The sequence below is a fragment of the Urocitellus parryii genome, chromosome 9 (genome assembly GCF_045843805.1).
Source record: "Urocitellus parryii isolate mUroPar1 chromosome 9, mUroPar1.hap1, whole genome shotgun sequence".
NCBI lineage: Eukaryota > Metazoa > Chordata > Mammalia > Rodentia > Sciuridae > Urocitellus > Urocitellus parryii.
In genome coordinates, this window is record NC_135539.1 from 71,288,329 (window position 1) to 71,360,417 (window position 72,089).

General features: G+C 35.5%; 1 pseudogene; it reads right to left on the minus strand.

Moving 5' to 3' along the window:
* Positions 1-5,580: 5,580 nt before the first annotated feature.
* On the minus strand, positions 5,581-53,000 carry LOC113184936 (electron transfer flavoprotein-ubiquinone oxidoreductase, mitochondrial pseudogene; annotated as a pseudogene).
* Between the last annotated feature and the right edge of the window lie 19,089 nt (positions 53,001-72,089).

Here is a 72,089-nt window from a genome sequence, read left to right on the forward strand (position 1 = left end):
TTGCAACAAGAAAAATCCCTGCTATTGACAAAGAAGTAACTAAGTATGTTCAAAAGATTCTCCTAACTAAACAACAATTTAACAATTTCCTTATCAACAATTTCCTTTTCAACAAATAAAAGTATGAAGTAAAAAGCTAACAAATATGAAAACAGAAAAGACTCCAAAAGGAAACCACACTAGAAGGCCCACAAACCCTGAGAAGCACACATCAGAATGCCTACATGTGTGAAATACTCGAATATTGAAAATCACACCCATTCCCTGTAAAAAAGGGACATGATGGATTAGGACACTAAAGACTTGTGAGTCAATTATTTTCTACATTCTATTCTGCACAGAATGTCTCTATAACAGAAATATTGAAATACATTTTTATTTTTTCAAAAGTGCACTTACTAACCTTGGTTGTGTTTTAGGTATTTTGTTTCCATTATGTCGGTGAATGAGATGATACCTTTGTGAATTTGATCTGAAGAAGAGAAAAAGTAGTGATTTGCCTGAATACCCACAGGAGTATTCTAGTTTCTAATCCTACTTAGCAACTATACCACCTTCCTGGATGTGAACGATTGTGTTCACTATCACAGTATTTAGAGATAGAGAAAGTTGCAATTACTAGCATGATAGTTTCCTACAGTTGTTTTGAGTAATAATCTCAAGTGAACAAACAAAACAAGACTACATATGCCTTGAAGGCTAGGACTAAGAACTATTCAATTTAAAATTCCTCAGTACCCAGCATAGTTGTAGATAAACATATAAATGATTCTATAAGTGTAAAACTAAATGAATAGTAAGTGCCTTAAATACATTATGGAGTTTCTTTGTAAGGCTGGCCTGCCTCTAGAGGTTAAAGGTGGTCATTAAACAAGGTGGTCTCCTGTCCTAAACATTCTCATTTCAACCTATTAAATGTAAATAATCTGAAAAAGAATCTGTGAATTTGTGGTTGTTTTTTTTCTCTGTATCTTTAATTTCTTTGTCATTCTGATATATATAAAATTTACTCTCTTTCAAAATATATTCTCTATTTTTTCTTTTTTCATCTTTCAGTTATTCATCCCATAGACTGACTTATTCCCTTTATTCATTCATTGGTTTCTTTCTCCTCCTTCCCTGTTTCTTTCTATTATATTGATTTCTTTTTCCCTCTTTCCCTGTTTCTTTCTTTTATATTATACACATTCATGATTTCTAAATCTATTTACTTTTAGCTATTAAGAATAGTTAGAAAAACAGTTTTTGACAATACAATTTTTTAGCTTGGATGTACATTCAAGTTTGTGGTTTCTATAAGGTATACAATAGTGCCCTCTAATGCCATTTTTAAAAAAATTATACCATACCTGTTTTTTCAGGGTGTTAATTTCTGTCCACTTAGGAACCCCATCTCAAAAATGAAAGGCTATAAAAATAGTTCAGTTTTTAAATAAACATATTATTATGCAATATCTTTAAAATCTTCCTGATTATACTGTCATATTTGTTATTTTTGTGGCTTGAAACTCATCAATGTTTAACACAATTAATAGAGATGCTTAATAATGAAATGACAAATTATAAGTGTCATGATTAAAATAATAGTTCAGATGTTAAAGTATGTACCTTATCAACACAACTGATGCATTTTCAGACTTTTTGCCTTCAAGATTTCATAAACATTGCTTTAATAAGTGTATTTTAAGGGTATTGCTTTAATTTTTGTTGCTTTTAAATTTTTTCTCAGATAAAACTATATTCTTACCTAGAGACTAATAATTGTATGTAATTTCATTCATTTTAGAGCTTGCAAGTCTTTCATGCCCACATAAATCTATAAATGTATTTTGCTTTATTTCTAATAAAAGAGTAGACTTAAAAATTTTACCTAATTGTTTCCTCAAGTATTGGGAAATTTTCTAATATACTGAAAGTGAATAGTCAATTCCTTTTGTCCAAACCAAAAATAACACACACAACTGGTGCTGCTCAGTTATCTAAATAATTAGGGATCTCAATATTTTCTCATTGCTTTTCCTAAGACTATCTTGAAAATGAAATACTAGTAGGAAATTACATATTTGAACTGTAGAGGTAAAAATATATTTAGTCTTAACCAAAAGACTGAGAAGCAATGAGGTAAAAATAAAATAGGATTATGAATACATTAGAAATTTAAGTCTATTAAATAAATCTATCAAGGGTCAACAACACAAAATTACCAAGCAGAGAAAGACATTTTGAAAGTAATACCATTTCCTTAATTTAGTTACGGCAGGGACGAAAAAAGAAAAATACAAAAAGTCCTAAACAGAAAAATGAAGATTTAAGAAAAAGGAATTCACCCTGTGTATGAGCTGCACTATATCTTGGAAAGAAAAACTTAAAACACTTCATTCTTATTGACAGATTTTGAATTAGCTGCAAACTCTGTAGGGAAAGATCTTGGTGTCTTCAGAGACAGATCAATGAAAACATTCCCTCAATATCCTTCACATTTCAGCTCTCATCACTAGCTCAAGACATTGTTCTCTGCTGTATTAGCTACGCTCCTAGCTTCTGTTAACTTGAAGCTTGGCCATCTCCTCTATACACATGTACTGTACAGGGTTTTCTCTGAAGGATGCCATAATATGCCTGAGGCACCCTACGACCTTGGCCTCCTTCCTCCCTCCTCCCCACCCTCACTCCACTTTTCACAGTCAGGAGTCCTACAATTCCCTCTCCTAATCACTCCAGGGCCAAGTACCAGACATCCAGGGCCAGACTCTATGCCCCAGAGGCTGCGGGAATTACTCAGACCATACAAATCTAAACTTACCTGCCTCACTTGCTGCTTCCCACAATAAAAGCTTTTGTCTATAGTTCTTCACACCCTCTGTGCCCCCCTCTCCTTGACCACAGGCTAGTTACTAAGCCTGTCTCTTAGTGAATTCAAGGAATCATTCTGCATTAAAGTCTGTTATCAGAAAATATGAAAATTCTCATAGCTAGAAAAGTTTCTGTCAGTCAAGCCTAAAATAAACATTAAAAATGCAATAATAAACATCATGAAAGAAGTGAATAGAAGATAAAGAAAAAGAGAGAGAAACCTATGTGGTCTACTCCTTTTTCTCTTCTTGGGAACTATGAGTGACAAACTGTTTAACACCTATAGCAGCCATCTCCTGATCTGTTGGCCCTGCTATACTTTAAATTTTTTATTTAAAAAACCATGTGTCAAACCACATGCCTCTCAATTCTTCATACAGCTTTGGTTTAGACTCTAGTTTTAGTTTCAGATTAGATCTCATGGATAAGAAATATAGACCATTTAGGTTCATTTCCTTCCTGTAAATTGATATCACTATTATATAGCAAAAGCCTATTGATCCAGAGTTCAGGTTTGCTTGTCCCTCCCCCAACCCAGTGCCTTTCTATTTAGAATAGTGTATTTTCCATCTCTGCAAATTCTGTTAGGTCTTGCAAAAAGCCTAATTTGTCTTTTCATTATGCTGATAATTTTCTCTACCTTCCAGAGCATACAAAATATATTTTAATAACTGTTCTAACATACTTCTATTTGATTTCCATAATCCTCTTCACTTATTGATGTGTTTTTGTTAATTAATTTTTCTTTTGGTCATGAGTCACATTCTCTACTTTTTTGTCATCTTGAGAATTTTTTAAATAAATGCTGAATATTGGGGATTTTATGTTTTGTTTGTTTGTTTTGCTTGAGTGTGTGTGTGTGTGCATGTGTGTGTGGGTGTGTGTGTGTGGTATTAGTTACTAAACCCAGAGATGCAGGGAATTTCATGTTTTGACTGCTGTGTAGTATTGTAGTTTTTACAGTGTTAGTTTCATGCTATCATTCAGTTAAGTTCCTCAGGTTCAGTCAGACCCTTCTGAGCTAGTTATGGGGCCTGTCAGAGAGTGAAGACTGAGCAGCCTTTTGTCTGTGGCTAATTGGGCCTCAATACTAGGGTGGGAACTCTTCCTGATGCTTCCTGTTTATAAGTTGTTCCTACTGCAGCAGGTGAGAAAAAGCAAGCCTGTCTCTTAGTGAATTCAAGGAATCATTTGGCATTAAAGTCTGTTACCAGAAAATATGAAAATTCTTCAAACCAGTGTTTTAAGATTTCACTTCAAAGCTAGAAAAGTTTCTGTTGGTTAAGCCTAACATAAACATTAAAAATGTAATGATAAACATCATGAAAGAAGTGAATAGAAGAGAAAGAAAAAGAGAGAGAAATCAATTGCTGTTCTATAAAAACAACAAAATATGACCAGAATGATCAGGACAAAAAGAAAGAAGATAGGAATTTCCAATATCAGGAATAAAAAAAGGAGGTAGCATCACCGTATATACATAACAACTGACAGAATGTTTAATAGAAGAAAATTTAGAAAACCGAAATAGACTCATACATCTATGATGTTTATTTTTAACAAAGGAGCACAGTAATTTATGGGAGGAAAAAATGAGTTTTTCAACAATATTGTTGGAATAATTAGATAGCCATATGCTAAAAGAAGAAATAATAGACATGAATGTCACTTCAGACTCAAAAAAAATCTACTTGAATAGAAATGAAAGTCAATGTCAGAGATAAAACTCTAAAAGTTCTAGAAGAAAATAACAGTCATACTTGCAGTTCTGTCTTTCACAAAGGTTTCTTAAATAGAACACAGAAAACATGAAATATAGACGTGCAAAATGATAAACCAAATTGATTCAAAATTAAATGTGTCTGCTGTTCACAAAATACTGCTAAGAAAATGGAAAAATGATGCATCTACCGAGAGAAAATATTTGCAAACTGAGAGAATTCTTTGGCAGCAGAGCTTGCCTTCATGAGATATTAAAAGGAATGCTTCACACCGACCTCAGATGGAAAAGAATCTACACAAAGTGATGGCTGCTATTTTTGGTGGTCACTGCCATTTCTCAGGTAGTTCTTCCTGTAGCTGTGGAAATCAATACTCAGCCAGAGTCTGAGGCAGCTCTTCTTTGCCATCAAATTTTAGCCACCTTCTTTTTCCATACTGTGATCTCTAGTTCCTCAAATGAGTGAGACACTGTGGACACACCTGCAAGATGTAAGCTCCTACAATCCCAGGACCCACTCTGTATCTCTTCTCCCAGAGATGACAGAGCCATATTGCCCTTGTCCAAGGTTGGAAACTCCTTGAATCACATATTTTGTAGAATTTTCTAATTGTTAAAATATTACAGGTACATCTGAATTCTGTTTGTTTTTTTTCAACTGGTCGGAAGGAAAAGTTGGCATCTCTAGGTTTTAAAAAGTAATAGATGGAGAAATCAATCTTAACAGTGAAATAAATTTTATCTCTCTCTTTCTAGTGATATAATTTTTAATATATTAAATTGGACTTCAGGATTAAAATGTGTTTCAGAATTGTATGTAATTGTACATATTTTCTCCAGTTCTAAATATACAGAAACAAATCTTTGATGAAACATGTAATTAATTCAAACATAAAAATATTCTCAACATCTTTTTTTAGTTTTATTGTAAGAGGAAAATGTTTCATAATTTTTATGGGGCAATTTTACATAGATATAGTATAAAACATTTATTTCACCAATAGTTATTTTGTGAAGGGTACTTGTTAACTTCTAAATATTTTAATGTTAGTTTGCTATGCATTTACATTTTAAATGTAAATGTACCTGAAATGAAATAAATTGCAGTTTACATTCCATTATAAGCTGGTCCTCCTCCAACTTCGGGCACCATCCAGTTAATATTCTCACTTGGATCTTTAATATCACATGTTTTACAGTGCACACAGTTCTGAGCATTTATCTGTAACCGAAATCCATCACCTTGTTCCAAAGGTACAAATTCATAAACTCCTGCAGGGCAGAATCGCTGCTCAGGCCCATCATATATTGATAGATTTCTGTTTATAGGTATGCTGTCATCCTTTAAAGTTAAATGTGCTGGCTGGTCATGTTCATGATTAGTACCACTTAAAGCCACAGATGACAAGAGGTCAAAACTGGTCTGTCCATCAGGTTTTGGATACTCAATAGTTGTGCAATCTTTGGCTGGCTTAAGCTGATCAGAGTCAGAACCTTTATGTTTTAGGGTCCATGGTTCCATTCCTCTCAATATCCAGTAAAATATTCCAGTGTAAATCATCCCTCCATATAAACCCAATGCTCCATGGCAGGAAGGTCTTATATTTCTAACAGAATACAGCTCTTTCCACACCCAAGATTTCTTCAAATTGTCCTCATACTCGATTACATGGAGTCCTATTGTCTTTGATTGGAGATTTTCACTAGTTAGTTGATGAAAAATTGAGTCTGCTGCCAAACTTCCACTTTTCATTGCTGTATGGATACCTTTGATCTTGGGAACATTCAAGAAGCCAGGGCTACAACCAATTAGTAAACCACCAGGAAAGGTGAGTTTTGGTATAGACTGAAAGCCACCTTCATTGAGAGCTCTGGCTCCAAAGGCAATTCTTTTCCCACCTTCCAATGTTGGCTGAATGCTGGGATGATGTTTCCACCTTAGGAATTCTCTGAATGGACTCAGGTAAGGATCTTGATAGTCTAGACCAACCACAAAACCAAGAGCTACTAGGGGTTCACCTTCATTTAAATGATAGAGGAAAGCGCCTCCATAAGTATGCCTGTCCAAGGGCCATCCAACTGTGTGATCCACTCTCCCAGGTTTACACTTCTTTTCATCAATAATCCATAACTCCTTCAGTCCAATCCCCTAGGTTTGAGGATCACAAATGGCCCTCAAATCAAATTTCTTGTATAGTTGCTTGGCTAGGTGTCCAAGGCAACCCTCCACAAAAACTGTGACTTTGGCATGTAGTTCTAGTCCCCGCTCAAACGCTGTCTTTGGTGCGCCATCCTTTTGTATTCCTACATCATAACTTTAGCCAGAGTAGGTGTATCCTGGCAGGTGATGGCGCGCCGCCTTGGCATAGAGGTCCAGCGCCCTCCGCGAGCCTCAGACAAGTTCTTCCGTGGTGTGGGACAGAGAAAGTTCTGATCATTTTGAACATGTTGATGCGGCTAGCCAAGCTGTCCTGCCGGGCCTGTCATTGCTTTCATGCCTTAAAAATTAAGAAAAATTATCTACCTCTCTGTGCTACAAGATGGTCTTCAACTTCTGTTATACCTCAAATCTCAACATCTTTTAAATGCTTCATATATTAAACCCTTTTCAATGAGTCCTATAAATGAATTCCTCCATCTTACCAAGGAAATACCAAAACCGAAATGTGTTTACACTATACATTATGCATAAGGTCTCACTCTATATGTAACATGTTTAAGTTAATGTGCTAACTATAGAATAGGTAAACTTAGAATATTTTCATTGTGACCTTACTAAATAGAAGGACATTGGAGAGCATAATTTGAAAGCTTCTTAGAAAACTTGTTCTGTGTTAGATTGGACTGATTCTTTTTATCCTCTGAGAATATTTCTCTATAGAAAGCAAAGGCCTTCATAATTATTCCACTGACTTCACAACTGCTTTAAATGCAGTATTAAATGTTCAATTTATTTTTCATAAATATGGATGAACATAATAGTATTTTCTCTCACTAAAATATATTTTCAAAAATAAAAGCAAAGCACATTTGTCTCCCCTTTACCTTTTCTTTCCTAAGTTCATCCAACACTGGGACCAAAATATAATTCAATAAAGGTCGCTTGAATAATAATAATATTCTTCAACTCTTAAAAGACTTCAAACATTGATTTCCCAAGTTAATGAAATCACTGAGAAAATTGGGAAAAAATAAAAATCACTGTTTGTAGAGAAATTTGGATGGACCCTGTGGTGCAGCATACTAGAAACACATTTTTTCAGTCTTCTCAGCTCTATCTGTTGAATAGACATCTTCACATTTCAAAAGGAAACTAACATTCAAAGAAAAGTTCACATGAAATTCTCCAAGGTCACATAGCTAGCAATTGTTAGATGGTGATACCTTGGTTTTCATCACCTCCATGCATCAACTCACTTCTGAATACCCATGAGGAAGCAGTTGCTTTATATAATTTGGACAATTCCTTCGGCACCCATTAATCAAATCATCTTTCTACATAATTAAACATGAATATTCTTATGTAAAGTTCAAAACAACATCAAACTATCATGTACACTTGATGTGTGTATCATGTGTTTATAATTTTCTGTAAATACATAAGAACATTTTGTGAGAGACTCATAAAGGTGTGTTAAGTCATGGAAATTATCCCAGGTTCCTATTTTAAAATAAACTGGACACTTTATGTAGTCTAAAAATCTTCTGTGAATAACTGTGTTTAGATAGGATGTTTGCATGGTTCTTTTTATACACTGAAAACAAGTATGTGTTGTCAACGATGACCGATGTACATTATTAAAGCAAAATATCTTCAGGGAAGATTATCCATCATAAGATCTGTTAACACATGGAAATGCATCTGTGAAGAAATATGTTTTTCTTCATTTTGTTTTTGTTGTTATTGGTACCAGGGATTGAACTCAGATGCAACCAACACCAAGCCACATCCCCAGCCTTATTTTGTATTTTATAGAGACAAGGTCTCACTGAGTTGTTTAGCACATCACTTTTTGCTGAGGCTGACTTTGAACACACAATCCTCCTGTCTCAACCTCCCGAACCGCTGGGATTACAGGCATGCACCTTCTTAACTATTCAAAAGCGTCTTTGTTGCCTAGAGCATGTATTTATCTTTAACTTGGCCTTTAGAATAAAATTGTCCTCTTTTTTTCAATTGAAAGACACCACTACTTAACTGGTACTTCGATGTTAGGTGTTTTTATTTGTTTTTACTATCCAATAGTACATGAAATTAATTTTATGAAATTAGTAATGAAAAGTAAGAATGGCTTGCTTCCAAATACATGGCTGCACATTATAGACCATTCTCTCTATGACTCTCTCTGATGTGAATTAATCCTCTCAACATATATATTTGCATTAACTTATACACTCTCAAACATAAAATCATGCATGGAATCAAATTTCTACCTCAGATAGCTAAAAATGTTCATGCCATATGAAAAACACTGTATTAATTTTAGTAATTTTAAGAGAATTTAAAATTTAAAAATTTTCATACAAACCTTGGTATTACAACTTTAATTGAAATAACAAGTATGCCCCCAAATTAATCAAATACTATGACAATTTGATATGAAAATTATGATATGTCAATGGTTATTTTAAAAAAGACTCATGCATATTCTTTTGAGTTTTGGTAAAGTTTAAATTTCTATTTGCTAAGGTTAGTGTCACAGTGATACACGGGATTGATGATTTTTCCTCAGTTATCTTTGAACATGTTCAGAGTGCCCCAAAACTTTCAATTTTCCAGACTACTTTGGTATTATCAGCAAATTTAAAAGTCATGTCACAAATTCCATATATAACTTTCTATTCAACTAGTGAACTCAGTTATCCATACTGTAGTACAACTGCCAAAGCAAGAGACAGGATAAGAGATAACATCATATAAAATGCCAGTTATTAACCTGATCCATAAGTTCAAGCCAGACATACTGCATATGGTAAGCCAGCCCTTTATTTATTTCTAAGTGCACAAACACACACACACACACACACACACACACACCTACAATTAATATATAAAGTCTGTGCTAATTCTTAATTGGGCTGCAAAACCAAGAACTTTGCACATGAAAAAGTATTAGAGATTTTAAAAAAACTGTTGTTGTACCTACTTTCAAAAATAAATTTTAAACAGTACTTGCATTTGTGTAGTACATTGGTGGTGTGAAGGCAGGAGAGAGTGGGCAACAAGTGACCACTTCTAGAATTTCTGCCCTTCTATTGAGCAGGTATAACCTGCCTTAAAAGACTGAAACTTTTGTGTACCATGAGTCTCTGTGAAGCACTCAGGAGATCAGAGCCCTTCTATCCCATGATCAGATTTTCATTGTTTAATCTTGTACTCCTTCAATGTTGGTTGTAGAGATGATTTTAATCTGTGGAGCACCCCTGGGTCTCTAAGTGCTTTCCTACTTCTTTCCATCTCCATATCTTCCTTCCTTATGGAGCCATATATTTAGGTTTTTCTTTTAGGAAGGAGACTTCTACAAAAAGTCTCTGGATTAAATATTTGTCAGTTCCCTTTTCTTCACCATTCATGTTACACCTAAAAAGATTTAAATGATTTGTATTCAATAACTACAAAAATAATTTACTGTTAATTTTATCCAGACTTAACTTCATTAGTTAATCATATTTGATAAGATGCTGTCTTGATCCTTAATTAACACAGTACATTTCCCCAAGGAACTCCTCAAAAGCTTACTTGGGTTTACATTCTTCTTGTCTTTAATACTAGATGTTTTCTTTATTCATTCATTCCATAAATATTCATCAACATGCCAAGTGCCTACTGCTAACCAGATAGTATTCTCATACTTCAGATAGATCAGTGGATAAAAGGTAGGTAGATGTATATCTTCTCTTATGTAATTTAAAAGTATGTGTTTCAACAGAAGTTGAAGAGTACTAAAAAGAAAAATAGGTAAAAGTAGTGGATCTTGGGATTATTGGGAAAGGAGTGACTTTTAAAATGATGGTTACAATTGGCTTCACTGAGTTGGTCACATTTGAGAAAGATATGAAGGGGAATGAGACAATCTTGTAAATTTTTGGCAAGTTTGGTAAGAAGAGAGAGAAAAGAGAAATATTCTGGAAGGATGGGATCTTCTGAAGCCTCAGAAATAATTTTAATGGCTTTGTTTGACCTTTCTTTGTCATGCCACTGGAATATTTCAAGTAGAGACATGACACGATATGACTTTACATTTAAAAAAATTACCTCTTTTATTTTGAAAAAAGATTATGGGGACAAGGCTCAAAGCAAAGAGAGTAGATAGATAGGAGACTTTTGTAATGATCCAAGTAAGAGATTACAGTAGCCTGATTTAAGTTCAGTAGTACAAGATGGAATAAGAGGTCATCTCTGGATTTCTGAAGCATGCTCACAGTGTAGCCAGAAGTTTACCTGAAGAATGAGATGGGGTAAGTAAAAGAAGGAGAGAAGGCAAAGAGGATGTCAAGGCTTTTGCTAAGTAACTAAAGAATGGAAAGATAAATAGAACTATTTTAGAGGGAAAATATTATCAGACTTTTGGATAGTAAGGGCACCTGAGACCAAGGTAGCAGATACACAGCTTCTCAGTGAAAGAGGGATTTCTCTGGGTTCTAATACTGAATGCTCAAAGCAGCCTAGAGACTCAGAAGATTGGATAAAATAAAATGAAGGAATAAGCCACTGGCAGCAGCTACTGGAGCTGACACACTACAGGCAAGTTAAGGGGGACTAGAAAAGCCACATTTCAGGGGGCCCATCGCAGTGCAGAGAAATCTGAGATCAAAAACACTGTCTAAACTTATCTGAACCTAGAGGGGCAAACAGTACAGGTCCTTGACAAACACACTCAGGTATTAAGTAAATGCAAGAGCTGTATCCTGACTGGCTCAAGGGGCAAGAGCCATCTTGGAGTCAGCGTACCCTGACATCAGTAGGACTCTGAAAATCAGGAAAAAGAAAAAGGAAAAAACCCCCACACAACTACCATATCCCTCAGGCACCTAGTGTGGGACATCGGGCCTGTCCAGCATATAGTGAGAGAAATTAGTGTGGAGTAGACTGTACCTAGGGAGAATGCAGTTGGAATGGCAAAGGGGAGCCTCTGTATCAGGCAGCTCAAGTGACCAGCCAAAGTCATCTGGCAGTTGAAGCAGGCGGGAAGGAGTATACTCAGGAACTACAACTAGGAAGGCCCAGATCCTAGGTACAATTGAGTACTGGATCGGCCCCCTGCACCACTGTTGGAGTTCTTGGTAGGCACCTGAGAACTAAACCCACAGACCTGATCTTGGGGCAGATCAACCTAGTCTTTCCAAAGAAGACACCTATCACCCTAGCCCAACAAGACCTCAAGCCCAAGTAGGTCTCAGGGCCACCAGCTGTGTCCGCAGAGCTGCTAAGAAGGGTCTCAATGCAAACCAACTGTACATTTTAACCCACCTCATACTGGTGAGAGGAAAGACTGAGTCTTATATGAAACAGCTTCATTCTTAGGCCACGCCAACTGGTAACTCAGAGAACAACAAATTAACAGCAAGGGGTTAACTTCCTGCATCCCTTGCTCTCTCTATCGGGGTACTTTAGTAAGAATAATTGGATGAAAAACTACTGAACATAGACATTGACCCCTCATTCCAGTCAAATATTTTGACCACTTCAGTGGAGAAGGTCCCTTCAGTTTACAGCATGATATTAGATTTTTTTTCTTCTTTTACACACACACACACACACACACACACACACACTCACACACACTTTTTTCTTTTCTTTTTGATAGTCTTTTACTTATTCCTTCTGTGTGTGTGTGTGCCTGTATGTGTGTGTGTGTGTGTGTGTGTGTGTGTGTGTGTGTTGTGAGAGTGAGTATCTGAATTCTGGATGTCCTGATTCTTTCAGGGACATATATACATACACTTATTTGTCTTGTTTTCTCTCATTTTACTTTCAATATTTTATTTCTATTGTTTCTCTCTCAATCTTACCTTCTGCTATTGGCATGATTTTATTGTTCTTTCTCACTGTCTTCCAATACTGCACTTCTTCTATCTCCCCCATTCCTCTATATGAACATCACCTGCTACTGCTCTTCTGCATTCTCTTTGTTCATTTTCTGAAAGTGTATTTTCAAATTTCCTAACACCTTCCCCTTTCCCCCAATTAAATGTATTTTACCATTATTCAGAACTAAATTGATGATATAGCACCTGCCCCCACTAAGTGCTATATAATCATTACTGCTTTGGATGATTTGGTTGAAACCTGATATTTTCTTTAAAGCCATACCTAGTTCATGGTTATTGTTTTCACTGTTGACAATTACTGAATCCACCATTCCTGTTTATTGGTGGTAATTAATGTTGAAGACTTCATAATAGTTTCTGGATATTTAACACTATTTACTATTTGTTGTTTGCAAATGTTGTTACTATCATTTATTTTGTCCCCATTATGGGAGGTACTGAGAACCTACAGAGACACTAAAAGTCCACAGGTTAGAGATTCTGCTGCAGAACTAAACATTCCCTCACATTATTCCTACTCAAAGAAGAAAGGAGACAAAAAATAAAACCCAAGCCATCAACAAAGATCCATGGAGGAATAATAAGACAGGAAACTTAGATCCACCCCTTGTCATCTACTCAAACATCAAACCAAATAGAAGTTCTAGAACAAATAAGATAACTATACACAAAAGGACACACACAAAAAATAAAGAGGTAAGAGTTAGAGGAATCCATTTTAATTGATGTGCAAGACCAATAACTCTAAGAACATAACAAAACAGGCAAACAAATCCCCCCAACTCCACAAACTCCCAACAAAAAAACTCACTGTAATTGAGGTAGACAAAAACCCAGAGAAAGATTATAAAAAACTAATATCAAAATGATCAATGAACTAAAAGAAGATCTAAGGAATTAAGAAAGAAATTACAGGAGATGAAACACCACTTAAAAAAAATAGAAACAGTGAAAAGAAAAACCAAAGAGAACTCCTAGAAATGAAAGACAAGATTAATCAAATTATGAGCTCACTTGAAGGCATCAAAAACAGACTAGATAGTGTAGGAAAAAAACTTCAGCCCTTGAAAACAGAACTTCAAGCACTGAATACAGGCAATATGATCTTAAATATGTAGAAGGCAGTAAGGAAAAATATGGAACATTACCAGAATATACAAAATTTCTGGGTCAACTCTCACAGACCAAACACTAGAGTCACTGCGATAGAAGAGAACATGGAGATTCAAGCTAAAGGCATAAAATTATTTTCAATGAAATAGTTACAGAAAACTTCTACCATATCAGAAACAAGATAGATGTCCATGTACAGGAGGGTTATAAGACCCCCAAATAGAATGAGTCAAATGATAATCTCACCAAAACATATCATAATCAAAATTTCTAACATAGAAAACAAGGAAAGAATATTAAAAACTGTGAGAGAGAAGTATCAGGTCACATTTAGAGGGAATATAATGAGGCTCCCTTCTACTTTGTTTTACCCAGATTCTAAAATCCATGAGATATTCCTAACCTTATGCAAAAATAATTATAATCCAAGGTTAATATACAGAACAAAAATCAGTTTCAAATTCAAGGAGGAAATAAAACCATTCCATGACAAGAATTAAATAACAGAATTCATGAGCACCAAACCAGCACACTACAAAGAATACTCATAGATAAACATTGCACAGAACTAAAAAAATAGTTCCCAAATCCACAGAGGAAATTCAATAGAAGAAGAATCCACTAACTTAGAACCTAGATAGACCTAGATAGAATAAAATGTAGTAAAAAATCAAAATGTCAGAAAGCCACAATCACATATCTATCGTAATTGATAATGTTAGTAGTCTCAATTACCCAACTGACTGACACAAATTAGCAGAATGGATCAAAAACAAAAATCCAACTATGTTGTTTACATGAGACCCATCTTACAGACAAAAACACCCACAGGTTGAAGGTAAAATAATGATAAAAACATATTTCAGGCACATGGTCCTGGAAAACAAGCAGGAGTAACTAGATTGATCTTCTAAACAAACAAACACATAAAAAAAAAAACAAACAAATAAAGAAACCATAGAACTGACACACACCAGCCCTCACAGGACCCAGGCTTACAGTAGGCCCAACTTCACCCATGGGATCGACACCTGCCAGAGCCTAGCCTCTAGAACAGGACTGCTTCTTCTGACCAGCAGACTAACTCAGGAACCCAGATCTGGCCCAGATCCATCCACACTGTCTTCTGCAGGACCTAGGTTCAGTATACATCTGAGTTTGTCCCCCACACATGTGAGAGCCTAAGCCTAACCCACTTTCACGTTGGGACACTGCAGTATCATCATAGCCTTTGCCATGCGGTAGTCTCTAACTTTTTGACAGCAGACAGGGCCTAGAAGCAGCTACATCTCAGAGCAGGCATCCTAAAGAGAGTGTGAGGCCCACCTTTTCAGCCACATTTCTGTAAGACATTGATTCCATCTTGAAGTATCTTAACTATTATCTCAATTTACCTTGGCTATTGCCACCACCGCCTTTAGATGCAGTAGCATATATTGAGGGACACCAGCAGGGTCTGGAAACCCAACATCAAAGTGAGATACAGACAATATGCACGGGTACTACAAGAAAATAAGGAAGAAACTGTAATATCTCAGATCCACATTGCAAGAAAGGAAGACACATAGACAGCATGAAAAAACAAGGGAGGAAAGTGCCCCAAACAAACCAGGATACTATAACAACAGAACCCATGGTCAGCAAAGTTGATGAAGGGTCAGAGAAGGTGTTCAGAGCGTTCATAATTAAAATGATCTGCAAATTAAAGAATGACCTAAATGAGCAAATACAGGCAAAACTTGATCACTCCAACAAAGAGATAAGAGCAAATACAGGTAGCAAAAGATTACTTCAAGAGAGAGATAGAAACTCTGAAAAGAAAACAGAGTCCTTCAAATGAAGGATGCAATAAATCAAATAAAAAACTCAATAGAAAGCATAATGAACAGACTAGATCACTTGGAAGAAAGAACTTCAGATAATGAAGACAAAGTATACAATCTGGAAAATAATTGACCACACAGTGAAGATAGTAAGAAACCATGAACAGAACATCCAAGAATTATGGGACAGCCTAGATTCTTGGTTGGCATCTATTTTCTTTCAGAGCTTGGTATATGTTGTTCCAGGATGGCTTTGAGGATTAAATTGGTCTCCTCCTACATATGATCTGAATCCTCTCTCTTAGTAGAATCTCTTTTAAGATTCTGTCCTTATTCTGTATGCATTTTCATTATAATGTGCATTGGTGTAGATCTGTTGTAATTATGTAGATTTGGTGTCCTGTAAGCCTCTTGTATTTGGTCTTCCAATTCGTTCTTCATGCTTGGGATATTTTCTGATATTATCACAATGAAGAGATTGTGTATTTCTTTGGTTTGAAATTCTGTGCCTTCCTCTATCCCATTAACTGTTAGATTTGGTCTTTTGATGCTGTCCCATAAATTGTTGAAGATGTATTTAAAATAAATCTATTAAATTAACCAAGGGGAATAAAAGGCATATTATATATGGCAAAACAGTGATACAAATTTTATCTCCTAATCACAAATGCAAATCAAAAGACAATAGGCTGGCATCATTAGAACGCCACAAGAAACATTTATCTTTCAGCCTAGTATTCAATTTCTAAAAGAAAGGCAAAATAGAGACATTTTAATTAAACAAATCCAAGGGAATTAATGCCCAGGAGAAGTCTTCCCCAACAGAAATACATAGGAACTTTCTCAAATACTACCAGGCTGAAATATGGATCTACATGAAAGTCTAGAGAACAGTAGGAATTTTAACTATACAGAACTTTTTTTTTCTCCCTCATCTTTTAACTAGTAATGTTTCAAAGCAAAATTAATTAACAAATAAATGAACCATGAAGTTTATAACATATAAGAAGCTAAAATGCATGGCAAAAACAGCACCAGAAGAGAAGGTACAAATAAAAGTACCATGTTTAGCCTTTTTCAAATAGTCTTACATTACAATATTATTTGAAGGTGAACTGTGACAAGTGAAGGATTCATGTAAGACCTCAAGAATTCTCTGATAAATACAGGTACAGAGTAAAATAAAGCCAAAGGAGGAGGTAAAAATGGAATATTAATGAATTAATTAGATAAATCTAAAGAACTCTTGAAAAAAGGTAAAAATATATATACAAAAAAAAGAATTGAAAAAGAATAGCAAGATGATGGGGTAAAACACAAGCATATAAATAATTAAATATAAATAGACTAAGCTCTTCAAGTAAAATAGAGGGTTTATCACATTGACCACACTAGCAAGACTCAACTGTTTGCAAGAGAGTGTTGGAGACAGGTTACAAGTTAAAAAAAAAAAAAGATATCACATGTAACCACAAGAAGACTGTATTATTTTCTCAGAAAGCAGATGGAACTATCAAAAGTATCAATATAGATAAAGAGCAATATTTAGCAATGGCAGAGAACCACTCTACCAAAGAGTGATAAAATAATAAATTTGTTTTCAGTTAATAGCATATATTTAGAATATATGAAAGAAAACCAGGTACAACAACAACAACAAAAAGAATTGGACAAATCAGCACCTCTGAGTACAGACTTAAATAGTCTCTCTTCCATAGTTCATTGAAAAGTAAAGAATTTGTTATTGAAGAAATAGAAGATTTTTAATTGCAGTTCATAGGGATGAGGCAAAACTGGGCTTATTTTACTTTTTAAATATCCCTCAAATTGTTGTGCTTTTGTTAGATGTACAGCCTTATAGTTTGCAACATTTACATTTCTTTCTGATAATTCTGCTCTGGCCTTTACTTTTATTCTAGACCTATAGTTAAATACCCTCTACCTTCATCACTGGATCTTTATTGTAGTTTTCTCAAGCCCTTGACCAGTTGGAGTTTATCTTGTACTATTTTCTCACAATGAGATCATTGGAAAAAATATTTACAGAATTGTTAATAATCAGATGTTTGTAGTACCACTTAAATTGATAGAAATATGTGCCTAGACATAAAATTCTAACTTGTCATCTTTTCCTTTCAGTTTCTTGCAGGTATTGTTCCAGTGATGTCTAAAATTGAACTCTGGAGTTTTATAATAAGCTGTTTTTATTTTATTATAAGAGTTTTGATATATTTGCTTGTCTTCTTAAAATAGGTTTGACTTTAAAGTTCCAATGTTTCTTACAATATATTTTTGTATTAACTGTTCTAAGTCAAATTTCCCTGGTCATGGAGCTTCCTTTTAATATATGGGTTTAGTCTTTCTTTGCTTTAGAAAAGTTTTCTTCAATTATAGTTTAAGTTTGTTCTGTTCCCTTGTGTGTATGGGATAGGATATGAAATTTCTATTTTGAGGGCTAACTATCTAGTTTGGTTTTTTTTTAATTTTTGTTTGACTATCATTGTTTCCCTCATTTTGCTCTTTTTTTTTTCTACTTACTGTTATGGGTTACATTTTTAATGTCTCCAGGAAAGCTCATGTTTTGAAAGCAAGATCCCTGTTGGGGCAAAAGCTCAAATCTAGGAAAAAGATTCTGGATCCCAGCAGGTAGAAGAAGATGCAAGATACAGTTGGAATAGTGGACAAGCTTTATTCAGATGAGGCAGCAACCTTTAGCCAGATTCAGGCCCCAGCCAGTTTCATTCCATTTTGCCCCCAGATGTGAGCCCTATTTCCATAGGCCCTTTTACACGCAGGCCAGACAAAGACGACCAGCAGGTTGCATCAGGGTTGCATGCTCACAAGCAAATGTTTATGACTTTGAGTAGCCTGTGCTGAATCAGAGTGTTTATGACCTTGACTCTACACTAAAAACAGCCCACACAAAGCCTCAGCAAGGGAGCCTAACAATGATCATCTGGAGTCCACCATGAACCTGGGATTTTAGGCAATGGTAGTAACTGTACCCTCATCATCATGGATTATTCCACATGATTAATTAATAATTAGAATGGGCTACTGGGTAGCACTGTAGGCAAGTTGTGTGAGGCTGGAGGAAATGGATCACTCAGAGTGAGCCTTTGAGGATAATAATTTTGTCTTCCCATGTGTCCTCTCCCTCTCTCTCTCTCTTTCTTTCTCTTTCCTGCCTGACATGAACTGACAGCTTTCCTCCACCATGCTTTTCTGTCAAATGTTCAGCCTCTCCTCGGGACCAGAACATTTGTTGAAATGTTTTGAAGCTATGAGCCCCAAATAAACTTTTCCTCCGCTAGGTTTATCCTGGTCAGGTATTTTTGTCACAGAAATGAAATACTGGCTAACACACTATCCAAATCCATGTGTCCATTCTACCCTGTACTTCTTATTATTTCATCTTCATCTATTAACTGGGGTTTCCCCCACAATTTATTTTCTGAGTTCCAGAATTTTTTTTAGTTTCTCTTGTTGTTTGCTCTATCATCTATATATGAACAAATATGCATATGTATTGAGTACATATACACATTTTCTGTGAATATAATACATAAATGTATATGTATATGAACTTCATTAGAATTTTTGCTTTATGTTAAAATTTAGGTTATAGCTTTCATCTGGCTCATGCTTACTTCTCTGATATATTCTTTTATAGATAGGAGACTTTTGAGTTCTCTTTCATGTTGTTCATCCATTTTTATTATTCTGTGTTTGTACTTGCTTTGCTGCTTTATTCTACACAAGCTGGATTTTTAGAAAGCTAGTAGGGGTAAGAATCAATGCATTCTTGCTACAGCATTTGTGTACCTTCTCCTTGTCTTCTGAATCCCATAAGGTACCCAACTTAGGAGAACTTCAATGGCTGATTCAGACACTGTTCATAGTAACTAAATCATTAGGACGTGTATTTCCTGCTGGTACATTCTAAAGAACACCAATTCTGGATTTACCAGTGTAGTTTTTCTTCCTTTTTCCTCTGCCCTGCCTATTGGTTTTCCCATGTGTGCCCCCATTTAAAGGAGATAAGCTCTATTAATTTCTATGATCATCTTTGATTCTCTATAACTTAATTTTGTCTGCTTGCAATATTTAAGCTTTTGTTCCATCAAAACAAATACATCAAATCCCCACCCCTCCACTTCTTTCCTTTGTTTTGCTCTAGCTTCCACATGTGGGTGAAATCATTCAACCCTTGATTCTTTGAGTCTGGCTTAAGTCATTTAGCATGATCTTCTTCATTTCTATCCATTTATCAGCAGATGCTATAATTTCATTTTTCTTTATGGCTGAATAAAACTTGTGTATATATATATATCACATTTTCGTTATCCATGCATCTATTGAGAGTTGTCTGGGCTGATTCAATAATATGGCTATTGTGAATTATTTGCTATAAAAAGTGGAGTGGCTTTACAGGTTTATTAGGTGCCCCACATAAACTCATGTGTGAGATAGCACAAGAACATTCAGAGGTGAAATATTTTGGATTATGAGAACTCTAACCCAATCAGTGAGTTAATCACCTAATGAGGATTAACTGAGTGGATGTGTCAAGAGGAGGTGGGCAATGGGGGAAAGCCTTTGGGGTATATATTTTGTATCTGGACTGTGGAGTCTCTCTCTGCTTCTTGATCATTCCCTGAACTGTTTCCTTCCACTCTTCCACCATGATGTTCTACCCCACCTTAAGCCCTGAGGAATAAATCCAGCTGTCTACAGACTGAGATCTTTGAAACCATGAGCCCCCAAGTAAAATTTTCCTCTTCTAATGGATCTTTTTGGGTCTTTTGGTCTCAGTAGCAAAAAAGATGACTAAAATACCTTCCAACAGTCTATAAGTGTACCTTTCCCCAACATCCTCACTAGCATTTATTATTATTTGTATTCTATAAAGATATGGGGAAGAACAGCGGATTAGAAGGAGATTGAGAGAGTTGGAAAAGGGATAAGAAAGAGGAACAAATACAGAATGAATTTTAAAAAAGACTTTATGTGCATATATTAGTATATCATGGGGAAATTTTCCTTTGTGTGTTTGTGTGGAAAGCACCCATCAAGGATGGATAATGGATGAGCAAGGGGAAGATCAGTAGAGAGGAGGACATTGAGGGAAGGAGTAAAGGGAGGGAAAAACAGGGACTGAAATGGAATTGATCAGATTCCATGCATGTATGATTTTATCAGGAGGAACCCAGCTACTAATTATAACTATAATGCTCTAATAAAATAAGTAAATTAAGACACAAAGGATGTGACTCTACTTTGTGTACACCCAGAGATATGAAAAATTATGCTCTATATGTGTAATATGAATTGTAATGAATCCTATTGTCATATGTAATCAATTAAAATTAAGAAGAAAAAAATTAATATGTCTGCCCTTTGAGGCCCCCTCATCATTCCCAGCTCTTCCTGGCAGGATATTTGTTACTTACTACTTTGTGTTTTCCTGTCTCAAAAGTTTCTGACCATCGTCACAAATTTGGGGGGTTTTGTAGATATTTTTTCTGCATCATGTTTGTTTTACGTTTTGTTTGGTTTTCTCAGGGAGGGGAATGTGGGAATCTTCAGAACATGCCATCATCTTTCTACAGAAATGTTACTGGCAACTTAGAACTCTGGGATCACATGTAGCCATTTCCTTCACTGAGGGCTGAACTCCTCCCCTATTCGCCTGCTATAGTAATGAAGCACCTAAACATGTTTGCTCCATCTTTTCCAATCACGAAGCAACATCCAGAACCTCGTTAAATAAATATTTTATAAATATTAAAAGGGTTCAGTATGAGAAAGAGCAAAAATGCTATCAATGCTTAGACAGTATAAATAAATCTCTTCTCTTATAAATGTTTTTGTCATAAACTGGACGTTCTTTCCATTTGTTATAGATCATCATTTGATGATCTATCAAATGGAGCATCATTTGAATCACAGTGTTAGTACTGGAGCATATCCTTGTTAATCCAGAAGTCTGAAGTAAAAGAATATAATGTAAGTCATTTTGTTTTGTTAAAAGCGTTTTTTTTTTCCTATAAGTGAGTGAAAAAAATATTTCTCTAATACCCAGGTAGCAGCAATGACATTTTTTTCTAAGTTGATTTTAGCATCCCAGCAGGAACACAGCAGAAAACAGTGTGAAAATTAACAGAAGCACATAGGGTTCATTTGCACACACCCACACACTGAAAGTGCAAAAATTATAAATTTGTAAAATGACAAAAAAAAATAGTATGTGAGACTACACTTTAAAAATCAAACACTTGGAAAAGAAACAAAATAAATAACAGAATTTATTCTACAGAACTGAAACTTTTGATGATCCTTAGCAGAGTTTCTAATTATCAGGCTTTAGTTCTGTGAAGCAGGGAAAGATGAAGTCCTGGTTTTTAATGACAGAAAGAAATTGAGAAGAATCTATTGTTGGAGCTTAGAATTGTCATAAAATCTTACCTATTTCCAAATGAATGATTAAGCAAAAACAAAACTTCACCTTGACTGCAGGAAAAGTCTAGCTCCAAGGACATAGCTTTGCTTTCTAATTCCCTAAGTGTTTGCACAAAAGACATTTTTTAGATAATACAGTGTAGATAATAGAGTGCATATTTGTATCCCTTCAAATTCACATGTTGACATCCTAACTCTGACACTGTTAGAAGACAGGGGCATCGAGAGGTCATTAAGTCATAAGGGTGGACCCCCTCATTCATGGGATTAATGAGAGACCCTATGAGAGACCTGAAAAGCTCTTTAGTCCTCTTTCCTGCATGTGAGGATATTAGAAGATGGTCAGTTGCAACCTGGAAAAGCCCTGGCAAGAACCCCACCATTCTGAAGTTCTGTTCTTGAACTTCCAGCTCCAGAGTCACAAGAAATAAGTTCATGCTGTTGAATAAGTTGTCCAATCTATGGCATTTTGTTATAGCAGCCTTAGCTGCTATAACACACCTATGCCATTACCTCTCTAATTTGATAAATAGAAAGAAGAAAAAATATAAGGTAGTTGTAATTTTGTGGATTAGTCTGTGTTCTCTATTCTGTACCATTGGTCTACCAGCCTGTTTTGATGCCAGTACCATGCTGTTTTTGTTACTATTGCTCTGTAGTATAGTTTAAAATATGGTATCGTGCTACCACCTGTTTCACTCTTCCTGCTTAGAATTGCTTTAGCTATTCTGGGTCTCTTATTTTTCCAGATGAATTCCATGATTGCTTTTTCTATTTCTGCAAGGAATGCCATTGGGATTTTGATTGGAATTGCAATGAATCTATAAAGTGCTTTTGGTAATATGGCCATTTTAATAATATTAATTCTGCCTATCCATGAGCAAGGTATATCTTTCCATCTTCTAAGGTCTTCTTCTATTTCTCTCTTTAGGGTTCTTTATTTTTCATTGTATAGATCTTTCACCTCTTTTGTTAGGTTGATTCCCAAGTTTTTTTTTTTTTTTTGAGGATATTCTGAATGGGGTAGTTTTCCTCATTTCCACTTCAGAGGATTTGTCACTGATATACAGGAATGCCTTTGATTTTGGGGTGTTGATTTTATATCCTGCCACTTTACTGAATTCATTTACTAGTTCTAGAAGTTTCTTGGTAGAACTTTTTGGGTCAGCTAGGTATAGGATCATATCATCAACAAATAGTACTAGTTTGATTCTTCTTTTCCTAAATTTATGCCTTTAATTTCTTTCATCTGTCTAATTGCTCTGGCTAGTGTTTCAAGAACTATGTTGAATAGAAGTGGTGAGAGAGGGCATCCCTGTCTTGTTCCAGATTTTAGAGGGAATGCCTTCTAAAATGAATGAAGATAATCCAACGGAGAACACCAGCTTGCCACGCAAGGAAGTCTGCCCCATCACTCAGGATTGGCCAACACACAAAAGTGGGCCTTGGAGGGAGGGCATTTTATTGAGGGGAGCAAACAAGGAAGGCTTTGGATCTGCTCTGAGTGAGGCTGTTGATACAAAGAAGCTAGGGTTAGGTGGACTGAACGTAGGCCATCTTATGTGATTTCTTCCGCTGTGTAGTATTTGCCTTTCTCTAGTTTGTTCTGAGTTGTAAGAAGGGCAAAAAGCACAGAAGGTGAGAGTCATTGATAAGTTCTGTTTAGGGATGATAGATGCAGAGGCTGTGGGATGGATTCCTGGGCTTCACTGGGTCTGTTTGCATATTCATGTGTCCTTGGACTATGATGTGTTTATTCAGCCTCAGGTTGAAAAATTTGATTGAAGTGCAAGGCATATTGAGTACCGAAAGAGCTATTTCTGGAAATATTTCAGAAAATTTGAGAGTTGAGGCCCTCTGTATATGTTGAAAATAAAATCCACCTAGATTGACTGTGAGCTTTATACTCTGCAAGGAAAGCATGTTTTTTGAACTAAATGAACAATAAAACATAGTAATGTCCAAGTAGATAAAATATCTACCTTCCTGTCTGATAATAGAATTGTACAATGTTATCATCAAGATCATTTATAATAATAATAACTACACCAGTAGAGCTCCCCTAAATTGGTACATTTGAGCAGATCAAAAACTTAATTCCATATCTATACTTATATCTATCTATCATATGTGTATCTTAATATTTACCTATGTTTTTATAGCATTTCAGTTATGGCTTTATTACAGTCTTATTAAAGGTAAGCTACTTCTAATCTACAGATTTAAATATCTTTTAATTTCCATGGTCCTGTCTCTCATTTCTACTAAAATAAACCTTTAAATTTTCTTATCTTTCTTAATTTTTCTTAAGAAGAGATGTTAATTTTTTTCTATCTTGTCTAACAATGGAAGCAGTATGACAACTATTTCCCATTATTTTTTTTTCTTTTTTTGATAGAGAGAGGAGAGAGAGAGAGAGAGAGAGAGAGAGAGAATTTTTAATGTTTATTTTTCAGTTTTTGGTGGACACAACATCTTTATTTTATTTTTATGTGATGCTGAGGATCGAGCCCAGCGCCCCACACATGCCAGGCGCTTGCGTGCTTGAGCCACATCCCTAGCCCTCCCATTAATTCTTTATTTACATATTTTGTGATAAATTATTATTATTTTTGTTTTCTTTCTAATGATATTTGTTTATTTGGGGGTGTATAAAATTTTAATAAACCTTCAACCCACTAATTGAATATTCTAAGCCTAAGGAGTCTATTAATATTACTTTGGTAAAGGTTTTCCATTATTAACCATCTACAGTGGGTACTTTTTTTGTATTGCTTCACAGGATCACGGGACTATGTTGATTTCATCTTCATGGAATTCCCTCCTTCCTGAGTTCTGGGCTTTGGATGTGTGTCACCTTCACCCCACTATGGAAAATGGACAGTATTCTGACTTTGTAAGAAGAAAGTTAAGCAGAGAAACCTGGGTTCTGGTGGAACATCTAGGTCACCTCTGAGGTTCCAATGAGTAAGAAGATAATTACAACCTGATCAAATCATAAGAAAAAAGGGTAGATGGAAGGAAATGATAGACTAGGCTCAATTTTAAATTGAACCTATCTTAGTCTTTCTGTACCCTTTCCCTTGAATTTTTTCTTTCTTTCTCCTTTTTCTTTGTTTATAGTGTCTTTTCTTTCCTGTTAATGTACCTCTTTTCCCACTAAGTCTTCTTTCCCTCTCAGTTGTCTAAGGAAAACTGGATTTCATCTTTGACAATAAAATTATTTTATTTCTGTTGAAGTTCAATTGCTTTTCAGTCTCATGAATACCTCCAGGGAAATCTATAGTCACTGTTGTCTAAATTCCTATTCACTTTCACTTTTGGCAGAGTTAGGAGATTTAATATATAATGAAGAAACTAGAAACTATATTTCTCAGAAAGACTGAGGTCTGATATTTTCTATAACAAGCACACATTGATTTTGGTACCAAACTGTTGATATATATTTAACACATATTTATAGTTGTTTTGTGATAAAAATAAAATAAATATATAGCTTTGGGTGCATTCTAAATAAGGAATGATTAATGACAATATCCTCCATTCAAATGAATGCCACAATTTCTTTGTAAAATTATGGATACTTAAAATTGATATCAGTCCATGTCTCTTGTTTAAAAACTTATCTAGACATCTTTTAACTCCTAAGAATATTCACTTAATGAATTTGGTTGATAGTAACAATTACTTCCAAGTATATAATGAGCTTTGCATCTCTCTCCTGAAAATGTGAAATTAGCAAATGTTACTTCTCTCAAAGAAAAGCCTTAATTAATATCAAGGAAATACTACTTTCTCATTTTAATGGAGAGTTAAAGATGGTCTCCATAACTGGAAATGTATATATTTTTCCAGATCTATTTCTATCATCAAAGAAATCCCAGTGCTGATTTATGAAACATTTGCCATCAAGAGACACACAAAAACTAAAATAAATAATTCTTGAAATAGGAAAATATAATTATTAGAGCACATTTATTTCATTTATTTTGTTTTTCTCTGCTTACATAATTTCTGCTCATTGTGCTATGTCTAATGGTACATGGCTAACTCCATTTTCTCCTAAGAATGTATGATCAACATATTGATCTTGAAGAAACATTTTCCATAAATTCTCTAAAATCTCTAGTTTTAATCAAATTTTGAAATTCTAGTTAGTAGACATAGTTTTCCATTTTGTAAGCCCTATGAAAACAGTGTGTTGCTCTTTCTCCTTTATCATTTCTTCTCAACAAATGCAATTAACTAATAAAACAAAGCCATCAAGACTATTTCTTTCCATCTCCAAGACTCAGGACTCTTTTAGCATTTAAAACCATGTTCTTATTCTGTTTTTTTCAACCCACTTACTTCTTCCCTATTTTCAAGACTGTTCTATGTGTTTGAACAAATAACCTGGTTTCGATTTTCCCAGTTTCATCTCTAATACTGGTGCCCATGGAGACCTATCCTTAACTTCTACCTCATTAGACCTTCTTGGGTACAGCTTCTAGAACAAGTCCCTTCCCTGTCTGCTTTATGAGGCCAGTTACAGCAAGTAACACAAATACCCGTTATAGACAATTTTGAAGGAAAACCAGTTCTCACACAGAGAAGGAAACATGAACATAACAACTGAGGGCCTTTCTTCCTAAAGCATTTGCCAAAAATTCTTTAAACATACTATGATCTAAATTGTTAAGTTCCTGTGATAGGAAAAAATAATCATTATCTGCACCTAGTGTGATTCACCTTGAAAGCTTTACCTTAATTACTATGTCAGATACTGTATTTTGAAGAAAATGTAGGCATAGTTAGTGTGGAAAAGAGTAAGATATTTCTCTAGCAAGCAGAACTCTTCACAGTATTATATAGCTATTGCCTTGTATGATGGAGCTCTGAAGAGTGGGAGGTATTCTCTAGAGAGTCATAAACAAGGGAAATTTTGCATAGAAGTTACCTGGGAAAAAGAAGAATTGAGAATACTTAAGCAAGAATTTCTGAAACAGACTTTGGAGCTAACTTCCACTTTAATTACTAATTATGTAATCTTTGCAAATTAATTAACTTCTTTCAATTCCATTTTCTCATCAATAAAATGAATTAGGAGTCTCAATTTCTCATGAAATGGAATAAAATTAAACACCTAGTATAGTGAGATTTTATACATATAATAAAAATAGAAAATGTTATATTTTTTCTCCTGGGTGAGGCTCAACTTGCTATGAATTTTAAATTGCATTAATATGATAGGCAAGGAAGAGGAAATTGCAGTACAATTAATGAGATGTGCCTTTTCAAATTATATCTTTTCCCTGCCATTGCTTAGAGAATAATTTATTGTCTGAAGGGTAGAAAACAAAAGTAGGGCAAATTCAGAGTTCCCACACATTTCCTGGACTTCGTATTTTCATTAGTCCCATTAACCAAATAACTCTAAGAATATAGCCATAATATAGTAGGAAAAAAACATAGATCAGGATCCTTGAGTTTGAATGGTGCTCAAACTCTTGATAAACTTATTCCATTTGTTTCCTCATGATCATCATTAATCATCTCTAAAACTCACTTTTCTATTGTGAAAAAAAATGTTGAATGTCAATATGCCTTTGTCACTATTAAATAAAAAAGGTGTGTAAAACACACTGAATGGCAAGGGCTGACAAATGAACTATGAGAGGAACAGCTTGTTTCCATGTTCTAATGATGACTGATACCTCTCTATAATTTTAGGTCTAGAAATGATTTTATGTAAAATTTTATGTAAATCTGATACAGAAAACTAAGGCCCTATGTCTCCCATATGAAAACGAACCATGAGTGTCCTATACTCTTCCTCCTAGTAAGAGTACACCAAGAGAAGTTATCTCAAATCCCGAATCCCAAGTCCAGGGGCAGAGGTGACCAAATTTTCTGGTATGGAAACTTGGACATTCTCAGAGGCAGGAACTTGATAGAAGAAGGGGAGAAAATGGAGCTCCGTGGGAATCTAAGCACTACTACACCAGAATCTATAGCTTAATGCATGCTGCCAGCTCCCTTGAAGTAGGAGTTTGATTTTATAATGAATGACTTGGAACAAATATGCTAAGGGAGTTCTATGGCTTCTTATTGATAATGTAATTTCCACATTACCATTTTCCCACAAAGCGCTTACTCTCTTATTTGCCTGATGTGCCAACTTTTCAAAGTAAAGAAAAAGAAAGGTTTTTCTTTCTGATTGTCTTCATGCCCTCGAATTTCTTTTTCTCTCTTTACTTTTTCTCTTCATTTAAACCAGTGAATAAGGAACCTTTTTATTCCATCAGGATCCTTTGTCAGACACCTTGTATGATACAAATAATATAAGATTATCGAGAGACAAGAATGCAAAGTCCATGGGAAATTTTCATTGCTCTTCCATTTAATTCATATGAACATTCATTGTGAATAACATAATTCTTGTATATTTACAAGTATAATATTTTATTCTATTATAATTACAACTACAATTATAATATTTACAATTATAATTGACTTCTGGAAATTTAAGGGGTACACTAAGTGTGAGAAGACATTCTAAAATTTGAAAGGAGAATATCCCTAAAAGAGTTATTAGGCCAGATTATTTTATTCCTGATATCTCAGTATTCACTCAAAATATTTTATATTTTAGAAAATTCAGTGCTAATCTATTCTTTCTCCACTTTTGTTTTTCCTGCTGTTTCAATTAATATTTCATTTCTAGAATGTTCTGCCTTCTTCTCTGATTGTTAATGGTAAAAAAATGTTAGGTTTATAAAGTGGTCAGTGGCATTAAAATACAAAGTCTTGATAATTTGTATTTCCTTAAATTGGTACTATCTCTCAAGTGTCAGGTTATGAAAATGTTAGAGCATAGATTATTTCTTTGCTATTTTTACAGAGAAAGACCACAATCTTCATCATTCTAGATAAAGAAGCATGTTAAAGTGCAATGGACCACATAAATATTCATGCACTTTTAAAAATATATTTATTTTTTAGTTATAAGTGGACGCAGTATCTTTATTTTATAATTTATGTGTTGTTGAGAATCGAATCAAGTGTCTCACTGTACCTCTGAGCGACAACCCTAGCCCCTCATGTACATTTTATATTTGAGTTTGAATCAACCAGAAACCAAAGATCTGTGTTAGGGAGAAAAAGTTCCACTGTAAGAGTTTGCAAATTCAGATAGTTGCTTTGCTTCTGTCCTTGGAAAAGTGTCTGTGTTCACCTAGTAAACTATAACCTACAGAGTATCCACTCTGTCTCTGTGACTGTGGGTAGATAAAGAAGATTAAGGTTAGACTCTTGCCATAATATATCTTTTACTTAGAATAGGAAATAGGAGATGTCTATAAAAATCCTAGAAAACAAGGTAAATTTTATTGCTTATTCTGACCCCAAAAAATGACATTTTCTGAAAATCTGGGGGAAAATGAATTTCCTTTAGGGAATAATCAGGAAGAGTTCAGAGGGAAAGTGAGGCCCTAACTAGATCACCTATGAATTTCCTGTGGGTGCTAATGACTGAGCAATGAAGGAGAGATGAGAAGACCTGGGAGAGGGAACCTCAGAAATAAATTTATGGAGGCAATAGGATGCATAATGTGTTTTAAGTGTAAGATGAGTGGTCTAGGTTTGGCAGAAGAGAAAAAGAGAGTGAATGCAGGAAAATGAATTAAGGATAATGCAGGAAAGTACAGGCTACCTAGATTGTGGAGTTGAATGTGACACAAAGGTACTAACAGTTCAAAAGATCATGTTGTAGTCCTTATGTTTAAAGATATGTTATTTCTACTTAAGCAAAATTTTGAAATTAAAAATTTCTCTGTGCTTTTTATTGTTTTTATATTTGTTCTGGTAGAACATGCATTGGAATCCATTATGACAATCAAATACACTGATAATACAGTTCTTAAATTTCACTTTAATAAAATATATGGCCTCTTTATATATTGCAATAATTTCTTTGCTGAGTTGGCAAATACTTGGGCCAGAGCACTGTTATTTCATTTAAAGAGACTGATATTTTGATCTTAGTGTTCCTTATTTCCTTCATCTAGCTCAGTTTTTTAAAATAATTCTGAGATATTTCATTTCATAGATCATGGTCCTTTTTGGTTTATATGTTTATTTGTTTTGAAAGAGAACTGCTTGGCTAATGGGATTTGCTCCTGAGATCTATTACTAGAAGAAATATCTGAGATGCATAATCAGAACATGTTATGCTTTAGATATGAGACGTTCCCAAAGGCTTCTGTGCAAGATAATAAAGTTTAGAAGTGAAATGATTGAGTTATGAGAGTTTTGACCTAGTCAGTGTTTTAATACATTGTTATGATTAACTGAGTGCTAACTGTAGGCAGGTAGGGAATGGCGGGGTAGGTGGGACTTTGTGAGCATGATTTTAGGGTACATCATTTGTCCCTGGTGAGCAGAGTTCTCTCTCTGATTTCTGTTTGCCACATCCTGAGCTACTTTCTTCCTCCACATCTTTGACCATGATGTTCTGCCTCATTTTGGTCTCAGAGCAATGGAGTCAGCTGTCTGTGGACTGAGACCTCTGAAATTTTGAGTATCAAATAAACTATTCCTCTTCTAAAAAATGTTTTTGTCGGGCCTTTTGCTTCCAATAACAAAAAAGCTGATGAAAACAGAACATCAGACTCCTTTCATCTTTTTTGATCTTAATGAAGAGGAATCATATTACACAACTCATTCTTGAAGTATAGAAAAAAATGTGATAAGTCAACTATTCACATTACTGATTGTTAAGGAAAATATTATCATAGATTAGCATATTTTATCCTGAAGGTTTCCTGTGGTGTCACAAGGAGAGCTTTGTCACTGAAACAAGTCCTGAGACTCCCTGTGATTTCCTATAAAACATATCCAGGCAGCAGGAAGTTATTCATGAACATGCTTCCATTAGCAAACAAACAAAAACAATTCTTTCTTCACTGCAAAGTATTCAGTTTGACATTCTCCTGAGGTATTTGTTAAGGATCTAAGAAGAGACAGAACATAGTCATTTAATATAGCAAAGCCGCTTCTCTTCAAGTTTATTTTCTCATCTTCCCTTGTCACTCTGCATTTTTTACTTTATTCAATTTCCATATGATCACTCTCTGTTAAACCCTAAATGTCCAATTTATTTAGATATCTTCTTTTTAAAAACTCCCTGAATACTAAGTAGTTTGCTTCCTTCTAATATTCCTCGAAATTTCTTATTCTAAATTATGTTGCTTCTTCATGAAAAATGTATTGCGTTCCAAACTGTCAGATTCTTTGATCACCTTCATTTTAAAAAACCAAATCCCTTTTCTACAAAGCTCAAATCCTTAGGACTGTCTTGTTATTCTCGTTGTCATGAAAATAACACTCTGCACTTCCAAGAACTTAAGTAACTCTACAAACTACACCATAAATAAGAGTTAGTCAGTAACACAGTTACTCCTTTTGGTTCTTTATTTATCAAACTGTGTTGAGAATACCCAGGAATCTCTTTACCTTCAAAAATTTTTTTAACAATACACAGTGAAATGTAACACTTCTTCTCTTAAGCTGATAATTGCCTCACCTGGGTGACCATGGGTATAGATGTTTCATTGAGTTTGACTTGTTTCTTGTCAACATAAGATTTTATATACGTGTACATTCAATTGTGTTTTTCATTTTCTGTCACAGTCAGCAAAAATTATCCTCAGCCCAAGAAACGGAAAGTATCCTTGTGGTCTTAAGTGGTAGGTTTCTTCCAAAATTCACTTTTCTGAATCAAAATTCCTTTCAGCATCTCAGTGGTCTGGTGATTATATCTTATACAACACCCTCCCTGACCCTTTTTGTAGGCACCAGAAGAAAAAGAAAGAGGGTAGATTTTAACAATTTGTCAAGTGATGGCATGGGAGGAAAAGAGATAAAACTGACTCTCCTTTGATGGAGTAACCAACTTCACACTAAAATGTTCTTCTATGAGCATAATTGATATAACTGTGTTAATTGTTTCCTTTCTCTTTTCATTCTTTTCTATTTTCCTGTTAGTGAGCAACATAATTATCATGTGTAGTCAAATTAAAATAAATATATGAAAGTGATATGTAAGACTTACTGTTTTAAGGAACAGTGTTAAATATAAGCATTTAGCCATAAATATAATCATTTAACATTCCAGGGTTATCAGAGAGAGTTAGAACAAAAACACATTATCGGTGAAAGTCGGGAGAGATATAACTAAACGTTCTAATTATGTGTAAATGTTGAAAACCAAAGCAAGACCTGACAAGAAAAAGTGATGGGAAGCAGCCATCAAGGTGACAGGTATTGAAATAGTAGAGTCCCAAAATCGTCACCAAATTTGCACAGGCATCGGGGGAAGAGGTGAAGGGAAAAGCTATAGAAGTCCTAGACAGGAACAGTATCCCATGAACACAGGTGGCAGATCTCAAAAGAGTGTCTTCAAACTTGAACACCTTCAAGATGTAGGTTAATTGTGCTGTGGCCCTTCGTAGCTTAGTCTGGGAAAAAACTAAAAAAAAAAAAAATCATGATGGTGTCAAGCATCCAAGAAGTAATGAAGAAAAAATCTCTAACAAAGGAAACTTTATTGGGGAATAAAACAAGAAAGAAAAAAGAAATGTAATTCAAAGCATAAGCATGGGCCAGAAAGCCCTTTGCTATGACCAAAGAATGAAGGAAAACTTGACATTTTTGTTAAGACAGAGACATTTATGCAAATTGTTTTGAAAAAAAGTTCATTAACACTTGCAGCGGACTCTGGCAAGATCCAATAGCCATGTGATGATAGTTACAACATGAAGTTAGTCTTCAAGTCACAGCAGACTGTTTGTCTCCGTTAGTGTCTAAAACTCTTCTTAAAGCTTTGGCCACCTCTTTCATGAGAATGGTCTTGTGAGGCAGTTTTGAAGCAGATGTAGCAACCTGGGTTTTTTACTCATGGTCCTTCATCTCTATTTTAGTGGGGTGTAGCTTCATTTTGCATTCTAAATTTTCACAGTGGGATGAAAACATCCTTCTAAATCAGCATAGATTCTGAAGGGCAAAAGTAGAGGGGTCTACACAAAGGTACCTGCATCAAGTAAACAGAAGAAGGAATGTGGCACTGAGAGATGTGGAAAGCTAATGTAGTTCACCTGTGTAGAAACCGCCTATTAAAAGTTATGTCCAGAAAATAACATTTTTTCAACATGAGCAGAACCTTTCATTGTGTTCCCTCCCTCCCCTTGGGGTCTTAATCCTCTCATAGTTTATCACTACTGATTCTATTTTATTGTACTTTTTTTTACTCATAGAACTTGTAATTATTATTCCTGATCAAATTTTTAGTGTGTTTTGAAATTTTTGCCTATGTGGGAGTCTCGAGTCTCAATAACTCATATTGCAGAAAGTCCCAAAAGAACAACTTGACCTTTGCTAGCTTTCTGCAGTGTATCATTAGTCTGGAATCAGTTTCTCCATTAACTTCCTCTTTTTGTAGGGAGAGAAGTACCAGGGATTGAACTTTGGGGCACTTGGCTACTGAGCCATATTCCCAGCCCTATTTTGTATTTCATTTAGAGACAGGGTCTCACTGAGTTGTTTAGCATCTCACTTTTGCTGAGGTTGGCTTTGAACTGGTGATCCTCCTGCCTCCAGGAGGAGAGTGAGAGTGGCATATTTTCTATTCTTTTTTATTGTGTAAGTGTTGAAAATCAAAGCAAGCTTTTTTTATTGAGACTTGAGACTCCCACATAGGCAAAAATTTCAAAATACACTCCTGGCTACAGGAGCCACTGGGATCCATTAACTTCTTAAGATGGGATTTCTACAACACTCATTTTCTATAATATGTATATCAACTGTGCCTGGCAAGCACTTTTCCTTCTTATAATGAGAGGTCATTGTCACACTAAAGCCTTCACATAGGAACCTCACTTAACTTCACTGGGTCACTGGACAGAGTACATTTGTTTGAGTAAGTTGTGCTTCCTCTAAGCAGAGCCATGACTCTGGCAGAAAAGCTTGTACATAAAATGAGCAGCTATTTCAAGGATCAGACTTCAGGCCATGGTCCCACTCCTAACTGACTGTATCTCAGTGGTAGAAGGTCATGGTTTTGGTCTCTATTTAACATTCAAATCTCATGTTCTTTGAGGATAGAATGTCTCTCTCAGTTTGATCAACCCACCACAATTTCAACACTTAATCAGGACTTGTGTTTTCTCTTTGTTTTGGACATTTAATACACCCCTACCTTCATACATACTTAAATTCACCCATTAATTTTGATCAAACATGTTCAAATACATTATCAAAAGTTAAAGTTAGAAAAACTAAATTATAGAAATCCTAAGATATTTCCAATTGCACAGGAAATTCTAAAATGAAAGCTGTTTCCATGTTGCGTCCAAGTCCACTCTGAAAAAGCAAGACTTTTTAGAGTTTCTATGATTTAGTTTATGAACTAATCACTGTTGTCACCATAGAAATTGATACTAGGTCCACTTGATCTCTTGAGCTCTCTTTCTGTCCTATATTTCTTCACTTGTCACAGTGGTGATTTGAGTAATTGTGTTGTCACCAGAAGCCCAGATGTAAATTTGACCCAGGAAGGAGATAGTATCTACTCTTCTCAAATATTAGAGCAGCTCAATCCTAGAAAGATGTGTGGGCAGATTTCCCAGAGTTTATTCTAGTAACAATTATCATACAAGTTATAGTTCTAGAAATAAAAACAGGGAATACTATCTTTTAATTGGAGAAATTTAATAATGAAACTACTTTTAAGTCAATGGGCAGGATGTAGAGAAACCAACAAGAGATAGAGCAACTGTTAGGGCTGACAATCTTGTAGGTTTCTTTACCAGAGTCATGGCTCTGGTTAGAGGAAGCACAATCTTCTCAGACAACCAAGTTTGGAAAAAGAAAAGAAAATATGCCACTCTCACTCTCCTCCTATGCTCTTCCTTCCTGTAAGTACCCATTAAGTCCAACTAGAGCCAGAAGCATGAAAGCTCAGGGATGCTGTCTGCATATATCAGCACTGACACATCAAGATGGAAGCATGGGAACTGGATCTAGAGAGGTAAATAGACAGAATCCAACATAGCTTGCAATCAAATGTGAATGTTTACTGTACCATGCATGACACAGAAAAAAAAAATTCCCCTCACCTGATCACTGCAGTAAGTGAACCAGAGGTTAATTGGACCTCTTATAAGTTCCACAGCTGCTGACCATGTGACACAATCCCTTGTACAACTGAAACTCTCCATTGGTTAATATCAAGTCCACCTTGACTTGATACATGTATCTATAGTGAGCCATAAACAGTGGGTAATCAATTAATCAATTGGAAGTCTAGGCCAAGAAAATAGCATTAAAAAAACTTAAATGTGCTATCAAAGTGATAGTAGGAGCAGTCTGTGAAAGAATCTCTAGAAATAGGACTAGAGAACATGAACATGTAGAGGAGGAATTTATTGTAGAATAGAAATGCTTTTAGAATAGTGAATCCAAACCTATACTGAGGCATAAAAAAAAAAAAAAAAACTTCTGGAACAGATGGTGCAGAGTGTCATGGCTCTTGCTTGGGATACCTTTGAGGTTCTCAATCATCACATCTCCTGACTCATGATGAATTTTCTATGACTGGCTAAGGATCTGAAGTTCTGTGTACTTGGATCAATAAAGTACTCAGATACCTCTTGAAAGATAGTATCACTTAGGAGCAGGATTGAAAATCCAGGTAAAGGAAAACCCTCCCAATACACCTTTGTTTTTCAGTGTGTGATGTTTTATTTTATGTAAAATGAGAAATGACTATGCATGTATCTATAGTGAGGTATGAGCTGTGGCCAATCAATTGTACATCTAACCAAAACAAAATTGAAAAACAAAATTGAAATATGTTAACAAGATGATTATAGTAACAGTCTATGGGTGTATCTCTATAATTAGAACCAGAGCATCTGTTTTGAGAAGGCTGTCAATAAGAAAGACAATATGGACCAGCCTCTTGCCCTGGATGAGTGCTGCTAAAGGTGCCTGATCATTGCAGTAAGTGAACCATAGGTTAATTGGACCTCTTATGGCCATCATAATAGAGAGAAAACTTCACAAGTCAAGAGATAAAATCAAGGATAGCCACATGCCTGTAATCCCAGTGGCTCAGGAGACTGAGGCACAAGGAATGCAAGTTCAAATCAGCCTCAGCAACATAGCGGGGCCCTGTCTCAAAATAAAACATAAAAGGCCTGGAGATGTGGCTCAGTGGTAAAGTACCTCTAGGTTCAATCCTCAGGACAAATCATCATCATCATCATAATCATCATCATCATCATCATCATCATCATCAAGGATATTTAGATAGATAAGAGAAAGTTCCTCAAAAATATTATTGGAACACTTTTAAATATAATAATATCTGATTATAATTTTTGATAATACTAGGTCTACTAACGTGAAGAATGGAATTCTTTTTGAAGGAGATAACATTTTAATTAGAGTTCAGAAATAGTATTCTCTATAATCAAAATCTATTGCAAATTTTCATTTGTTAATGCTGATGAGTTATGAAATTTTACATATTTTATCTTTGAAAATGTCTTTTCATGCAGATATTTACTGACAAATGCTGATATCATTCAATGAGCATATGATCCTAATTGAGCATATTCATCAATTTGAAAGCATTTATAGAATTCTATTAGATCCCTGCTTGATATTGGTGTTTTAGCATGTTGTTACATTGCATAATAATTTGTTCCCAATTGAAGGTTATGTGAAAGGTCCTCAATTGCACATTGTAGATTGTAAAGTATGGAAATTTTTTGCACTTTCATTGAGGTCAAATATGCTGTTAGAACTGTAGTTTGAGTTCAGAAAATATATTCTATGCAAATTTGTATGGGAATGGAGATCTTCTTTCCTGTTTTAACTTTTGACAACGCAAGAAATGTATGAGGCAGCTTGAACCAAACAATATGAACCAAACAATGTTTGTTGTTGAGATAATTCTATTGTTCCATAAGTTTCACATTTAAGCACTATTTTGGCTTATAACTTTAGGTTGACTTAGATCTTTTCCAAAATCATTTAGTGTTCAATTGCAGTGAGTTAGTACAATTCTTCCTTCAGATAAGTTTTAATCTTGGGCTTGACCTCAAAAACTCACAACAAAACTTTATCACTATTATGCCATCAAATTACTGGTATAAATGGTCAGGAAGGTAGTACATTCACCTTTTTCTGACAATAATTCACATAAGTAAGTCCAAGAGAGTGGATGAATTTTGCTTTTTATACAACTCTTCAATAAGATGTGATACACTAAAATATTTTGCAAAGTGTCCATCAATGATTATTACAAAGAATGTATACAATCTTTAAACACTTAATATTTTCATGAGCTTTGTAAATTTGTCCAAATAAGTCTTATTTTTTATTCCATACATATATTTGCCACCAACAGTTGTGACACATCTTAGTAAATGTCACTTTAGGTTGCACTAAGTGAGTTTTTCAACTTCTTTGAAAATATTTTGAGTATAGTTGTTCCACTTGGACTATTAAGAGGCTAATTCTTCAATCACTTCAAACTCAACAACATTGATTCTTTTAATAAACAATGACACCCAAGCAATATTAATCACACCTATCATTTTATCAAGATTCAAGGAAAAACCACCAAATATTGTTAGTCTTATTTTTGTTGTTGTTATTGTTTTATTTTTTTATTTTTTGTTTGTTTTGTACCAGGGATTGAACCCAGGGGTGTATAACCACTGAACCACATCTCCAACCCTTTTGATATTTTATTTAGAGGCAGGGTCTCACTGTATTGCTTAGCAACTTGCTAAGTTACTGAGGCTGGCTTTGAAACTGTGATCCTCCTTTCTCAGCCCCCAAGCTGCTGGGATTACAGGTGTGCACCACTGCTTCCAGATTGTCTTGTTTTTTAACTGATGATTGATGATGGCCCCAATGTTTAAATGTTTTGAGCAACCATTCATGTGGAAAAGATTATAGTCATTTTACTAAATGACAAACAAAACTTGTATATATTTATGGCATACAGTGTGATGTACAGATATATGTGTACATTGTGGAGTGTAGAACAAAATAATATTTATTTATTACCTCACATACTAGGTCTTCCTTGGAGAAAAGGAAGATAGAAAGACAATATGTTCCTGAAGTGCTCTCCTCCATTCCCAAGAATGTAACCACATCAAGAGAACAAGGAGAGCTGGTCTAGGCCAGGATTTCCAGATAAATATTGTCTCTAAGGTTACTACTGGCTTTCTCTATGCATGCTGAAAATTAAGGACAGCTCATGTTATCTGTAGAAAGGTTCTTGTGTGTGTGTGTGTAGCTGGAGATGCTATCTCATAGAATAACATTGTGAAGGATGGAGGCACGACTTGGTGAAGAATGTGAGAGATGAGGGTGTTATCTGACTAGCCCATTACCACTGGATGTTCCTCATATGTATTTTTCCAAAAAACCTATGCCTCCCATATCATCTCCACGTATGTTTTTTTGTAACATAGCAACCCATCCCACTATCCTAGCACAACTGGCTGTGAATGGGTGTACACTTATATTGTGTGTGTGTGTGTGTGTGTGTGTGTGTATGTGTGATATAAATATTTCAAACCTATTAAGGTTAGTAGTGTTAAAACAAGTTTTATCTGTTTCATTTAAAATCTGCACACAATTTTCAGCTGCTAAAAGCAAGCATGATTTAATTAAGTCACCAGAGGAAAACTGCTTCCCTTGCTTAGCTAACAACTGACCACTCAATAACTTGCTTTCTGCAGCTCCAGAAAGGAACAATCAAGGTCTCAATAGCAACAATATCACAGGTTAGCTTTTACTCTGACCTCATTTCTTCTGTCACAATGAGAAATTATCTAACACTTTTACCTCCTCTTACCACCTGGAATGATCAGGAATCTTTAAATTTTGTTATGATTGGAAGCTTCAATCTAAAATATTTAAAGGTAACCATCTTGCCCATAGTTGGAAGGCTTTTTAAAAAGCTGGAGAGAGATATAATGCATAGACTTCAGTTGTAGCAATGTTTTTCTTTCTCCCTTTTCACTCCTGTTACTAGTGGTTGCAAACATATTTTTTCAAGTAGTATGCTAAGTGAAAGAAGCCAGTCCCAAAGGACACATATTAAATGATTCTATTCAAATTAATGGTCCAGAACAAGGACTCCAGAGACAGTAGATTAATAGTTGCTTAGGGCTCAGGTGAGTAAAATGAAGTGGTAGGAATTGTTATATTTGACTTCTGTGATTGCTTTACATTGTAAGTATGCTAAACACCACTGAATTGTACCCTTTAAGAGGAAGAATTTTATGATGTGAACATTATATCTCAATAAAGCTATCTGTAAATAAGCATAAAAACATAAACTCTGGTAAGAACAGGTATGTAAATATGTAAATTTAAAGCATGAAAATTATATAATATGCAGATGGCTATGATATCATGGTTTTATAACAAATGATAAATATTCTTAATTGCAAAAATAAATCTTAAAAAATGAGAGAAAATTAAATATGGAACTCAAAATATATTTAAAGGAGTAATGGTTGAAATTTTCTCCAGTTTTTTTTTATGAGACATAAAACTACAGACACTTTCAAGAAGTTAAAATAAATCCAAATTGAACAAACATAAAGAAATTCATGTCCAGATAGATATGTCACAATCAAGCTTCTAAAAACAAGCAACAGGAGTAACTCTTCCAATACGGAAAGCTCTAGGCCTAAATGGCTTCATTGATGAACAATAGCAAGTGTTCAAGGAAGAAAAATATCAGTTGAAAACAATCTCTTCCAGAAAACATCATATTTTCATAAAGTAGATGCAATTCCAGAAAACTCATCCAGAAACTATAAGAGATATAGAATACAGGAAAAATAATTTGAGATTTTAAGAATTAACAGTTAATTTAACATGACTAAAAAGTTCAATTAAATAGGACTTTAAAAAAAAACCTACAAAAAGCATGCAAGCATCATGCTTACTCCAAGAATAGGAACAAGCAGGGTATTTATTCTTACTGCTTCTAATCAACATTATGTTGAAGATCACAGCCAGTGAAATATAACAAGACAAAGAAATAAAAAAATAGAAACTGTAAGATAAGAAATAAAATTGATTCTCTTCTGAGATATGGCTTCTACTACATAGAATGTATAAAAGAATCAACAAAAATGCCATGATCTCATTCCACCATCTAGAGTTCTTCTATTCTTCCCATGCTCCAAGACACGAATGGTATAAGTATACTTTGTGTACAACCAGAGATATAAAAATTGAGCTCTATATGTGTTATCTGAATTGTAATGCATTCCACTGTCATATATAATAAATTAGAATTTTAAAAATTTTTTTAAAAAGAAAGAAAAAAGCCACTATCATTAATAAGTGACTTCAGAAATGACATAAGATATGAGGACTACAAAACAAAATCATTTTTATGTCTATATAATAGCCAAAACAATCAAAAGAAATAATTGACAGTAATACCATTTATAACAGCATGAAAACACAAAATATTTAGAAATTAATCTAACCTAAAAATGTATAAGATTGATTAATCAATTTGCAAAGAACTGTAACACGGATGAGCAAATCAAATAAGACAAGTTTGTGTCATTTGTATACATGCACCAACAAGATATATACAGACATATTCTATTTAAATATTCAATAATATTCAAATATTAGTTTTCATTAAACTGATATGAAAATTCAACAAAATGCTATTCAAAAGCACAAGATTTGGGGGAGAAATAAACAGGGATCCAATTTTATTCCTCTGCAGGTGGATGTACAATTTTCCCAGCACCATCTTTTGAAGAGAGTATCCTTTCCTTATTATATGTTCCTGAAGCTTTTATTAAAATCCAATTGACGGGGAACACTTGGATTCATTTCTGGGATCCCTATCCTGTTCCTTTGGCCAAAGTGTTCATTTTTATGCTAGAATCAGCTGTTCTGACTATAATAGCTTCATGATATATTTTAACTTCACGTAGTATGATACTTTCAGCTTTGTTTCTTTTTGCTAAAGATTATTTTGGTTATTTGTGGTCTTTTCAGGATCCATGCTAATTTCAGGATCTTTCTAAATTAATTTTAAAACAAGCAAAAGACTGTCAACAATCAACTATAAACCCAACTAAAAATTGACAAAAGATTTAAAAGCTATTTCATCAAAGAAGATGTTCCAATGACAAACATGTCCATAAAAGATGTCCAATATCACTAGTCATTAGAAAAATGCAAACTAATCAAACCAAAATAACACACTACTAATAGCTATTAGAATGGCTAAAACTAAAAAAAAAAAAAAAAAAAAAAAACACTAATAATACAAAGTATTAGCAAGAAGGTAGCAAAAGTGTCTTTCATCCTTTCCTATGAGGATGCATCAACTAACACATTTAGGTATCTGAGTGAGACATACATTTGAGCAGAATATGAGACAAGATGTGGCTGTATTGTGTACAGTTGTAAATTTCTTTGAACTTTCATTTAAAAAGGTCATGAGATGTAATTTTTAGACTTAGTGATTCATGAGAATCTCCTAATTTGAATGTGTGTATATTCATACTTGTGATCTCACTGCTGCTGACACTTTATTATTATAGCATTTTCTTCTGTAATTTGCTATCAATATGGAGTCTCTGATGAGATATATTTAACAATATAACTGATTACATTTTGTGAAATAGGATAGGGAATAGATTTTTGTGCCTTTGTACAGAGATTAAAAGAATACACCTCTGTTCATGGTCTGTATTAGTAAAATAGATTTTGATTTTTCCCTGCCTATTGCTTTATTTTTTTTAAAGTATTTTGCAGTCATTCTATCAAGTGAATGAGATATATATTATGAAAATGTATCATATCACGAATCCAGCCGATGCTATTTAAGCGCCGCACTCGCTTACTGTGCATGCTATAGCAATATGAGTCACAAAAACTGCACTGTTTCCAAAGTAACAGGGAATACACTTGTTAAGAAAATGATATAAATATTCCGCAGTGTTGGGGTATCACTTATTTATGCTATCAATGCTAATGGTTGCAAAATAGCTTCAACAGTATACATTTTTCAACACAAAAACAGCAGAAAGCATACTGTGCAGTTTCTCATGTATTATCAAAGATACTCCCAAGGGGGTCTTAACAAATTCAAGCACAGTGTTCAGTTCTCAATCCAAAACTTTCAACCCTTTCTGTGAGGATGAGTGTATCTCTTACTCTACAAGGAAAATTAAAAGCATTCAGCTGACTACATTATATCACTCCCCCATCTCTACATTTCCTGATTTTTCTGTCCTTTTGCCCTGTTTCAAACCTCCCCAACACAGGCAGAGGCTCAGCTGCACCAGCCTTCTTTCAACTTTGGAACAGACCAAAATATCTGCTTTTCAGGCATTTCAGGTCTTCGTCCACATTATGTTTGGTTTGGTTTTGGTTTTAGCCTATCATGTTCCTTCACCTACTTTTTACCTATTTCCTTCTTATAATTTCATACTAGCTTAAAAAGCCATTGCTTAGGAAGGAAAATATAACCTCTGAAAATGTATCCTCTCTGAAAATATATCCTCAAGAAATATCATACTCTTTTGTTTTCTGATGCTCAATTTTTTATAGCATTTATGGTAATTCTTCATTTTATCCTTTCTCTTCTTGACTAGACTATAAGCTCTATGAAGGCAACACTTAGGTCTCTATTACTCAATATAGTCTGATTTAGGGAAGGTTCCCAATAAAGCAGTGATAATAGGTGAAAGCTGACAAGCAAAACATTAAATTTAGAGGGCAGCAGCATTTGTAACTGTAAATATCTGCATTATTTAAAATTGTAAGCATTGCAATTGATAAGACATCAAGTCAAAATAACTTAATGAAGAAGAAGATAAAGAAATGATTCTTATATCTGGAAAGTCCAGGGATATATCTACCAGTCAGATTCAGAGGATTATGTTGTCATTTTGACTTGGGTTCAGAGTCAGTTTGTTATGGTTGGGATATGAGGCATCCCCAAAAGAACCTGTGTTACCACCAGAGGTTATAAGAGCTGTAACCTAAGCAGTGAATCAATCATTTGATGTATTAATAATTTTTTTAAAGAGAGAGAGAGAGAGAGAGAGAGAGAGAATTTTAATATTAATTTTTTTTTTAGTTTTCGGTGGACATAACATCTTTGTTTGTATGTGGTGCTGAGGATCGAACCCTGGCCGCACACATGCCAGGCAGCTTGAGCCACATCCCCAGCCTATGTATTAATAATTTTAAAGGAGTAACTGGGCAGATGGGGAGTGACTGAGGAGGTGGGTCATTGCGGGTGTGCTCTGAGAGATTATATCTTGTCCTTCTGGCTCCTTTTTCCTTCTCTCTGCTTCCCTAGCCACCATGAAGCGTGCAGTGCTCCTTCACCGTGCCGTGCCACCATGGTGTTCTGTCTCAACTTGGGCCTAGAGCACTGGAGTCCACCAACTGGGGACGGAACCTGAGAAACCATGAACCAAAACAAACTTTGCCTCCTCTAAATTGTTCTTGTTGGATACCTTTGTCACAGTGAGGAAAAGCTGACAAACACACACTTGTTTTTACCTTAATGATTACCTCTGTATCTCTCATTGTAACCTGTTTTTTTTTTAATTTTTTGTTCACAAAAGCACCTGACTTCCATACTTCCAGTAATTCACCAACTGCATTAATTAATTCCATCTCTAAATAACCCTGACTTGAGCTTCTCTTCCATCAGCCCAGGACCTGATCTTTCCTCAACTGGGCTGCTACATCATCTCACTAAAAGTTTTCAGCACTTCTGGACATGTCACCTGTAATCTCACTCCCTCATTGAGACTTGAGTCCTAAAATGTTTGCTATTAGGTTCATGATGTCTTGTCTGTCCCCAAATTACAACTAGTCTACGTCATTCACTAATACTCAGAGGGGCTTGTTTATAAATTTAGTGTGGATTTAACTGCATTTTGTGTTTATGATATTCATTTTGATATTTTTTCTGTCTTCCCAATTAGACTGTAAACACCTACAAATCAAAAATGTCTTTCTTCTTTTTATCCTTCATAATATATTATCTATAAAAATGAGAAGTAGTATTAAGTGGACATTAAAATACATTAGTACTTAATATTTCCAGCAAAAATATTTATACTGTATCTACTCATCCATTAAATGTTAGTTAGAGGGGCTGGGGATGTGGCTCAAGTGGTAGCTTGCTCGCCTGGCATGCGTGTGGCCCGGGTTCGATCCTCAGCACCACATACCAACAAGGATGTTGTGTCCGCCGATAACTAAAAAATAAATATTAAAAATTCTCTCTCTCTCTCTCTCTCCTCTCTCACTCTCTCTTTAAAAAAAAAAAATGTTAGTTAGAGACTAAGCTAGAGGTAGTAGGAGGTAGACAGTAACTATCCCACCTTATTTTGTATTTTGAATAATAGCAAATTTCAAATATTATTTTTTAAAAAACTTTAGTCCAATTATGTGTTTTTATAGTTAATATCATCAATTAGTTGGTGTATAATTCCTGTCATATTTTCTATTAATTTTAAAATATTTATTTGAACTTTGATTTATAGTATATATCTAAAAATGAAATAATATAGTTGAAAATAGTTCTGAAATTTTGGAGAAAATTACTTTTTTATTTATATATGACTACGGAATGTTTTATAATTCTTATTACATATATAGAGAGCACAATTTTTTATATCTCTCTATATAAAGTATACAAAGTATATTTACACCAATTTGTGTCTTCATACCTATACTTTGGATAATAATGATCATCATATTCCACCATCATCAATAACTCCATGCCCCCTCCCTTCCCTTTCAACTCCTTTGCCCTATCTAGAGTTCGGCTATTCCTCCCATGCTCCTGCTCCCTATCTCAATATAAATCAGCCTCCTTATATCAAAGAAAACATTCGGCATTTGTTTTTTTTAGCATTAGCTAAATTCACTTAGCATTATCTTCTCTAACTCTATCTATTTACTTGCAAATGTTATGATTGTATTCTCTTTTATTGCTGAGTAATATTCCATTGTGTATATATGCCATATTTTTTAATCCATTCATATATTGAAGGGCATGTGGGTTGTTTTCACAGGTTAGCTATTGTGAATTGTGCTGCTATAAACATTGATGTGTCTGTGTCCCTGTAGTATGCTGTGTTTAAGTCCTTTGGGTATAGACTGAGGCAAGGGATAGCTGGGTAAAATGGTTGTTCTATCCCCAGTTTTCTGAGAAATCTCCATATTGCTTTCCATATTGGCTGCATTAATTTGCAGTCCCACAAGAATTGTATGAGTGTACCTTTTTCCCCACATCCTCGCCAACACTTATTGTTGTTTGTATGCATTATAGGTGTTATTCTGACTGGAGTGAGATGAAATCTTAGAGTGGTTTTTATTTACATTTCAATAATTGCTAATGAGGATTAATATTTTTTTCACATATTTGTTGATTGATTGTATATCCTCTTCTGAAGAGTGTCTCTTCAGGTCCTTGGCCCATTTATTGATTGGGTTATTTGGGGGTTTTTGGTGCTTAGCTTTTTGATTTTTTTATATACCCTAGAGATTAGTACTCTACCTGATGTGTGAAAGGTAAAGATTTGCTCCCAAGATGCAAGTTCTTTATTCACCCCACAGATTGTTTCTTTTGATAAGAAGAAACTTTCTAGTTTGAGTTCATCCCATCTATTGATTTTTTATTTTAATTCTTTCACTACAGGAATCTTATTAAGGAAGTTGGGGCCTAATCATACATGATGGAGATTAGGGCCTACTTTTTCTTCCATTAGATGCAGGGTCTCTGGTTTTATTCCTAAGTCCTTGATCCATTTTGAGTTGGGTTTTGTGCATGTTGAGAGATAGGTGTTTAATTTCATTTTGTTGCATATGGGTTTCCAGTTTTCTCAACACCATTTGTTAAACAAGCTATCTTTTCTCCAGTGCATGTTTTTTGGCACTTTTGTCTAATATAAGATAATTATAATTTTGTGGGTTATTCTCTGTGTCCTCTATTCTGTACCATTGGTCTTCCAGTTTGTTATGATGCCAATACCATGCTGGTTTTGTTACTATTGCTCTATAGTATAGTTTAAGATCTGCTATAGTGATGCCACCTGCTTCATTCTTCCTGCTAAGGATTGCTTTAGTTATTCTGGGTCTCTTATTTTTCCAGATTAATTTCATGATTGCATTTTTCTATTTCTAGGAAGAATGTCATTGGATTTTATTCAAAATTTTATTAAATCTGCCTAATGCTTTTGGAAGTATGGTCATTTTGTTAATATTAATTCTGCCTACCCAAGAGCAAGGTATATCTTTCCATCTTCTAAGGTTTTCTTGAACTTCTTTCTTTGGGGTTCTGTAATTTTCATTATATATATCTTTCACCTCTTTCATTGATTCCCATTTTTTGAGGCTATTGAGAATGAAGTAGTTTTCCTTGTTTCCCTTTCTGAAGATTTGTCACAGATATACAGACAGCATCAAGAAATTTCTAGAGTCACATAACTTGCACAAATTGGATCAGGATTATGTACATAATTTAAACGGATCAAGTGACAAAATAGCAGATGCCATCAGAAGCCTACCAACTAAGAAAAGCCCAGGTTTGGATGGATATACAGCCAATTCTACATGACCTTTAAAGAAGAACTAATACCAATACCAATATTTTTCAATTTATTTCAGGAAATAGAAAAAGAGGCAGCACTTCCAAACTCATTCTATGAGGCCAATATCCCTCTGATTCCAAATCCAGGCAAAGATATATCAAAACAGTAAAACTTCAAACCAATATCTCTAATGAGCATGAATGCAAAAATTCTCAATAGATTTCTGGCAAATCGAATACAAAAACATATCAAAAAGATTGTGCACCACGTTCAAATGGGATTCATCCCAGGGATGCAAGATTGTTTCAACATACAGAAATCAATAAATTCATCACATCAATAGGCTTAATGATCATCTCAACAGATGCAACAAAAACATTTCAAAAAAATTCAGCACCCCTTAATGTTCAAAACACTAGAAAAACCAGGGATAACAGGAACATATCTCAACATCTTAAAGGCTATATATGCTAAGACCCAGGCCAATATTATTCTTTTTTTTAATTTTTTTATTGGTTGTTCAAAACATTACAGAGCTCTTGACGTATCATATTTCATACATTAGAATCAAGTTGGTTATGAACTCCCAATTTTACCCCAAATACAGATTGCAGAATCACATCGGTTACACATCCACATTTTTACATAATGCCCTATTAGTAACTGTTGTATTCTGCTACCTTTCCTATCCTCTACTATCCCCCCTCCCCTCCCCTCCCATCTACTCTCTCTACCCCACTTACTGTAATTCATTTCTCTCCTTGTTTATTTTCCCATTCCCCTCACAACATCTTATATGTAATTTTGTATAACAATGAAGGTCTCCCTCAATTACCATGCAATTTCCCTTTTCTCTTCCTTTCCCTCCCACCTCATGTATCTGTTTAATGTTAATCTTTTCTTCCTGCTCTTCCTCCCTGCTCTGTTCTTAGTTGCTCTCATTATATCAACGAAGACATTTGGTATTTGTTTTTTAGGGATTGGCTAGCTTCACTAAGCATAATCTGCTCTAGTGTCATCCATTTCCATGCAAATTCCATGATTTTGTCATTTTTTAGAGCTGCGTAATACTCCATAGTGTATAAACGCCACATTTTTTTTATCCATTCATCTATTGAAGGGCATCTGGGTTGGTTCCATAGTCTAGCAATTGTGAATTGTGCTGCTATGAACTTCAATGTGGCAGTATCCCTGTAGTACGCTCTTTTAAGGTCTTCAGGGAATAGTCTGAGAAGGGCAATAGCTGGGTCCAATGGTGGTTCCATTCCCAGCTTTCCCAGGAATCTCCATACTGCTTTCCAAATTGGCCGCACCAGTTTGCAGTCCCACCAGCAATGTACAAGAGTACCCTTTTCCCCACATCCTCCCCAGCACTTGTTGTTGTTTGACTTCATCATGGCTGCCAATCTTACTGGAGTGAGATGGTATCCTAGGGTGGTTTTGATTTGCATTTCTCTGACTGCTAGAGATGGTGAGCATTTTTTCATGTACTTGTTGATTGATTGTATGTCCTCCTCTGAGAAGTGTCTGTTCAGGTCCTTGGCCCATTTGTTGATTGGGTTATTTGTTATCTTATTGTCTAATTTTTTGAGTTCTTTCTATACTCTGGATATTAGGGCTCTATCTGAAGTGTGAGGAGTAAAAATGTGTTCCCATGATCTAGGCTCCCTATTTACCTCTCTTATTGTTTCTCTTGCTGAGAAAAAACTTTTCAGTTTAAGTAAGTCCCATTTGTTGATTCTTGTTATTAACTCTTGTGCTATGGGTGTCCTATTAAGGAATTTGGAGCCCGACCCCATGATATGTAGATTGGAGCCAACTTTTTCTTCTATCAGATGCAGAGTCTCTGATTTGATATCTAGCTCCTTGATCCACTTTGAGTTAACTTCTGTGCATGGCAAGAGGAGGGGATTCAGTTTCATTTTGTTGCATATGGATTTCCAGTTTTCCCAACACCATTTGTTGAAGATGCTATCCTTCCTCAATTGCTTGCTTCTAGCTCCTTTATCAAATATAAGATAGTTTAAGTTCTTCTTTTCCTATTTTTATGCCTTTAATTACTTTCGTCTAATTGCTCTGGCCAGTGTTTCCAGAACTATATTGAATAGAAGTGGTGATAGAGGGCATCCCTGTCTTGTTCCAGATTTTAGAGGGAATGCCTTCAATTTTTCTCCATTCAGAATGATGCTAGCCTGAGGCTTACCATAGATAGCTTTTACAATGTCAAGGTAAGTTCCTGTTATCTCTAGTTTTTCTAATGTTTTGAACATAAAGGGATGCTGTACTTTGTCAAATGCTTTTTCTGCATCTATTGAGATGATCATATGATTCTTATCTTTAAGTCTATTGATGTGGTGAATAACATTTATTGATTTCCATATATTGAACCATCCTTGCATCTCAGGGATGAATCCTACTTGATCATGGTGCACAATGTTTTTGATGTGCCTTTGTATCTGATTTGCCAGAATTTTACTGAGGATTTTTGCATGTAGGTTCATCAGAGATATTGGTCTGTAGTTTTCTTTCTTTGAGGTGTCTTTGTCTGGTTTCGGAATCAGGGTGATGTTGGCCTCATATAATGAATTTGGCAGAGCTCCCTCTTTTTCTATTTCCTGAAATAACTTGAAAAGTATTGGTATTAATTCTTCTTTAAAGGTTTTGTCAAACTCTGCTGTATACCCATCCGGTCCTGGGGTTTCTTGGTTGGTAGTCTTTTAATTGCTTCTTCTATTTCATCCATTGATATTGGTCTGTTTAAGTTGTGAGTATCCTCCTGACTCAGTCTGGGCAAATCATATGACTTAAGAAATTTATCGATATCTTCACTATCTTCTATTTTATTGGAATATAGGTTTTCAAAATACTTTCTAATTGTCTTCTGTATTTCTGTAGTGTCTGTTGTGATATTGCAGTTTTCATTCCGTATGCTAGTAATTTGAGTTTTCTCTCTTCTTCTCTTCGTTAGCATGGCTAAGGGTTTGTCAATCTTATTTATTTTTTCAAAGAACCAACTTTTAGTTTTGTTAATTTTTTCAATAGTTTCTTTTGTTTCTATTTCGTTGATTTCTGCTCTGATTTTAATTATTTCTTGACTTCTGCTACATTTGCTGTTGTTTTGTTCTTCCTTTTCTAGGGCTTTGAGATGAAGTGTGAGCTCATTTATTTGTTGGTTTTCCCTTTTTTTGAGGAATGATCTCCAGGGGATGAATTTCCCTCATAAAACTGCTTTCATTGTGTCCCATAGATTCTGATACGTTGTGTCTGTATTTTCATTTATCTCTAAGAATTTTTTGATTCCTCCTTTATGTCTTCTGTAACCCATTGATCATTCAGTAACATATTGTTCATTTTCCATGTGATGTAGGATTTTTCCTTCCTTCTTTTATCATTGATTTCCAGTTTCATTCCATTATGATCAGATAAAAGGCATGGTATCATCTCCACCCCTTTATATTTACTGAGGGTTGCCCTATGGCATAATATATGGTCTATTTTTGAGAAGGATCCATGTGCTACTGAGAAAAAAGTATATCCACTTGATGATGGTTGATATATTCTATATATGTCAGTTAAGTCTAGGTTATTGATTATGATATTGAGTTCTATTGTTTCTTTATTCAACTTTTGTTTGGAGGACCTGTCCAATGGTGAGAGACGTGTGTTGAAGTCACCCATAATTATTGTGTTGTGGTCTATTTGATTCTTGAACTTGAGGAGAGTTTGGTTTATGAACATCGCAGCACCATTATTTGGTGCATAACTATTGATAATTGTTATGTCTTGTTGGTGAATGGTTCCTTTCAACAGTATATAATGTCCTTCCTTATCCCTTTTGATTAACTTAGTCTTGAAGTCGATTTTATTCGATATGAGGATGGCCACCCCTGCTTGCTTACGAGGACCGTGTGCGTGGTATGTTTTTTTCCCAACCTTTCACCTTCAGCCTGTGTATATCTTTTCCAATCAGATGTGTCTCCTGGAGGCAGCATATTGTTAGATTTGTTTTTTTTAATCCATGTTACCATCCTATGTCACTTTATTGGAGAGTTTAAGCCATTAACGTTTAGAGTTAATATTGATATATGGTTTGTACTTCCAGCCATGTTTGATTATTTATCTTCTTTTTTTTCTTTTTTTTTTAATTTATTTTGTTTCTCCATGATTAGCTTTCCCCCTGCCCTCTGTCTTTATGGAGGCACTTCCCACTGATGGTTTTGGTTATTGTTTTTCATCTCTTCCTTGTGTAGTGTTTTGCTCAAGATGCTTTGCAATGCTGGTTTTCTGGCTGCAAATTCTTTTAGCTTTTTTTTAATCATGAAAGATTTTTATTTCGTTGTTGTACCTGAAGCTTAATTTTGCTGGATACAGAATTCTTGGTTGGCATCCATTGTATTTCAGTGTTTTAAATACGTTGTTCCAGGATCTTCTCGCTTTCAGCGTCTGTGATAAAAAATCCGTTGTTAACCTTATTGGTTTACCCCTTAATGTAATCTGCCTCCTTTATCTTGTAGCTTTTAATATTTTCTCTTTGTTCTGTATATTGGCTATCTTCATAACAATGTGTCTTGGCATTGGTCTACTGTGATTTTGTGTGCTCGGTGTCCTGTATGCATCTACAATTTGTATATCCGTTTCCTTTTTATTTCTGGAAAGTTTTCTGTAATTATTTCATTCAGCAGATTACTCATTCCCTTGGTTTGAATCTCTGTACCTTCCTCTATCCCGACGACTCGTAGGTTTGGTTTTTTTATGTTATCCCATATCTCTTGGATGTTTTTCTCATGATTTTTTACCAGACTTTCTGAGTTGGCTAGGCTCTTTTCAAGATGATATATTTTGTCTTCATTATCTGACGTTCTGGCTTCTACTTGCTCCACTCTGTTAGTGATACTCTCAATTGAGTTTTTAATTTGGTTTATCCTTTCCTTCATTTCTAGAATTATTGTTTGATTTTTTTTATAATCTCTATCTCCTGATAAAAATGCTTAACTTCTTCTTTTATCTGTTTATATAATTCATTTTCAATGTGTTCTTTCACTGTTGCTGTCTCATATCCTCTTTAAGGTTCCATTCCATCTGTCTAAGGTATTCCTTGAGTTCTCTATATGACCATTTTTCTGCTGACTCTAGGTCCTCCTGAATATTTAGGCTGTCCTTCATTGTTTGTATTCCTTTTCTTCCTTTTTTATGCTGCTCATGTTACTTCTTGTTCTGTTTGACTGCTGAGTTACTGTTTACTCTTATAAATTTATTTGTTGCTTGGGAGGAAAGATATTAGAAGGGAAGGGAAGAAGTCACTAAAGAGAATGAGAGTAGGCAGGTAGAATTCAAGGAAGGGGGAATAAGAAAATTGAAAAGAAATGAAAAGACAAAAGAAACAAAAAAATAGAAAAGAAAGAAAGAAAAATTTTTTTACAAAAATAATAATGTTAATAAAAAAGATGAAAATTAAATTTTTTTTTTAATTTTTTTTATTTTTTATTTTTTTTCTTTTTTTTCTTTTTCTTTTTTTTGAAAATTAAAATTTAAAATAATAATAATGATAATACAATAAGAAAATTTAAAAAATTAAAAACATTAAAAAAGTTAAAGAACAACAAAAAATGAAAATGAAAGAAAAAGAAAAAAAAATAATATATGCAGTCATAGAGTTCGATTAACTTCTCTTCCAGTAGGTGGAGCTGTGCCCACTGGGCCAAGCTTCTCCTCTCAATAGGTGGGAACCAATCACTGTGCAGCAGCTCTTCCTCCCAGATTGGGCGGGTCTCCAATCCTGACTGTCTCTCCCAATCCCCGTTTCAATCCTGTGGCCACTGCCTATGAAGGCTCAGTTGGCTTTTACCTCTAAGTTCAGAAGTGCCGACCAGTTATTTCAGTGGGATCGTTAGTGCTGAGTCACGAGAAGCAGGCGAACCGGAGCTTGAATGCAGCTGATCCGGGCTCTGTGTGTGTGTTCTGAGGGGCCCAGACTGTTTGCCCCAGATCCACATCAGCTCAGCATTGCCTAGTGATCCTGAGCAAACAGCATTTAAAAAATTTACGGCTCCCTATGCCCGCGCAGCTGAAGAGGTCAGAGACTTGATATCTCCATCCCTGCCGCCATGTTGGATCTCCTCAATGATATTCATGTTACCCTTACAGCTTCCTGGCATAAGCAAGTTCTTTGGATTATACAAACTGCTGCTTCTGTTTCCAGACCAGATTTCTAGAAGTGAAACCCTGCCGCCGTCACTGCCGCCTCTGGGCCACGCTCACAGGCGCCGCGCTCATCTTTGACCGAAGCGGCGCCGCCATGGCCTCCGCCGCTCCTCGGCCCTGCGCCTGGCTCCCCCAATATTATTCTAAATGAAGAAAAACTGAAGACATTCCCTCTAAAACGTGGAACAAGAAAAGGATGCTCTCTTTCACCATTTCTATTTAACATAATTCTTGAAACACTGGCCAGAGCAATTAGACAGACAAAAGAAATCAAAGGAATACACATAGGAAAAGAAGAACTCAAATTATCACTATTTGCTGGTGATATGGTTCTATACCTGGAAGACCCTAAAAATTCCACAAGAAAAATTCTAGAACTAGTAAATGAATTCAGCAACATAGCAATTTATAAATTCAACACCCATAAATCAAAGGCATTTCTGTATACCAGTGACAAATCCTCAGATGGAGGACATTACTTAAATGCAAACTTTATTTTTATATATTCTTTGAAATAATGATTGGTGTATTAATTAATTCAGAATAAAGTATGCTTCCAAATTCTGGAATATCAGAATATCTTCAAAATATCAGAATCTCTTGCTCTTCATAAATTTACTTACTGTTAGGCTGATATAAGGAACAATTCTGACAGAAACATGAACAACTTCTAAGGTCATTGTCATTAAAATGTCTGAGACAGGGTAAAAGAGACAAAGATCCAAACATCAAGACATGAGTTTGATGAGAAGGATACAGTGATCAGCTTTACTGGTGACAAATAAATAAACAGACACTTTCAGATATGTTATCTCAATTCAGAAGTTTTTTTTTAAATTTTTTTAATTCAGAAATTTTGAAAGATTTAAAAATTCTCAGTTATTTTCTAATTTAGACTTCTTGAAATTGAATATCCTTAGCATCCAAATGCTTGGAGGAACTAAAAAAAAAAATATGTAGATGAGCAGTCTGACAGTGTCACTGATTGAATTGCTTATTGGAAGGATGTAGGCATGAGAGACTCTGTTATTCTGAATAGCAGGAAGAACAAAAGGCAATTGGTCCATCTTGAGTCCTCAATGTTCTATGGAACCACCATTCTCTGCCACAGACATGACCACATACACAATTCCTTTCAAAGACTCTAAATGAAGGCCAATTTTAACATATCTTAACTTCATATAAGAACCCTTTCTCATGTATATGCTTCCTCCTCACTTTGAATCTTGGTAATTCATTTCTTTCCAATATGGAGAAGATCACTTAAAGCAAAACTAAAGGAAATACTGTTTCAAGATATTGGCAACTCTGTATGGAAAATCTGGTTCAGTTATTTCTAATCTCTTGAGCTCCCTTATACTTTTAAATTCTATGCCTTTCAATGATACAATTATAATGGTGTATATTGTTTTGTCAAGTTTAAAATCCATGGGGAGATCACATAATGTGAAAAAAATCACAGAGATTATAGATCTTGTTCTCTATTATTATTTTCCAAACCCTTAAAAAATATGTGTAATATTAACACCAAAGGTAAGGAGGTACAGAACAAATTGACCTGAACTTCTGCATGTTTATTTTGAAACATCACCTGTGATTCTCTGTGAAACTTACATTCCACCATTAAATGAAATAATACTGGAAGTGTATTTGTTCAAAGGAGATTGAGGCAAACAAGCTATTAACTGAGACTGCAGAATCACAATGGGCAATGAGAACCAAGGTGCCTAAGGGTCAGGGGAAAGATAAGAGTCTATTAAATGGATTTTTTCTTTCCAGGTACATTTTAAAGAGGCATTTTTGCCAAGCAATTTTTTCCCTCCCTCCCTCTCCCTTTCTCCCTACCCACTCTCTTTCTTTTTTTCTTTCTTTCTTTCTTTCTTTCTTTCTTTCTTTCTTTCTTTCTTTCTTTCTTTCTTTCTTTCTTTCTTTCTTTCGAAGTGGCTAATGAACTCAAGGGGTGATTAACCACTGAGTACATCCCCAGCCATTTTTTTTTTTAATCTTGAGACAGGGTCTTGCTAAGTTGCTTAGGGCCTCACTTAGTTGCTGACCCTGCTCTCAAGCTTAGGATCCTCCTGCCTCAGACTCCTAAGCCACTGGAATGACAGGCATGTGTCACCATGCCTGATTCGAGGTAAATTTTTAAAAATAAGTGTATTTTTATTTTCCTCTACTTTTCTAGATCTAACATACCACATAACAAAAAGGGAAGGGAATTGCATTGGTTGACATCCCACGGGAAAAAAAAATTGTCATTGTGAATTTTTTAGTTTGTGAATAGAATAATTCAGAGACAAAATAATTATTCTACAAAGTACTCACTTGGAAACAAATTTCCATATTTTGGTATTCACTCCTTCCTACCTACAAATTACTGTGTGCTGCCAATATAATAAAATAACATAGATCAAGAGGTTTTTCACTTTGTGTTTTAAATTGTCTCTGGTTTTATATAAATTCATTATATTTCATTATATTCTTTCCACTCTTATTAGGCAGCTCTTGATTTTATATGAGGATGTTTGATGGTAATAGTCAAAATCACTTAAGAACTTATCCAAGGCTCTTTATTGTTCTAAGTGATAGATCACAAACAACACATATATAGAGGATAATTTTACTTGGATAAATATGTGTATATACGTATATAGTGATAGATGCTTATCATCTATTTGTCCAAATATATTAGTATGTATACTAGCTAGTACAAGTAATGATAAATATCTATATGAGAATATATGCATAAAAAACAATTTATGTCCATATAAATATCTCTATGCATTATATTCTTTCAGTTACAAATACATATGTATGTGTACATTTTAACATATATCACTTATATGTCATATCTAAGATACATATGCACTATATATACATAAATACTATGTGCATGTGTATAAATAACAGATTTATATTTGAGTGCAAAATTATTTAGACTAGAATTTAAACCTGGATAAACTGGCTTCAGAGGCCACAATATGTTATCAAGCTTCTCCTATTTCTTTTAAACATTCCTTGTTTCAGGGATATAAGTGATCATAAACAATATGTGGGAAGTGGTGGGAAAATGAAAAGGCAGAAGCACAGAAAGCACCGAGGAGTTAAAAAATGAGAATTAGAATCACATTACTATGACTATAATATTAAAACATCATAAGAGATTTTTATAATCAAATATTAGCTGTTACCGTCTGCTGATTTTCAATGGATTAATAGATTTAAATTTGCAATCATCCTGTTACTATTATCCTCATTCACAATGAAGGTTTATTTGGTAATAAATATAAGAGAAAAATTAGGTTTATCTTTGAAACCATATGTATTTGAAACTATAGATTTTTGACAACAATAACAAGAATTAAGTGATATACAGATACCAGAAACACTCAAAATGTTTAAGATTAAAAAAAAAAAACATAGGATCTGGTTTGTCTTATTTCTCTTTAAAAATTCATGCCCAGCTGCAATGTTGGTGAATGAAAAAAACTGTGCAAAAGCTCCCTTTGAGAGATATCTAAGGAACAGTTTAAACATAAATTTCTGATATGTAAAAGATATGCAGAGTACCAGCCTGAGATTTCATTGTGTATTTTTCAAAATACCTTTTTTTCCAATTAATAATAAAAAATGCTTAAGATGAAATTCTCCAAGATATGTTTGCACAGTCAACACTAATACCTGTGGTCCTTTAATCCTCCAACTCAAAAGACAACAAGGTGTGTCAACCAAGCAAGAATCAGCCACAGAGGTTTCACTTCCAAATTATTTATATACAGTGAAACATGACTTGCCCTGAAAATAAATTCTACACTTCCAAGGAGGATAAGCAGCTGAGATCTGTTTTGACACTGTTGCTGAAGAATGGAGAGACTGGGTGAGAGGCAGCTCCTGGGTCACCTTGCTGAGAGACAAGGATGATGCACATCCATCTGGTGTCCTGATACAGCCAGCTTGAGACATACTCTCCTGGTTATCCTGAAAGTAGTGCACCATTCCTCAAGAACCTAGAAATGATGCACTTGACCTTCCAAAGAAAAAGCAAGTGTTTATATTCTTAGTCCCTGAACATATTCAGATGCAATGTTGCCTATATTTTTTTTTCCTAGTAGCCACCACCCAACATTTTTGAAATTGTGGAAATTCTCAAGCCAGGTGATTATATTATTTTGGATAGCTTTTCTTGACATGTCGGAATAACAATTGAGAAGATATAATTTTAGCTCACCAGCTGGCACTGCTACTTGCGTGCTGACAGATACCTGTTTTGAATGAATTGACAGATTGCTAAAATGTTGTTTTCAGTTGTTATCTGCTAATTTAACTTTGCAAATGGATGTAAAATTCAGTGATAAAAAGTACATTTAGAAAACTGAAAAGTAACCTTTGCTGACAAGAGATGTGTAATAATTGAGTCTTTGTTGTAACCTGATTTTAGATAGGACAGCTACTTCTCAAAGGCAAGAGGTTCCTTTCTTATTTGTACTTGTTTCCTCAAAGTTTAACATATACTATAAAAGTTCTTAATGCCTATGGAAGCAAATGAGTGCTAGCATACTTTTAAATGTTTGTATCAAGTGCTTTGGAAGACATGTGTGGGAGGCCACCCCTGCACATGATTTGAGTTACCTCCCTGGCTGGGTAAGAGGTGCTTAGACACAGCTGTGTCAGAGCTTTCCCCTCCCTTCTCCAGGTCAGAGGGCTTGTCCATCAGAGGCATGTCTGGCCACTGCCCTGAAGACCCAATCATCGCCCATGATCTTGAGATGCTGCCCCCTCTTAACCTTCATTGGATGGGATTTTCCCTGGAATTTTTTGTTCTCCAATGAAAGTCCACTCCCTGGAGTGTTCTCTCTCTGTCTCGCTAGCCTCTTCAGTAAACCTCGCTACCGCATTAGGTGGCCGGAGGCTGGAGCTAGGAGAAGCCTTTCTGGAGCTGGTTTAAAGGTAATTAGAGTCTTGTCTCTTTAATTCAAAACTCCCTAGCGTTTTGCTCATGGTTCGAACCTTCTTTAATGAAGCCAGCACTGGTCACTGGGCAGAGACATGTTCATAGAAAGGAATTGTGATGAGCCAAAGGTCTTCTATGATTTTTTGGAAATGATATAGATTGGAGAAACTTGTGTCGTTAAGAAAAATTATTTTGCCCTCCACATCCAGCTAGTTTTCTATTTTTAAAACATTTATCTTAAATATCTGTTTTATATTGATGCTTTCTTGTTCCCCCTCTTGCCCATCCTAGGATTACTTGTGTTTGTCAGCTTTCCATGACTTTTCTGTTATAAAATGCCAGAGATATTCCTCTTAAAGGATTAAAGTTTTATTTTGGTTCATGGCTGCAGAGAATCCAGGCCACGATCAGTTTGCTCTGTTGATTTTGGGCTTGTGCCAAAGCAGAGCATCATGGCAGGGGGCATGTGGAAAGCAAAGGAGTTCACTTTGTGGTGGCTGAGAAGCAAGGGGAGGCAGAAAGAAGGAGGGGGGAGGGGCTGGGGTCCTCATATCTCCTTCAAGTGTAACTTCCCAGTGACCTCACTTCTTTTTACTAAGCCTGACCTCTGAAGTGTTCCACCACATTCTATGGTCCCAAAGGCTACAGAACAATCTTTCAAAATGTGGTCCTTTGAGGAACATTTAAAATCATGATTCAAACAATATCCACTCAAAGAAGTAAAAAGCACCAGTGTAAATGTGAAGGAAAATACGTGTTTTTCATTCTAGCACTTTTTTTTTAATCTGACTTGTATGACATCTGTGTAAATCACTACTAATAAAGTTGTGTTGAATGACTTATAATGTATAAATATGCAATTTTTCTGACCCTAAGAGGACAAAGGAGTGGGTAGAATGGTGGTATGTTGAAAGAACATTTTTGTTGACTATTTTTTTAAATTTTATTTACTTTTTTATACACATGAAGTACAACTTTTCATTTCTCTGGTTATACATGATGTAAAGTCACACCATTTGAGCAATCATACCTATGCATATGGTAATAATGTCCTTCTCATTTCACCATCATCCCCCCCACCTCCCTCCCCTCTGCACAATCCAAATTTCCTCCATTTGTCCTTTGCCCACCCCCACTATGGATCAGCATCCACTTATCAGAGGAAACATTCTGCCATTGGTTTGGGGGAATTGGCTTACTTTGCTTAGCATGATATTCTCCAACTCCATCCATTTACCTGCAAATGCCATATTTTGTTCTTCTTTAAAACTGAGTAATATTCCATTGTGTATATATACTACAGTTTATTTATTTATTCATCTATTGAAGAGCATCTAGGATGGTTCCACAGTTTATCTATTGTGAATTGAGCTGCTATAAATATTGAGGTGGCTGCATCATTGTAGTATGCTGATTTTAAGTCCCTTGGGTATAGACCAAGGAGAGGGATAACCAGAAAAGTAATTTGGTGCCCGGCGCAGTGGCACACATCAAAGAAGGATCCTAAGTTCAAAGCCAGCCTCAGCAAAAGTGAGGTGCTCAGCAATTCAGTGAGACCCTGTCTTTAAATGCAATACAAAATAGGCTGAGGATATGGCTCAGTGGTTGAGTGCTCCTGAGTTCTATCTCTGGTACTTTAAAAAAAAAAGGGACTTTAGTAATAAGCTAAACTAGATTGTTGTATGTTAATATGTTCATTGTGATCCTAAAACATAATGTGGAAAATAATTTTAAAATATAAAAGAATTAATGAATGAATTAAATCAGTTTATTAAATATAGTTATTTAGTATAAAAGAAAGAAGTTATGGAAGAACAAAAAAGACATGACAATAAAAAAAATCAAGATTGCATATATAAACCATACTTTACCAATAATTACACTAAATATAAATGGACTAAACAATTCAATCAATATCCAGGTATAAACAGAATGGATTTTAAAATACAATTCAGCTAGCAATAGAAAGCCAGTTATCACAAGTTGTTTGTTACATAACCATACAGTATCCTTTCATTTTGTTTATAGCAGCATAATTCACAATAGCTAAACTGTGAAACAAACCTACATGCCCTTCAATAGATGAATGGATTAAAAAGGGGGCATATATACACAATGGAATATTACTCAGCAATAAAAGAGAATAAAATCATGGCATTTTCAGGTAAATGAATGGAGTTAGAGAAGATAATGTTAAATGAAGTTAACCAATCCCCCCAAACAAACAGATGCTGAATTTTTTTTTAATAAGGAGGCTGATTCATAGTGGGATAAGGAGGGGGAGTTTGGGAGGAATAGATGAACTCTAGATAGGGCAGAAGGGTTGGAGGGGAAGGGAGGGAGCATGGGGTTATAAATGATGGTGGAATGTGATGATCATTATTATCCAAAGTACATGTATGAAGACAATAATTGGTGTGAATATACTTTATATACAGAAATATAAAAAATTTGCTCGACATGTGTAATAAGAATTGTAATGCATTCCACCATCATATAAAAATTTAAAAAAATCTCATTTCGTATTTCATGTAGAGAAATTCTGTTTCCCAAAAAAATAGAAAAGAAAAAGGAAGAAAGACAATGAAAAAAAACAAAAAACCCATCTCTTGTTTTTTGTGTAACTGAGAATGCCATAAATTATTAGTTGATTTTGAAAGACAGTTCTGTTTGGAATTCTTGATTGACAGCCATTGTCTTCCAGCACTTTGAATATGTCAGCCCTTTGCCTTCTGGCATGACTTTTAATGATGCATTAACTGCTAATCTTAAAGATGACTTTACAAGGTGAGTCACTTTTCTCTCACTTTTTAAAGATTTTCTCCCTGTCTTTGAATTTTGGCATTTTGACTATGACTTATCTAGGCCTGAATCTCTTTGAGTTTATGCTGCTATACACAGGTTGAAATATACTCTGTGAGCGTATCTAATACCTAATTTTAAGTCTTCAGGATAAAGTTTCTAAGAACTACCCCTCCTGACACACAGAGACGATGATGGGCCATGCTTTCTTGTTTCTTTGTGTGTCTTGTAGTTTGGGATGTTTAGGAAGACTGGAAATTTAATAATGTGGCAACTCTGAAAATGAAGTATTCTGTTTCCCAAGATTTTTTTTCTTTTTAACATTTTCACGGTTCATTACTTTAGTGTTGCCTGTGAACTAATTCTATCAACTCTCAGTTCCTTGTCATGTGCAACCATGAGAGTCTCTTTTCTGATAGCTTGCTGGTCAATAATAATCGAACAGAGATTGTGTTAGGTGGTTGATCCAGTAAGTCTCTCATCTTCTGCAGAGGGGCTCTGTGAATGTGTTGGGGGCACTGTCAGTGCTTCAGTAGTTTATTCCTGTGCACTTCACCTTCTCCCTTTTACATAGAACCTCAAGGCAAGCCTCAGGTATCAGGGCCTCCCAAGTCATCTGATCCTGGCTGCAGCCCTTTATATGCACATGATCTTCTGTATTGACAGACACATATCAGAGATTCCTAAAGTTTCCTCTGAACATCTCACTTCCCGGTATTTCTTTTTAAGTTATTTTTGGTCCAGCTCCTGTTAGCTCCCACAGGCATCACTGCCCCAAGCAGCTGTGATGTTACACAATCGCCAATGATGACTTTTGACAGATGCCCTGGGTTTAGGACAGTTCTCACACAGAGGTTTGAGTCAGGTCAGATAAAGATAAGCCCCGGGAATGGTGCTTTCCAGGAGGCTGCCAGTCAGGTCTAATGGTGGCAATGCTCTGGTGATGGGACTTTTGGGAACAGAAAGCCCATCTGTGCCCTTGGGTGGCTGTCAGATGCTGATTTCAACTACTGCCTTGGCTCTAAGGCTACCAGCTTTCAAGGCTGTGGAAGAACTTGTCGGTGAAAGGTAAAAGTTAGATAAGACAAGTGCCACAGAGTTTGTATTAATGAAGCCAGAATTAAAGACAGGCAGTCATGGAGATAGGTAATCGGATCAGATCCAGAAAAGGGGAGCCAGTTTGAGACAGCCCCTGGGAGGCTGCAATGTTAACGCCACCTCAGCTCTTCCTCCACCTTATCAAGATAACCTGCCCCCGCTCCAACCTGTTGCTTAGGTAACCTGTCCCTGGAATTGCCCCTGTCTACAGGGAGCTTTAGAAAAGCTGTTAATGCCTCCTGGGTTCTTCCTGCCTGGATCCCTCATTGGGCCCTTTCCTTTGCCCATCTGCTTTCCCCCTTTGGCCACCCCACCTGGGCCATCTCCTGGGCCTCGTCCTATATGCAGGAAAGAGAGAGATAAGGATGAAGAAGGTGGAAGAACAAAGACAGGCTAAAATGTATAAAAGGGGCAGGACACTCTCACTTCTTGGGATACCAGGCTATCAGCTATGGCCTCCTTCTCCCTCCAGGGGAAAGTCTGTGTTACTCCTTGGTAAACAAACCCTGCTTTATATGCTTGCCTCAGTGTGCTTCTCTAATGTTGTACTTCAATATATGAGGGAGCAGAACTTGTCACCGATAACCAATGGTATCATGAATATGAAATTCACCCATTTTTCTTGAAAAAAGGCTCATGGTATGTGGCAAGTCTTTAGACAATCCAAAGTTCTGGAAAAGTTAAATTAGAACATGCTTTTCCAATATACTTGTTCTTGTTATGAATACTTAAATTTTTGGAGGCATTTATTCTATAAGTGGTTCTAGTTAATATATTTTTTTCCTAGAATAATAAATTGATACATGCTTTTCAGGGAGGATTTTTTTCTTTTTTAGGGGGGGGGAATTTACTAAGTAAATTTTCTATATAGAATTATTTAACTTCCAAATATGTAAATGGCAATTCTAACTGTCTTAGGAACAGTAATGAACAATATTAAGTCATGTTCAACCTCTTTGGAATGTGTTTGAAGCTTTCTTGGGAATAACAGCCATTATTGGCTACAGGATTGAAAAACAAGAAAAGGTAAAGCTAGGAATCCTCAAAACAAATTCCTATTGTAGCATATAGGTTAGCCTGGAGTTTACATTTGTTGTTGTTGTTGTTGTTGTTGTTGTTTTTAACACAGATAGAGCAGTTTGCCATACTGTGCTTTTCAAAGAGTATTAGGACAGCATTTTAGTGTTCAATATAAAGAGGTTTTCTTTAAGATTTTTTGAGTCTCTGTCACCCTAAATATGTGCACTGTAATGGTTACATGTATCTAAAAACTACATGGCTATGGTTTCCCTTTAATATGATATTATGTGATTAGTAGCAGTTAATTCAGAGATTTTATGAAAAACAGGAATCTGCGGAAAAAATATGAATCTGGCCAGATTTTGGTGTCAACACATTCTAAGAGAATAGCACAGGCCCTTAATAGACTTCATAGTACTTGAGAATACTGCAGTGTTAGAGAATAGAGAAAAGTCACCTGTTTGTGCTCAGAATGGTATCTGAGTTTATTGTAGACTTCCACCTCTAATCTCGGAGAACAGAAACTGTCTATCCTCACACTCAACACAGTCTTGAAGATTGAAACTGCCTCTGTTATGTGTTTAATTATATCCTCTCACAAGTGACATTGTTGGCAGGACCCAATGTCCAAATGCTGGCCACTCCAGTACCACTACTCGGGGGGATAAGCATTGGTAGAAAGGTCAGGTTCATTCAAGGCTGGCTCTGCTGAAGATGGAGGCTGGCTCCTTAAAGCTCTGTCTTCCTAGGCTCAGGGGCATGAAGGGTTTTATGGAAAGGGAAAGAGGCAGGAAGGCTACAGGCTGGGCAGGTCATCCTCACCTAAGGCATCTTTTTTATTTCTCCTGTCTTCTCTGGAACATCACAATGGATCCATACCTCCTCCAGCTAGCAGCTAAGAAGGGTGTTGCAAATCTCCTTTGGGTTCTGTGGCTTCAATGGAAGGGTTAGCAGTTAACATGGGGGTGGGAGGTTTCTCTTCATCCAAAGAATTAGGAAGAGGTAGAAAGCAAAAAGAAAGGGCAACAAAATACAGAACAAAGGACAAAACAAACCTGGTGTGACCACCCAGCTCCTGTGTAACCATATTTGGAAATAGAGTTGTATCATGCAGTTGCTTTAGATGAGGTCACATTTCAGGCAGTAGGATGGCCTCCTAATTCAACATAACTCATATTCCATAACATGGCCTATGAAGACAGACGCAGGAGAATGCCACATGAGGATGGAGGGCCAGCGTGGAAGAACACAGCTGCAAGCCAGGAAACACCAAGATTGGCTGCCAAGCAACAGAAGCTGAGAGCAAGGAAACATGTCCCCACAGATTTTGAGTGTCAGAGGGACTGACACCTTTGGATTTTTAGTCTCCAGAATGGTGACACAATAAACTTCTGTTTATTGTAAGAATAAGGTTTTGCAACAAATTATTATGCCAGCTCTAGGCCACTGATCCTGGAAGCCTGAAATCAAGTGGGAAGACCCAACATGACATTAACATGACTCGGCTGTCTTCATCAGCATGGCTTGGTTTAACCAGAATCCTCCTGCCGTAGCAGATGGCTTGATCCACTATTCATTACAAGAATTTCCCAGAAAATCCTATCCACTTATCAGCTGGATATCTAAGACCTTCCTTGCCACTCAATCTTCCACCAATTCTAGGTTGTTGCGTCATGATCCTGTCTCCTCCTTAAGGCCTGAGATTGATACACCTGCCTAAATCAGTTTCTATTCTCCCCAAGTTTCTACCTTGTCTTTCATGTACTATACTCTGCCAAAGTTATGTGGAAATAATGTTCTCCTTTGCCAACACAAACAAAAAAAATTAACTCTGTACTATCTGTGGACTATTTTAGGGATATTTGGGGAGTTAGCATTTCATAATTGCTTGAAGAAAGACAGCTAAAAATTTCCGTGACTTCTTGACATTTTCTCTAAGTCAAATATGAATGTTTAAATGTAACTGCAGAAGAGATAGACGGTGGGCTGGGTTTGTAGCTCAGTAGTATAGAGCTTGCCTAGCGTGTGTGAGTTATGGGGTTTGATCCTCAGAACTACATGAAAAAAGTAAAGAAAAGAAAAGAAAGAAGAGATAGATGGTTCCAAAATAGCATGTGTAGGAGGAGTGAGGTTCCTTGTATTATTAAATGGAAACACCAAAGTCTGTATTTTTCCTACAACCCGATGTAGAGCATTTACCCTGAGGCATTATTTCATTGAACAAATCTGCACCGATCCTACATTATAAAATGTGCTGATAATAAGGGATTTAAGAGAATGCAAATATAAATAGAAGTTTTTATTCTTTTTCTATAAGAAATTATTATTTAATTGAGATCAAGGGGACAAACACATGAATCCAACAGAGTGAAATAATTTGCAATGTACAGGAGATGCCTTTAGTCAGAGGGAGAACAACACTAGGATGGCTAAGAGGATAAACCAAAAAAGCATTTAATAAAAATGATATTTAAGACAGATCTAAAAAAATACACAGTAGAGTTCTTTCTTTTCCAAAGCAAAATCTTATTTTTAAGAAATATTTTTTACTTTTACATTATTCTCTCACCACTTACCAACCTGTCTCTTTTATCTCAAAGCATTTTAAATGTATCATCCACCATCCAGTATTGCCTCCCTTGCCCTTCATTCTCTAACCTTCTATATCCTGTTTGCAACACTTATCACACCATCAAAACGGCCCTCACCAGAGTCACTGGAAAACTCCTACATGCCAATATCTGTGAAAGCTTGTATTTGTATCTGCCCTTGACTCTTGCCCTACTTTATATGTCTTTCTTGAAATTTTGCTTCTTCTTTAGTATATGACAATTATCCCCCATGTTTTTTCCCCTACTTCTTTGGACACTCTTCCTTTGCATTTGTGGTTTTCATATAAAAAATCATGCTTCATATGATTAGTCAATTAAGGTTGCCATAACAAAATAGCACAGATTGGGTTGGTAAGCAACATAAATTTAGTTTCATGTCATTTTGGTGGTTAGAAGTTCTAGACAAGGTGCCAGCAGATTTTGTTCCTGATGAGGGCTCTGTTTCTGGCATGTGCTCTAGTGATCATTCTTCTGAGCATTCACAAGAGAGCAGAAGATCTGAAGTCTGCTCCCCTTCTCATAAGAACCCCAGTCCTATTAGGTCATTCCCTTGTAAAACTGTTAGACTTCATTACTTCCTCAAAGGCTCTAGTTCCAAACACATTCATATTTGAGATTAGGGTTTATATTAGTCATTTTTTCATCACTTAAATAACTACCTGAGGCATCCTGCTTATGAAAAAAAAAAGAGGTTCATTAAGCTCATGATTTTAGAGATTGAACAGCATGGTGCTGGAATTGGTTCAGCCTTGTAAGGGCTCCATTAGCTACATTTCAAGATGGCAGATGGCATTAGCAGGAATAGTTGGGATCAAATGATCACATTATGATACAGGAAGGCAGAGAGAGACAAGGAGTCAGGCTCAGATTTTTAGCTCTCAGGAGCACTTTCTCCAGGAGTCTAGCATTCACTTCCCAGGGCAGCACTTCCAATGACCTAAGCACCTTCCCTCTAAGCTCCACCTCCTACAGGGTCCACCAGCTTAGGACTGAGCTTCTTCACAGGAACCTTTAGGACACACTGGATTCATATCCAAACCATAGGAGGGCTGCAACATATGGCTGTGGGAGGGGAACACAGTTTAGCCTTTTGTCTTATTTTAGATAAATGCAGTAAGAAAAAAAGTTGAATGTGCATGTATGATAAAGTGTATAGGAAAAGAGAGGTGGCAGAGGGAGAGTCCATCAGAAGGAAATGGCCAGAACTGGGCGTCTTGGAGCACTCCTGTAATCCCAGCTACTCAGGAGGATTGCAAGTTCAAGGCTAGCTTCAACAATTTGGCAAGACCTTAACTCAAAATAAAAATTAAAAAAAAAAAAACTGGGAATGTAGCTCAGTGGTAAATGCACCCCTGAGTTCAAGCCCCAATACCACCAAAGAAAAAGAAAAAGGAAGAGAAAGAGGAGGAGGAGTGAGAGGAGGAGTAGAAAAGAGAAGAAGAAAGAAGGAAGAAGGTGACCAGAAAGAGTAGGCCATGTTTGGTGTGGCCAGAATATTGAATATGGAAGTGAACAGGAAATATTAGGAGGAGATGAGCATAAAAACTGAGATTGAATGTAGCTAATAAATGAATTATGTAATCAGGTAAAGACTTTGAGTAACCGGACATTGTAATAACCACTGGAAATAAAGAAAAAATAATGCAAGAATAGTGATATTTGATGGATGAATTATTTATCAATAAATTATGACTAAGTTAATATAATTAGGTATTACTAAATGTGTAAGATGCTACATAATCCCAGCACTTTATGTACTAAATGAACAGAATTTATAGGATATTATTATAGATTTAGTCCAAGCATTATGGAACCTAATATAAAAAAAGAAGACACATAAACAAACATTAAACATAAGTTCATAATTGTTCAAAATCAAATCTTCCACTAGTGATACTAAATGGATCTGTTTCTTATGTTTACCCTGAGAATATAAGATGATGCCAGTTAATGATTACCAGGATAATTTGAACTGAACAATACTCGCTGTTACTTAACGAACATTTTATAGTCAGCATGAAATTTTGAATAGACCCATAAAGTAGTTTTTTGTTGGTCTTCAAATTCTGAGCCTCTGAATTCCTATGTTTGGAGAGATCCCCCTTAAATAAGATAGGGCCTACTTCCCAATTTTGACTCAAAAATGATAAAGATGCTTCCTCATCCATAACTTGCAACTGAAGTATAGAGTTTGGATCCTGTCTGAACTAATCAGACACAATTACCCACAATTGTGAATTAGAACCTAGTGACACATAAAAGCAGAAACCATAAGAAGTCACTTGGGTGAAGGTGAAAGCAGTTTCCAGACAGAGCATTGCAGGATCTAGTACTAACACCGGTGAAATCAACACATAATCTGTTGTTAGGCAGCTGTGCTGCAGGCAATGGGGGAATTATCTAAAATCCTGGTCTCCACCCACTGTAGGGAGTCCAGGAAATACAAAGCCTCCTTCTACTAACCTTTTTCTCTGTTTAAATTCACCATGGGGGAAAATGAACATACGAAATGGGTAAGAACAGAGGCCCCTGATACAAACATGTTATCTGTACTGACTGGGTTTAGTAGATAATTCAATGGTACTTAGGGGTGGGCCTCGGGCAGCCCATGACATATGACAATCATGAATTCAACAATATCATAATCAATAAGCTCCTAAATGGAAGTAGTCTGTGAAGATTAGGCTTCGTGTGACCCCAAAATCTCCGCCTTCAAGGGTATTAAAGGGTATATGAAAATCAAGGACTGAACACCTGACAGAAAGAAAAGATGATAAATTACTGGCCAAGGAATGAAATAAAAAGAGGAGTATTTAAAGGTGTGTGTCCCCAATTTTCAGTCTCTTGCATCAGACAGCTATGATTTGAATGTGAACCCGAAAGTTTATGTATTAGACCACTAATTGTTCAATGCAGCCGTGTTGGAAGTCTGACCTTGCAATAGGTGTTTGAGACATGGGGAAGGAGCCCTCATGAATGGATTGCTTCCTATTCCCAGGGATTCCAGTTAATGGTTACCAGGATAATTTGAGTTGAACAATCCTCGCTGTTATTTAACAAACATTTTATAGTCAGCATGAAATTTTGAATAGACCCATAAAGTAGTAGCTATTGTGAGAGTTGCCCCTTTTCTCTCTTCTGCTTGCAGGAGCTTATCCTTCAGCTTTCTTTCAAAGGCACAGTGACTGTCAGGCAGCACAAAGCCCATGCCAGGCCTGGCTGCTTGATCTAAGGCTCCCCAGTCTTCAAAACCATGAACCAAAATAATTCGTTTTCTTTTTTTGGTGGGGAGTGGGGGGAAGGTATCAGGGATTGAACTCAGAGGCACTCAACACTGAGCCACATCTCCAGCACTCTATTTTGTATTTTATTTAGAGACAGGGTATCACTGAGTTGCTTAGCACCTCGCTTTTGCTGACGCTGGATTTGAACTAGCAATCCTCCTGTCTCAGCCTCTCAAGCTGCTGGGATTATAGGCATGCACCACCGCGCCTGGCAAAATAATTCCTTTTCTTTATAAGTTTCTTTAGAGGTTGTTTAGACATACTCAGGTATTCTGTTATAAAAACAGAAAATAGAGTGACACTTATACAGCATAATATCAAAATCAACTTTTAATTTAAGAATTACTTAATTATATGAGAGGGATGCAGAGCCTAATTTGTTCACTTATATAATAAGATTAGCATTGACCTTTAAAGAATATCCTTCCCAGGTTGGAGAATGAAGGTATAGAGGAAACACAGAAAGCCTTATGCCACCAGCATGTCCAAGTTGCACTAAAACTCTGTTACAGGAAATCAGGACAGGTCCTCTCCCTATGCATCTCTTCCAGACTGTGTAGTGAGCTCACCTGAGAGTCGGGTTTCAGGAGGACATTGTTTTCTCACATCTACTTTCCATCTCGTATCACAGGTTTGTAAAGTGAGTCAAGTCCCAGAAGACCTGCAGGAGAAGCAATTACAAATTCAAATATTGAAGAAGAATGATCAAATGCAAATAATTTATGAGATTTTAGGAGCTAAAATTCTGTAAATATTATACTTTGAAATGAGTTTTGAAGGATTCAGAATAAAGAAGGAAAATTTTAAATAAAGCTAAGTTTATTGATAGGAGTTAGTTTGGTAGATATTCGTGATTCAGTATGGTATCCTGAGATGATTGAAGAGATTTTTAAAATTCATGTATTTATTTATCTGTTATAATTTGTTATACATGATAGCAGAATGCATTTAGATTCATAGTACAAAAATGGAGCACAACTTTTTATTTCTCTGGTTGTACACAATGTAGAGTCACACCATCCGTGTCTTCACACATGTACCTATGGTAATGATGTCCATCTCATTTCACCATCTTTCCTACCCCAATGCCTTCTCCCTTTCCCTCCCTCCCCTTTGCCCTATCCAAAATTCCTCCATTCCTCCCATATTCCTCCCCTCACCCCAATTATGGATCAGCATCTACTCAGAGAAAACATTTAGCCTTTGGTTTTTTGGGGATTGGCTTTCTTCGCTTAGCATGATAATCTCCAACTTCATCCATTCACCTGCAAATGTCATAATTTTATTCTCTTTTAAGGCTGAGTAATATTCCATTATGTATATACCACAGTTTCTTTATCCATTCATCTATTGAAGGGCATATAGGTTGATTCCACAATTTATCTATTGTGAACTGTGCTCCTATAAACATTGATGTGGCTGCAATACCCTACTAGGCAGTTTTTAATTCCTTTGGGTATAGACCAAGGAGTGGGATAGCTGGGTCAAATGGTGGTTCCATTCCAAGTTTCCTAAGAAATCTCCATAATGCTTTCCCTAGTGGTAGCACCAATTTGCAGTCCCATCAGCAATGTATGAGTAGGCCTTTTCCCCACGTCCTCGACAACACTTATTGTTGTTTGCATTCTTAATAACTGCCATTCTGACTGGAGTGAGATGAAATCTTAGAGAGTTTTGATTTGCATTTCTCTAATTGCTAGAGATGTTGAACATTTTTTCATATGTTCAATGATCAATTGTATGTCTTCTTCTGAGAAATACCTGTTCAGTTCCTTAGCCCATTTTTTGATTGGGTTATTTGGTGTGTGTGTGTGTGTGTGTGTGTGTGTTAAGTTTTTTGAGTTCCTTTAATATCCAGGAGATTAGTGCTCTGTCTATGTGCCTGTGGTAAAACTTTGCTCCCATTCTGTAGGCTCTCTATTCATATTACTCATTGTATCCTTTGCTGAGAAGAAGCTTTTCAGTTTGAATCCATCCCATTTATTGATTCTTTTTTTTCAGTGTTATTTTTTTATCTTTTTTTTATTGGTTGTTCACAACATTACAAAGCTCTTGACATATCATATTTCATACATTAGATTCAAGTGGGTTATGAACTCCCAATTTTTACCCCAAATGCAGATTGCAGAATCACGTCGGTTACATTTTAATTCTTGCACTTTAGGATTCTTCTTAAGGAAGTAGGGGCCTAATCCAACATGATGAAGATTTGAGCCTACTTTTTCTTCAGTAAGACTCAGGGTCTCTGGTCTCATTCCTAGGTCTTTGATCCACTTTGAGTTGAGTTTTGATGACAGATGTGGTATGGGTGTAATTTTATTTTGCTGTAATTTTATTTTTCCCATCACCATTTGTTGAAGGGACTATCTTTTCTTCAATGTGTGCTTTTGGTGTCTTTGTCTAGTATGAGATAACTCTATGAACATGGGTTTATCTCTGTGTTCTCTCTTCTCTGCCATTGGTCTGCAAGTCTATTTTGGTGCCAATGCCATGCCATTTTTGTTACTATTGCTCTGTGTAGTATAGTTTAAGGTCTGATTTTGTGATGCCAACTACTTCACTCTTCTTGCTAAGGATTGTTTTGGCTTTCAGTTTTTCAAATAAATTTCATGATTGCTTTTTCTATTTCTATGAGGAATGTCATTGGGATTTTGATTGGAATTGCATTAAATCAGTATAGTGCTTTTGATAGTTTGGTCATTTTGACAATATTAATTCTGCCTATCTAAGAACAGGGGAGATCTTTCCATCCTCTAAGTAATTTCTTTTTTTAGCATTCTTTAGTTTTCATTGTAGAAGTCTTTCACTTCTTTCATTAAGTTGATTCCCAAGTACTTTTTTTTGAGGCTATTATGAATGGGAGGGTTTTCCTAATTTCTCTTTCAGAGGATTTGCCACTGATGAACACAAATGCCTTTGATTTATGAGTGTTGATTTTATATCCTGCTGCTTTGCTGAATTCATTTATTAGCTCTAGAAGTTTTCTGGTCAAATTTTTTGGATCCTCTAATATAGAGTCATATCATCAGCAAATAGTGATAGTTTGATTTCTTCTTTCCTGATTCATATCCCTTTAATTTCTTTTCATCTAATTGCTCTAGCTAGAGTTTCAAGGATTATGTTAAATAAAATTTATGAAAGAGGGCATCCTTGTCTTCTTCCAGGTTTTAGAGAGAATGCTTTCATTTTTTCTCCATTTAGAATGATCTTGTCCTTGGTTTCAGCATAAATAGCTTTCACGATGTTGAGGTATGTTCCTATTATCCCTAGTTTTTCTAGTGTTTTGAACATGAAAGGTGCTGTATTTTGTCAAATGCTTTTTCTTCATCTGTTGATTCTCATCTTTCAGTCTTTTGATATGATGAATTATATTTATTGATTTCTTTATGGTGAACCAATCTTGCCTCCCTGGGATGAA